We start from the raw sequence: 72,089 nt of genomic DNA, 5'->3' as shown, positions 1-72,089 counted from the left end.
GGTGCTGCCCTGGCAGCTGCAAGTGACAAGCCTGGTGAGGCTTCCTCTAGGAGAGAATCTAGGGGCTGCCTGGCCATGATGAGGGCATCAGCAATATCTCATCTATTTCTAGCTGCCTCTGGAATCTGTTCTACCTAGCCTATCTCATCAACTTTGTTACGACATTTGGGCAGCTCCCAGTTACAATTTGAAGTGCCTACCAACCTAAGTCTGGGAGATATGGAAACAATCATAGCAGACTTTTTACTTCTCTACAGAAAGCTTGGATTTGGCACCACCACTTTATTTCCTTTTTTTTTTTTTGGTTTTTTGGTTTTTTGGTTTTTTGTTTAGGTTTGAGTGTTTTTTTTGAAAAGAAATGCTTAGAAACCCAGAGTTTCTGCTTAAACATTCCAAAATAGGTTGAATTGATTTTTGTGTTTGTGGAGATCTTATCTGAAGAAGACATTCAAAAACCAACAAATTGGTTTTTTGAGATGAAATTATGTATTATACATACAATTTTGGTAGATATATACAGAATTAAGGTTATCCTGAGTAAAGAGGCATTTGAATCAAAGAATAATGATGTACAGCACAAGTCAGCTGAGATGGTGATTGTAACAAACTCCTCCAGTGTGAGGGGATGTTCATACACTCGAGCCCTGAGTTGCCTAAATGCATACCTGAAGTATATTGAAGAAGATGAGATTATTATCTTCCCTCAATGAGCATTTTCAAGAGCCACTGGTAGAGTATTTCATTTCAGAGGAATACATCCAATCTGTACCTTTTTTCTGGTGGCCCACTACTGTTTACCTTATGAAGACAGGTATTTTAGATCACACTTTTGATCTGTTGTTGATGAGCTCTAGCTGGTAGGTTAGATCAATGTATAAAGAGGAGTTTGCTGCACTAGGGCTTAACAAGGTGGTGTAGGACAATCTATTTACTCAATTTATAGTGCTAGAAACACACAGTAGCTACCAGCTTGTTCTAACTATAAATAATATGTAGTTGTCACTTTCAGTACTGAGGGAACCTGAGCGACAGGAACCTCTATTTATTTGCAGTTTTAGCTTCCTTCATGCATCACTGAAAGTGGAAATGAAACACAGGGAAAAAAAAATAGAAAAGATGAAAACTCTCCTATAGGCTTCAGTGGAGCTTTAACATATTGCAAGAAGTTCCTGCAGGGATTTTCCATCTGCCTTTACCTAGTGGGTTACAGGAGCTTATCCACCCACAGCAGCCACAAAGAAATGTTTTCAAGACATGAAAGCTTCCCTGAGCATTAGACCCTGCTAGAGATGACCTTTATCCTAAGATTTTAGAATTTGGGATGTTCTTTCTCCTACCTTGCAATCTTAATAAATTCTTTTGATTTTCTGTGCATTGCTTCCTCTCCTTCCCACCAGTGAAAAGCAAGGAGTGGTTTTCATGACCATTTAAGAATGTACTATAAATTATACACTTCTAAATAGTACATTTTGTGTCAAATAAATTTTTCCTTCTTCTCTTCTGCACGCTTGTAGTGGTTACACTTTGTTGCTGCCTTAGTTTCCTTCACCATGCCTTTTCCATAATGAATTCTGTTTCATCTGGCCTTTGTGCAACACTATTTTATAATGTATGTTTCCTTATGGGCCTCCAAAGAGCTGGTGGTGTCTGAATGAACACTTCTGTTGTATGCCCAGAGGGTGCTTTTATGGTTGGAAAACCGCAGCCTACAGCTCCAAGTCCCAAATGGTGTATTCTCAGAGCATCCTGGTGTTTACAGAATGATGGTGAAAGGACCAGAGATGTTAATAAGATAAAGATGCTTGAGAGTTTGGAGCAAAAATAGTCACTGTGAGGTTGAGGGGCAGAAAAAGGCCTGTGCTATATCTGTGGCTTCTTTTCATGCAAACCTGCTGACATTCTGCAGGGACGTAAATTTCTTCCATGTAGCTCTGCTGGTTGATTTTTAGGATCTATGTTTTTAGGGACTTCTGCAAAACTCATGCAATCATGCAGGAAAGGTTTTTAAATTAGTAATACAAACATTGGCAAATAGTTAGAGATGAAATAACTACTGCTCTCTGTAATAATCTCTTGGGCTCTATCCCCATGGCCTCCACAGCACAATACCCTGCAGAGATGTATATGCCAGCACTGAATATGAGCTTTATCTTACTCGTAAAACCAGGGTGGGAAGTGTGACTAAAATACCCCCATGTTGCTTTACACGCCCATTTATGAGCCTAAAACATATTCACAACGACCACTGTCTGCATTTCATCCCTTCTTGCCCCAGCCAGATGTTTCTGTAGCCTGGTTGGCTGCTGTGAGAGATGGAGGGGCCAAGTGGGAATTCTCAGTGCTGGTGTCAACTGGAGGTTGGTGTCACTCGTTATTGCACAGCCGTGCCCTTCCGTGACAAGTCAGTCGGCTTCGCTGACAGCTGATCTGGAGCCAGGACACCAAAAGGTTAAGTCACAGCTTCTCTGTGCCTGCTGCTGCTCAGTTTCCCATGGCATGGGGAGGGATGATCCTGTGGTCCCAGTTTACCCTCGAGTCCTTGCCGAGCACTCGCTTGGCTGCAGTGCTCTACCATATTAGGAGTGTATGGAGCAAAGCCCAGGAGCCTGGATCAGGAACTCTCCTGTCAATCTGAGGAGCTGCTGCTATATTTAGTAACAGACACATGGGAATAGCAGCTTAAATGTGGGAGGGGGCTGCTGGAATGCCGAGATGTGTTTGAATCCACTTGACTCTTGATGGAAACTCTCAGACTGTGCTATCTTTGGAGGGTCTTGTACAGAAATAAATTACATTTCCCTATTTCTTTTTCAACAAAAAGGAAAGCAATTTAGCTGCCATATACCTCCACCACAATAGTTCTGATGAACACCAATTACAGCAGAGCAAAATAAAACCCTTGTTAAATGTTTATTTACCCTCTTGTTTCAGTTGCATGCAAATTAATCAGCAAAAGTGTATTGCATTTAAATGCAATTATGGCAGCCATTATAATGTAAACAGCTTAGTTGTGGTGGGTATTTTTTCTTTTCCCTTATTTTCATGTAATCATGAAGATGAGCAAAAGATGCACCTTGTGTTTCAAATGCTTAAATAGGAAAGTGAGATAGTACTGTGGGAGCAGGAAGATTTTATTTTGCAATTAGCACACTTTCCTCACTGTAAACAAATGACCCCCTTACATCTAGTGACCACAGAACAAGAGAGACCCTCCTAAATTATTGAATTCATAAAGGATTTAGTGTGGCTGATGCATCTGATGAACCACACTTTAACAGAAACATACTATTCTTATTCTTCACCCAGAAAAGCAGATTTCTGGGTTTTCAGCAAAGAGCAATGTTTTGTGGTTTTCTTTCCATTGTCTAGGCTGAGTCCTAGGCTGAGTGCTGTCTTGTGAAGGTCAAGTGACTCCTCCACAGTCTGACAGTGAGTCAATAGCTAAACATGGAACCAGGATTCCCCTACTTCCCACTCATCTGCAAGTCACTCATCTACATAATCTCTAGGAAAAGCTGGTGGGGGCAAATCACCATCAGGAAGGCTGAGGGAGGAAATTCAGTTAAATCCCCTTGTAGAAATTTATTTCCTCAGTGCATCCAGGGAAATGTGGAAGTTTGGCACTAAATAACCCATGGAGAGGTTGATTTTTTTTAAAATTTTTTTTTTATTTTTAATTTTTTTGAATTAGGAAAAATGAGAGTGTTGGAGCTCTGTGATCCTGCTGTGGGTTTGGAAAGCCTGAACCCATTGCCCTGTCTCTCTGCAGCACTGCAGTGTTACACCCATTCTGCCACAGCTTCACTCTCCAGCCCTGTAGGCAGTGAGCATGGCAGAGCCTGGAAAACCTGATGCAGCTCAAGGCAGGTATTATTCCTTGTTTTACCTCTGGGGCTGGCCAGCTTCTCTCTACACATGAGTATGAGTGGGCACTCCTCAAAAAAACCTATCTGCCTTTTTTTAGCATTTGCCTAGTGCTATCTAGCTGCTTCTTGCAGGTATGCAAGGTCCTTGGTGGATACATAGAGATTTACATTTTTATATTTTGAAGGTATACACACACATCTACATATGTACTTGCTTTATAGCCACTAGTGATCTTTTATAAGATTTGCCTGTTTTTGTGTTTTCTTCATTCTCCATTAAAAAAAAATACCTTCTTAATGAGCATATGATTTGATATCAGTATTGCCTGAGCAGTATTTCCATGATGAAATTGTGACACAAGCCTGTGATACCAAGAAGCACTCCTGCTCAGCCTCCTGCAGGCAGAAATGTGCAGCCCAGGTTAGGGAATGCATGAAAGCCTGCCTCCTCCTCAGGCAGACAGAATTACAGTAATTTGGAAATGACTGGAAGTTATGGTACTTCCCATCCACTCTTGGAAGTACAATGATTAACTCCTGGGTCCAGAACCACCACAGGAGAAGTTCCTACTTTTTTATTGGACTCTCTTTGTCCCTCTACTTATAACAGATGCTCCAGCTTTATGATGGAAAAATGTTTTATTTCTAATGTAAATTCCTTTCTCTGATTTCCTCCACTACTTGACCAATCTTTCATATGCATACTGCTATATCAGCTTGGAGTTTTTCTAAAAACCAGAAGGTAAATACAGCAAAACAATGAGGAAACACCACAGCTTCAAAGGGAGTTACCTCAATTGCTGGCCTTTGACTTGGAGTAAGTCAGTATCTAAGGAGTTTCATTAATGTTTCATCTTCCTCATGAGAAGTCATTCACTTTCTATCTGAGCTACTGCTGAGGAATACAGCAAAGAAAATGATGGGTTTTTTCCATTAATTAGGAGGGTTTTTTTCCAAATCACACAGCACTCTGTGAATAACCGGATGCATATTGTGTGTATAGATAAACAATCAATTAGTACAGTTTGTAAATATGCAATATATACCCAGAGAATGTCCTGAAATTTTTCATACTGTTGCCAAAAGAGTGTGTCTCTGGAATACGAACAGCATCAACTGACACGGGGAATCTGGGGATTCTGGATCTCCCTGCCTCAAAACAGGGGCTGTGATGCCCTAAAGCACTCAGTAAACGCTGCCCTCGCCATCCACAGGTCTCCAACATGTGCGTCATGTAGGCAAGCAGGTGTTTATCTCTGGCTTATGGTAATTTAGCAAGTATCAAGTACAGTTGTTAAGAGGCAGACCTCTAGAATGAATGCAGGCAGGGGCAGGGAGTGGGTGGATGCCGAGGTTAGTCATGCCACGAGCTCACATCCTGGGTCTTTGAGGTCCAGGAATAATTGGTAGCTGTGGCCCATGGATGTGTATCACAGGGATGTGCCCGCACACTCTGTGGCAGGGGTCACTGCTGCTCACCTCCCCACAATGGGGGCTCACCCTTTGGAGTCAACACATCTGGGGAGATGGATGGATCCCGAGTAAGCCATCTCTGGCAGAACACAGTGCCACACAGAGGATTAGTGCAGCTATATTCAGTGCAGTGAAAGGCAGATATATAGGTGCAGTCCCTTCTCTTCCCCTGCTCTGTACAGCAGATGATTTTAAAACAGTGTCTGAATGCAGCTGTTATGCACTATATGAAAAAATTCTTAAAATAACCTAAAAGCAAGGATCAAATCACTTTGTGAAGGAAATCACTAAGCAATAAGCATCCTTCTGTTTCCCTGTGGCTGGGTCATTCTGCTTAGCTCATTGTTGGTGTCCTTTATCTGTTGATTGCCTGTAATTGGAAACACAAATGGATGGAATGATGGACACTTCTAACAGTGTAGAAAGTCTACCCATCATGTTAAACTGACTTTCAAAATAACTGTGTTGATCTACCTGACTGAACATAACAATCTACCTGACATAACATAACAGAGGCATAACAATTTCCTGAGCAGGAAAACTCTTTAAGTGGCACAGGATGACTTGCTAGTTCAGAGGCCTGGATCAGTGGGATATGAAAACTAGGGAGGGATGTTTCAGTGGTGTTAGAAATGTTTCCTTCCTTTGTCACTATTCAGCTGTCCTTTTCCTCAGAGTACTGACTTAAAAGATCAGAAGTTGCACTGTTCAGAGGCATTTGTTTGTGCCAGGTATCCAGCTGTGCCTCTGATCTCCATCTGTATCTGTCTAGGTTCCTGTATCATGTCCATTGATATTATATGTACTGGTAAATGAACAAGTGCAATCACAACTTCCACTTCTCTCCCAAGAAAATAAAATCTAAAATTTCTCCCTTCAGGAGAAAATTTCTTCCACTTCAGGCAGGAATGCTTCTTAGCTCTGAGAATTTTATATCACTGATCATTCTCCTCTATGCCTTTTCTCAACTGATGTTAGTCTTACTTTGCTCAAAATGGCTCAGTCTCCATTTGGTACATTTTATTGTATTTGTGACTGGGAAGATAGATAATGGAAATACTTGCTGAGAAAATATGAGCGTTTGAGATACTATTCTTGGCCATTTATTTTAGAAAAACTGTGAGATCGAGGGAAAGTTATTATTTCCAGTGGGCTTCAGATATAGCTGTAAGTTTCATATTGGAAAACATGAGAGTTTCCCCCTCTGTATCCAGAACTGACCTGAGCTGGAAGACACAATAAACATAGCTTCCATCAGCCACTAAGAAGGCACTCAAGGTTTATCATCCCTAGTTTCGCTGATGGATGATGCCTCTGATAATCAGTCCCAGAGAGCGTGAAGAGTAAAGCAAATAAACCCAGCTGCTCTAGCAGGCACAAGAAGTCCTTAGGTCTAGATAAAACACTAAAAACATTTGGTTCTTTTTTCCTATGTAGGGTTCTCCATTCCTGCACAGCCACCCTTCTCTAGGGTGGCAAGGAGGAATGTCCTCACCTTAGTCCCCCTCTACATCACTCTTCCTCATGCCTTGATTGATATTGCACTTCTGCAGTCATTGCTGCTGGCATTTTACCATGCCTTGGCACCCTGACAGAGTCTTCTTTGCTTGCAGTCCTATTCCAGCTGTTCCAGGGTTTCTAGGCCAGGACTGAAGCCTGCAGTCCACAGACATCTCATTAGGCAGCCTGAGACTCCATTGTTTCCCCTACTGCATTTAAATTAAGCCTGCTCACAAGTTTTGCATGTGAAAGTATGAGAAATACTCAATAGCTCTTCTGTGTTTGTCTTCTGTCAAGTTAAATAACCTCTTTGACAGCCTCCCATGGGCTTTCCTTGAGAGCAATGCTCCCCACTGCCCCCCTTGCTGAACAGGGGTGTGCAGAGCAGCACAGGCACCCGCTCACAAAGGCACCACAGCAAAAGTTTTCTCCAACTGTTAAAAAAAAATGCCTCACCCAGAACTTGGTCTGGCTCCAGGCTGGATTTTCATTTGTTCAGCCATGGGCTGCTTGTCTTGCTTTGGGCAGCAACATGTTGAAAAGTCAAATTGGTGTGGAAAATTCAAACTGGCAAGTATTAAGGTGGGATCTGGACTCCCAACCAAAATTAAGGGCTTTGAGGAACTAGTGATCTGTAAAAAACATGGAGGTTGAGGACAAGGGGGATGGAAGCAGGACTTGCCAGAGAAAAAAGGTGATTTTGTGTCACACATTTGAGTGGATGCAAACTGTTCAGTCTCAGAAATGACAGATGAGGCTAAAAATTTTATAGTTTCCTGTGGAGGTTGCATAAGATTCCACTGGGAGTCTTCAATACCCTGCATGTTGAGATGGGAAATTTTAGGATTGAAAGTATAGAGGAATCAACGAGGGGGAAAGGTCTTCTTTTTGAGAGGCATGTTTGATAGCTGAAATCCTGGGAACCACAGTCATCTGTTTGCAGAAAGCTTCCCCTCAGCACACAGCTAGATTTTTGCCTTCATAAATATTGTCCTTTCAGGACATATTTGCTAAATCATGTCCAGTTCACTATCGTTTGCCAGCTTCATTTAACTTCATTAGTGCTGTGGCCCGTTCATATTGTTTAAAATGCATAGTGTTTCTCGGGAATGGCACGTATGAAATCATGCAAAATGTTTAGAATAGCTCCACCTCAAGCATTCAGCATGGGTAAGTTAAAAGGAATTTGAGAGAACTGCATTGTACTGACATGTTACATTAAGGTCAGTAATTAACTAATGTGTGTGCACTAACACATATAAGACAGTAAGAGAAATGGATGGTAGCAAGCATCCTGGCTCCCAGGGATGTGTGGCCATGTAGGGCCAAATTCCTCACTGCAGTGCTGCCTGCTTTGGTAGAGTTAGAGCAGAGATGTTTCTGAGCCTTTCTTGTTTCCTGTAGTGATGGCAGAAATATATACTGAGCACAGTGCCATACTGCAATGCTGCACAGCTATCTACAGTTTGGGTGCAATCAGCAGTGTCTGTTCATCTGAGATGTGATCTGGCCAGATACTCAATAAATGTTTCAGATTATCACGAGTGTGTATGTATATACTTATTTTTTAATTTTTCCAAGCTGTACCCTGACGTTGCTCTCTCCCTAGCAGCATCAGAATGGTACTGATAAAGTATATCCATTTAACAATGCAAACCAAACAAAATTTATAAAAAACAGTGTATGCAAAAAAGTGTATGCCAGCCAATAATTTTGATGGACTGTGGGCATTGCCCTTTGCTGCACAGAGAAGACTGGCTGTTCCAGGCTGTCCTTGTACACAGTCAGAGCTGGAGCAGAACTCAGGCCATAGGAGTGACATTAACTGGCTCTTATCCCACTTTTGGGTACAGACAATAAGCATTGTGGTGGTCTGTTCCCTTCCTTGCAGTTACAAATACAGCAGGGGATGGTGCTTGGCTTCAAAACCCTGCAAGTGCTTCCTTGTCCCTCCTGATGTGCAGATCACACCATCCCTTCTGTGAGTGAAATGCCTTCTGAGTCAGTGGCTTCTGCTGAACTGCTGATTGTTAACTATCTGTGATTACCTCCTAACCTCTCTCTCCCTCTGTCCCCCCCTTTCCTTTAGTACATTCTTTGGTACTGTCTTTTGCTACTGTCCAGCAAATCCATGGGAATTCCACATGGGAATCACTCAGTGTGCTCCTGGATTGAGCATCTCCCTGTAGCTTGCATTAAGTGGTTAAGATGGGTAAGGCTTACAGTAACAGCCTGTATTCTTCCAGAAAGGGTGTGTTTTAGGTCAAAGGATAAGCATGTTATTGTAAAGTCTGTTGAATAGTGATTATGCCATTGGGAAATTGATTGTTTATTCAATGAAGTGGAAGGCTGTGCTGGATTCCCTGGCAACAGGCTGAGGCACTGTGTTGTGATAGAATTGCTCTTTCCCATAAAGCCTGAGCACCAGCCAAGACCATGGTGTGAGATTGTCCCAGGCTCCCATAGCCAGGGCAGGATGGGTTGTCTTCACTGAGTGGTGGACTGTCACAGAGGAGTGGGAAGTGCCACAGCATCTCCAACCTGCTTTGCTGTTCTGAGAGTTTTTCTCCCCAGGAAACCCCTGGCTGAAACAGCGTGATTCCCACTGCAAAACTGCACAAGCTGGCATTCAGAGTAGGAGACTTCCCTTCCCCAAAATGCAGCTTAGCCTTAAATAATGTCATATTCCATGAACTTTCCATACCTTCCCCCCTTATTATTTAAATAAAATTCTCTGCTTCTGTGAATTTCAGCTAGGGAGGTGCTGGTGACTGGGTTAAATTTTGCAGTTACCACTTTTGCTCATCCCATTGTGTTTAGTAAGATGCTGACTGGTCAAAAGGCCTCACTTAAATTTCAGCCATTTGCCAACACAAGAAGTGTTTTGCATGCCTTCTGTTGGTGATTTACAAAGCAATAAATGAAATAAAACTAAAGAGAGAACCATCACAAATGCCCATTTCACGTCTCCTTCTCTCTGTCTGTCTCTCACGCTTTATTGGTATAATTATAGCTCATCTCCCCATGTTCCCTTAGCAACAGATGAGGAGGAGCAGGAGGAGGAGGAGGAGGAGGAGGAGGAGGAGGATGGCTGCCTGTCTGCACCACTGCCTCTCTCAGAGGACATGGCAAGTGGTGCTGCTCTGCCTTCAGCCCCAAGGTGGGATGCTGCCTGGACAGGAGCTTCTGCACAATGACCCACAGCCATAAGTACTCAGACAGGTTGATTTGAAGTACCAGACAGGATTCTCAGATGATCTCTTGGGGATTTTGAGTTTTATAAGAAACATGCACACAATGTTGCCAGGTCTTGCACATTTTTTTGTATGACTAGGTCCTTGATCAGAATGATTTGTTTTTAAAACTGCCACCCTGGTACAAAGGCCTGGCTTAGGTCAGCTGGAGAAGGGCCAGCAGTTTTCTGCACCTCTTCTCAACAGAAGGCAACAGCTGAACTCAATTCTTAGGCCTCCTAGGCTACCAAAAGAAGGCAATCCCATTTCCAGTGCCTCAGACACCTCCTTCCTGGCAGGTGCTGGTCTGGGGCTGAAGCTTCTTGCCTCTTCTGCATCCTGACCTGGCAGGCCTTCTGACTCCTGTCTTCCTGGGGCCACAAAGATGGAATTGTCTCACAGTCTTTGTAGAATAGTAAGTTTTCTACATCTTGTTATGTAGGAGCGGATTAGAAATCTCAATGGCAACACCCACCTGCATTTTCAGGTGTCCCATTTTCAGATGTGTGCTTCCTCAGAAGTCCTGGCAGAGCGTCACCTGGGTCAGTTCTTTGGTACTGATAGCCAGGAAAACTGGGAAGTAACAAGTAAGTGGTTCAATGCCATCTAAGCTGTCCAAGCAAAAGGGAGGCAGAAAAAGGCTAGCAGGGTAGGCAGACACCAGCCATTTTATCACTGTCCTAAGCCCCTGGCCTGCGTGCCTCTGTGCATCTGTTGTCAGATTTGGGGGGGGAGCTTGGTCACCACAGCAGTGCTGTCATAGCTGCAGCCACTCTTGAGATGTGAGGGTCAGGGAGAAAGCTGCTAGGCTCAGGACCAGAGAGCAGATGGGAACCATATTTTGCCCCGTAGCCTTATGCCCTGTACAATACACAGGTGTCAAGCTATGAACCAAACAGACACAAAATCAGAAGTTCTATGATTTCAGAAGAGCTGTTCTTGCCCTAGGGGAAAAGTTTCCTGCAGGGGACTGCCTTTCTTAAAACACCTCACATGTAATTGATGCCATACCACACGTGGCAGCCCCTGGGGCCAAAGCCCAGTGTTTGCCTGTGGCTGAGTCCTGCTCAGAACAGGAGAGGAGGGCTCACCTGAGAGTCTGTGCCCGCAGTATGGCCGTGGTCTGCATTGCCTCAGGGCCCCATGGAAGGCGAGGGGAGAGGAACAGGACCTGTGTCCTGCAGGTCCCATCATCTCCCACAGCCCCAGGTGCTCCTGGCACGTGGGGTGGCTGGCTAGAGCTGAAATCTGCCTTCTCTGCAGCTCCACAAGGCTGGGCTGAGGTTTGACCACTCCCCACCTGGTATCCCCTTGGCTAGAGCTCCTGTATTTATTTGCAGAACAAAACTTCTTGTTTGGCAAGGAAGCACGATAGAAATAAAGGCCCAGATGTTCTCAGAAAACCCTAGTTCAGGCATTGTCAGTTTCATTCTGTTAAGTTTAGAAAGATAAAGCCACTGGTATTGAAAAGAGCCTTGTCAAATTAAATCAAACCTATTCCTCTCTGAAAATGAATCACCCCAGTTTAGACTGGAACAATTGTGTATGCTGCCTGAGACTAATTTCATGTTCCCGTCTCAGATTTTAAGGCACTCATAGAGCCAAAGCACGCTGCAGCTGTCTGCCCTGTAATTCCATGCAAACTGCAGGCTTGGCCTTCATTCCTGCCGGTACAAGGGCCTGCTAAAGGTGCAAGAGTTCAAAACATGCAGAGCTGAACAGACAAGACCAGACCTCAGATAGACAGATCTCCAACTAAACAAGTTTAAAATTACTCAGAAATGTGCTTTATCTTTTCCAGAGATGTCAGAATAGTTCTTGTTTTTTGCAAGATTGAGCATCAGCCCTGCTTTCCCATTGCATGGCAGCATGTAGCTGCGGGCTGTGGGCTGTGGGCTTGCCTTTTCTGTTTGGTGTGTGTCTCTGGGTGTCCAAAACAGGAAAATCTCTTGTTCTGGAGAAGGTGACACAGTTATTTGGTTGTGTGATGCCAGAGAAAGGTTTTCCAAACTACCTTACTACAAAATCTTAGCATTTTATAATAGGGTATGCTGCAATGCTACTCTATCCACATCTCTTCTCTGAGCCTGTCATTACTGGCAGCTACAGCCAACATAAAATCACAGGGAGGGAGTAACCTGCACCTGCAGACCAGGGTGGAAAGGAAGGGGAAAGTTCAGTCAAGTCTTGTTTCTGTTTGGCCCATTGAGGTGAAATTTGTAACACTTGAATTCTGCTGAGCTTTTCAGACATGAACAAACAAGCTCCAAGCACAGGTCCTGACAACAGGACAGGGCTCAGAGACGACCCTGGGGACCCTCCAGGTGATTGTTTTCAGGGAAGAGCGGTGCACATGGAAGATTATTCTGTTTGACTGTTGCTCCATTTCCTGGTTGCTTTGGAAACGTGTTTCTCCTGGCTTCAAAGACACGTGGGCAGAACTGAATTCCCTGTTTGTGAGTCCACCAGAGTCAGACTAGGGGCAAATGTAGACCTGAAATAGAACAGCTCTGGCAGCCTGACTGTGAACAGTAACCACCAGCTGCTGACAGAACGAAAACTATTCCAAAAATCTCTAGTGCCTGGTGTAAGTTGGTTCCTTCCATCCACCATGAGTGACAGCTGTAGAAAAGTCTTTGGAGAAGCAGAGCATGCCTTTCCCCTTTCCAGAAACAGAACTTGCCTTGGCTGACCCTGCCTGAGGGCTGCATTGGTTTATAAGCCAAATGCTCAGAGAGAAGGCATAAAAAGGTACAGGATTGCTTATGATGTGAGTTGAAGTCTCGTTCTAGTTCAGCTCTTTCAAGAGAAATGTCAAGTGTGTCCATTTATCTTCCTGCCTTCTCCAGCTCTTCTAGACTCAGCACCAAAGTCACTAGTGCTGGGTAACTAGATCCCACAGCCAACACAAGCACCATGGAACTTTCCTCCTTTGGAACAATCTCTCTGTTCCCCAGGCAGTTTCAGAGACCTGATAGCTCTCACTGGCCAGCTTGCTGACTGACAGAGGAGTCAGTTTGCAGTGCTTAGCCTTGGAGATGTGTTGAAATCAAGAGATCTCTTAAAGAGCTGGACCATTTGTCCCCTTGATGCTAAATAGCCTCACACTCAACTTCTCATGCTCCACAGGCACAAAAAGACAGTCCTTATCCCTTTCTAGACTGCATCAGTGTCGATACAAACTGTTTGTCTACATTTTGGGAGATAAAATATCTTCTAAGGTCAGCCACAATTGTTCCCACCTTCAGGTCTTCTGAGAGACTAGGACCACGGAGTCAGGAAGTATTTGAACACATCTTTTAATTGATGTAGGTGGTAACAAAATTTACTTCAGGGGCTTAATTTGGGAGTAGTGCAAAATCCTATGGTAGCCCCTGCCCTGACTTGAGTTAAGTAAGTAAAATGTAGTGAAATGTAGGTATTTCCATGCCTGCAGAATTGTGTCCACCTTCTTAGAAGAACACTGATCTCTTAGACAGTCAAATACAGTGCAGTGTTGCAAACTTTGGTTCTGCAATTTCAAGTCTCATATTGGTTCAAGAAGTGTCTGACTGCTTAGGCTGAAATATATTTTAGGGAAAAGATCACCTTTGGCCAAGCTGGTTTTTAAACTGTTTTCTAAATATCCACAAACAACCAGTCCTGGATATCACCTCTGGGTTTTGATGCACTTTGATCTTTTCTGCTGTTACCTTCCTTATGCATATTTAGCCAAAGAAACTCACCTGTCTCAATAAATAAACTGTCTCAATGGAATTTTATGCAGCATCAGGCAGACCTAATTTGACTAAATAAAGCTCATGCTGCCCCACAGTTATCTCTGTCAACAGTGCCTGAAGCAACTCCTATTTCCACTATGGTAACTAGAAGTACCATGGCTTATCTTATATTATAGGTCCAAACTACAGACCACAGAAGGAGGCAGGAGAAAACCTGTCAGTGTGACATTCTTCAGCATGAGGAAGCCTGAATAAATCTGGAGAGCTTTAACTGAACCTCTTTCTCTAAAATACATCCCATTACAGAGCAAGTGGATCTGTAATAGTCTCCTTTGATCTCTGCCAATACATGTATTTACTTAGGCATTGTGCAGGCAAAAAGAGAAATACGTGTTGTTTTCTAACCCCCATCTGTATGTGTCAATGTCTGTAGACCTTCTAAACCTCACTCTCATTATGTGTGGTGTCCCAGCCTACTCCTGTGTGTGATAATGAGTAAGTGAGCCTTCCAGACTGCCTTCTCCCATTCATTGTTATTTGATCAGGTGAAGAAATACCAGGAAAGAATCATTGGGATGACCTGGGACAATGGTAGACGTGCCTCAAAAGTCTGCTAAAAATGAAAATATGTATTTCATGTATCATAGGCTGTGATTGTGAATAGCTGGCCTTTGGATGAAAAGGCCAGCTCTCTGGGCATCTCAAGTTTCTGAGGTGGCTAAAGAAATAATTGGTTATATTAGTCAGTGCAAAATAAAAACTCTAATTTCTACTTTTGTACATTCCTTATACCAGAGGATCTACATGTTTATACTAAGGGCACTGGATTTGTTGTAGGGTTTGCCTCTTCTCAGCATCTTCTTTGCTTCCCAGTGTACTGGATGCTCCTACCCAGAGGCCACTTGTTTGTTTAGTACATGCTTGGACAAAGGAAAACAAAGGTAGACTCATTTTTCCTTGGCTGACTGTTGTCTAATTTTATTTCAATATTTTCATTTCAATGATAGGCTGGAATCATACTTCTGTCCAAAAAAAAATTGTAGTGGTAACCATACAAAGTCCCTAACTTTTAAAATTATATATGCTTAAATTTGGGGGGAGGGAGAAGTGTCACCTTGCTAAATTTCACAGTCTTCTACAAGGCATGGATCCTCTTTAAAAAAGTCATCCTAATCTTTTTTCTTCCCCTCTGAAATATGCAAAGGACCTTGTTTTAACCCCTCCTCTCAAAAGCAGCCAGACTGTTCTCAATGGATATTATAAAATAGTTATTATAAAATAGATATCTATAAAATATACATTATAAACCCAGAGGCTGTGTGATTTGATACACAAAGCTACATGGAAAACTTCAGCTAAAAACCCAGGTGAGGTTCATAAACTAGTAACAGCACATGGTCAAATGATACAGTAATGAGTTTTCAAGGACAGGATCTGTTGAAATAGTTAAGATTTCAGAAGACATATTGCTGGACACTTGTTGGCATTAGGGAAATTAGTATGGGGAAGATTCTACAGCCAATTCCAATCTTTTGTGAATAAAGAATTCCTCCTTTTTTCTTGAAATGATGGTACAATTAATATTCTACCAATAGACCGAATCTCTCCATAATCAAGCCTAAATAATTTGCAGAGCTGTGCACTGCACATATCTGTTTGTGTTGGTGCATTAACTATACTTCTGTGTATGCTTCTATCTGTTATACCTTCTTACTAGCAATGATGTGCTGTAATTAGCCTCCCTGGAGTCTTAATTTTGGAAGCAAAGTTAGTAATTTCAGCTCATCTCTTTTCCAGTGTATGCACACATGTGCAAACACATACACAAACAAAATGTTCAGCTGTCAGACCTGTGTGTCTGAGCTGACAACTGTTTTAGGAGCAGAACACAATAGCCATTAATCCCAGGAACAAGATCAACAAGTATTTCGGAGATGCTCTTTAACTTCTCACTCTGTAAATTATCTAGTAATTTTTAAAATGACCATAGTGTGTGTCTGTCTCACTAGGTTTATATGGATTTCTCATGCTTACCAGGGTATAAGCAGCTCTTTGTCCCATCAGTGTGAATTTCTTCAGAGCAACTACGGAATCCCCATGTGCTCGGCACGAGCTGATGCACTGTGGATAATTGATTCCTCCCTACCAAATTGGTAGCTTTTAAATTCAGGCTGCCTGTGATGAAAGTCATGCCATGTCCTGTCTTTAAGTTTAATTCCCTCTTCAACCTATTTTCTCAGTCTATACATGTGAGACATCAATTTTCCAACTGTCTTCTGGAAGATTGGAACTCTGTGATTAATATGTAAATTTTTTTTTTGGTTTTTTATTAGCTTTATGTGAATTATGTTTAACCTATTGGTTCTCCATATTTCCAGACATGTCATGCTCATCCATTTCAAGGATATAGGGTATTTGCTGACAGAATAATCAAATCCATACCTAGTGTGATAAGAGTAAGTGAAGGGAAGGGTGTGATTATATGACTGGGCTAAGCGATCATGGCTTCAGTCTCACAGAAGTGTTCTCCTAGATCTGGCAGTGCAGTGCAAGGTTTTCCTTTGCATTTCCCAAGCAGCCCCTGGGAAGTAACCCACCACTGTCATTGCAGCTGTTTCACGGATAGTTCCAGTTGTTTCACTATTTATTTTGTAAGCTCTTCTCCAACAACCAAGGTAGCTTAGGGAATCAAACATGACAAGTCTGAAGTTTTTCTAGGGAAAAACATTAGGTAGACACCACCAGCTTGTTTCTCCTTCACTCACCACCTCCCCTGCCTCTCATTTGAGCTAATCCTCTCTCCACACAAACTGCTTTTCTGGTTAGCAGCAAATGGATCAAGGAACACATGCTGTGACTCTGTCACGAGTCCATGCTTCAGCTCCCTCCCAGGAGTCACCCAAAAGATAGGAATGTCCCTTCTGCCATCAGACCAAAGGGGACCTGACCCAAGACTGGGGATTTTCACAGCAGCAGATGACAATAGAGAGAAATAGCTGCGTCCAGTATAGGCATTTCCATCAGAATTTGTCATTTAGGTTCCCTCTGGAGAAAAACCATGTGAATGTTTGATTCACCTACCCTAAAGCAAATGCTTAAAATAGGGCTAATGAATAGCTCCCTAAAATGTGCCTTTTTCTGTCACTGGAGAATGAAGGAGCCAGGTTGAGAAGGTCAGCTGTTCACATCTTGATCATCAGTATCTGAAAGTCAAACTACCTAACTCCCACTCACACAACATTTTAAGACAAAACCTTAGGTTTTCTCAGCACTCAATCATAAGGGAGAGACTAAATAAAGGAAAACTGGAATATTATGTGAGTAAAAAAGAGTAATTGCATAAAAAATTTTGAAATTAGCATTGTTGCCATTATTGTGCTGGTTATTGTACTTACATTCTCTGAAATCCTGTGTCTGAAATATATAAGGTGTAGCCCTTTGTTATTTTGCTATTTTGGAGGCCTTTGCTGCATACTGCTGTGTCTATGCACTGACAGCCGGCAGAGGTTGATTTTTATTTGTCTTGTTTTAGGGCTTATGGACTGTGTATATTTTATTTCAGAAAGCTATTCAACAGACAGTTACAGTTTATTAAACTCTACAGAGCTTATTGTTATCCAATGCACAAATATAGCCTGAAAGAAATAAGGCTTTCCAATGATGATTCTCTGTTTAAGATATTTTTTGGCATTCTGGTCTATGCATAGAGAATATATAATGGCCCATCTCTGTTTTAGACACTTGTTTTCATGATGAAAGGCAGAAGGGATAATTCAAGCCTGATGTCTGGTTTGTATTAATTGAATTAAAAATAATGAACTAAAATGCTGTTTTCTATCAGCTCTCCCAGAAGGATCAGCCAGCATATGCATAACTGTCTAGGTGCTGAACTTCAACAAATATACACAATAAAAAAAAAGGAAAAACAGAAAAGAAAAAAAAATTTGAAACTTTTTTTTTATCCAATCTGCTCTGGTTTTTTTTTTAGCAAACTTTCATGTGATAATACATAGGATGGGATAATCAGGGATTTTAGTTTTTGGAGGGGGTGGAATTCTGAATTGCCACTTTTATAATACTAGCCTAAGCAGGAGATGATAAGGTGGTTCTGTCACCAGTAAATAGTAGGTGGTGCAGAATTCATGTGGGAAAGCTTCTTCTAATTCTGGTTCTGGCACTGAAGGAAGTCTTCCGTGAAGATGATGGGCAAAAAATTTTGAAGGATAATTCCTGGTTGTTCCTTGTTAATCTCTTTCTTTCATATACAGAAGGACAAGACAAACTGAAAACCATAAAAACTGTGAGAGCCACTGCAACACTTAAACCACCATGTGATTGCAAGTAGTATAAAAAATAGGAATTTAATAAATTAATTTCACTGTACTTTCATATGAGTCTGCAGTGTGCCCTAGCAGCTGGTCAAGGGAGGGGATTGTTGCACTCTGCCCTGAACTGGGGCAGCCTCACCCCAAGTCCAGGGGGCAGTTTTGGGAGCCACGATATCAAAAAGGTATTAAACTATTAGATTGTGTCCAAAGAAGAGCCATGAGGATGGTGAAAGGCTTTGAGGGGAAGTCTTGTGAGGAGTGGCTGATATCACTTGGTCTGTTCAGCCTGGAGAAGAGGAGACTGAGCAGAGACCTCATTGTGACTTCAACATCCTCAGGAGGGGAAGCAGAGGGGCAGGTACTGATCTCTTCACTCTTGTAACCAGGGACAGAATTCAAGGAAACAGTGTGAAACTGTCAGGGAGGTTTAGGGTGGATGTCAGGAAAAGGTTTTTCACCCAGAGTGAGGTTGGGCACTGGAACACACTCCCCAGGGCAGTGGTCACAGCACCAAGCCTGACAGAGGCCAGAAGTGTTTGGACAATGCTCTCAAGCACCTGGTGTGACTCTTGGGGTGCTGTATGCAGGGCCAAGACTTGGACTCAATGGCCCTGATGGGTCTCTTCTAATTCAGCATGTTCTATGATTCTATGATTTTCATTTCCTGTCTTTTTTCTTTTTTCTTAGAGTAATCTTGGATTATGAAAGGTAAGTATGACTTGGAAGACACATCTGGCTTCCCTGCAGAAGTGCTTTGCAGCAGCCATCGCTGAGTTGTGTTTGACATGGCGTGTAAGAAACAGCAGCTCTGTCAAAATTCCACAAAATTAGATACAGGGAAAGCTATTTGTCTACAACAGGCCAACCAATGAAGAAAGAAAGTCAGTCCTTGTAGGACAGTCCTATGGCTGAGGATTTTTATATTAACTTTCTCCAAGACAGCAAAGCCAAGTATTTTCTCTTATGTCTAGTTTCCTAAATTAATGATCACCAGAGGGCTTTTGAAGGAGCATGAGTCAGTGGTTTCACTTGAGGGCACCAGATACACTCAAAGTAGAAATGAGGCAAACTCTTTTAATACGCTTTGGGGATAAATACAAACCAAAAGGAAAAATCATGCTCATCCAGCCATCAGCTTTAAAATGAAGTATAAAGAAGAAATATCAGCCTTTACACTGTTCAACTTTATTCTGAATCTTGAATATTAGCCTGCTCTTTACAGTTGAAAAAGTGCATGCACACATAAATCACAAATACATAAAAATGTACTTCTTCTGTATCTATGTGTACACATGTGAAAATTTGGAGTGGCAAACTGCATTGGGCACTTTTGACATTTGCATTTGACAATTTTGACTAATTTATAAATTATATATATTTTATATAAATATATATAAATTATATAAAATCCTCACTGAGTGTAGCAAGATTCCACCTAAAGCATCCATCATGTTTCTTTTGAATCAGAGTAAGGAGGTCTGGAAATCTAAAAGAGTAAATGACCATTTGTCAGTAAATGACAGCTCTCCTGTGATCTATGACAACTGGATGAAATGAATGTTAGACCAAAGAACCATTGATTCAGATAGAAATTAAGAAAAAAAAAGCTTCATGGAGACTGCAAGCTGCTTAATCAGGGTGTTGCTCCTAAAATCTGTCTCCACTTCTATAAAATAATCCTATTAGCATAGCACATCTGGAATACATCTTCCAGGACTTTAATGCAATCAGAGTTAGATATTTCATGCAGGTCAAATATCTAAATCTGCTTGTTGTCTAGAAAGGCCTGGACACCACATAATATTTATAGTCTATGCCACGCTAGTAACAAGAGTTAGATATTATTATTGCTGAGTGGTGAACCTTTTCATTGTGATAAAACATTGAGCAAGCCATTAAAAAGGAAATAATGGCTTATAGAAATATTATGTACTGTAATGCTTTGCAGTGGCTATAAAGCTATCCACCTCCCATATTTCAGTGAGTCTGGTGATTACTTATCAATAGCAATTGAGCTGCAAAGCTCTTTCTGGGGATGAATAAAAACCTGCAGAGACCCAGTGATGCACACAGCCTATTTATTGTGCTCAGCCAACGAGTTTTCAGACTCAGGGCTCACTATAGCCAACACTGGTTGCAAGAAGGGAAAAGGGAGAAAGAGAGGTGCAGGAATTTGTTCCACATAGACAAGAGTTTTTAAGCTCCAGGCAATAACGAGTTAATGCTATTTAGGCCTTCATTTGGCAAGGACTTTAACATGTGCTTAAGTTCAGGCAATGCCAACACATTGATGCTACTGGAAAGCCCCATAAACATCTGAGTATTAAGAGTCATCTTGGCAGAATTCCTTCACATTTTTTATATTTTCTTAATTTATACTTTCTGTACATAGTCTTTATCTCTTAAATGTAAGCAAAAGTTTTGTGAAACCAAGACCTCTGCACCTGGCTGTCCCCATGCACTAATTATTACTAATTTGTCAGTCTAATGAATTCTTTTGTTGACACTCAACAAACACTTGAATTTATAGTCCCGTTCCAGCTTTTAGGAGAATCTGGGTAGCCTTTTTCTTCCTTTCATTGTAACATATTCTCTCTTTATGCATAAGCATATCTGGTTTCATATGTTCTTCTCTTCAATTATTTAGTAGAAACTTTTATATTTCAGATGGGAAAGCCTGAGGGAAATTGCCCAGTAAAAATGAGTTTCTTTTTGACCCACTTGTTTTTGAAGATGATGGTCTTCTGTTGACAGTAGTTTCTGGGCATCATTATGAGTCACACTTTCAAGTCACTGATGATTTCCTAAATTAATCTGATACAAATAAATTCCCTGTTTTTGTTAGCATATCTCTTTTCCCCATGACTAGGTCTGAAAGGGGAAAAAAGTACCCATTGTGAAGTCATCACCATAAAAAATGTCCATCTATGAGAATTGCCATTTCTCTCTGTTCTTCTTATGATCACTCCTGTGTGATACTACTCCTAGTCATTCCTCATTTTGGAATAGCAAGCCTCTGATGAAGAATGACTGATGCAAATGCTTTTTTTTCCACCCCTTTTATAAATCACAAACAGGTAATAAACTGGTAAGTGTGTCATTATAATCACAGACCCTTCATTTACACAGATTACACCTTTTCAGGGTTTTGGTTGCCATGATGCTCAGAAACTAGATTCATGGAAATTAAATAAAAACTCTAAATGGAAAAGGTAAAATTTTAAAAAATTGTTTTTAAAAAATTTACACTCATATGATTGCATTTGGTAACATTTATTACAAATGACTAAGCAAAGTGAAACTAATCTTTTGTTTGCAAATACCCAACATATTCTCTTGCACATAAAATTTCACTCCATATTTTTTGCAGAAGGACTGGGAAAATCATAGCATTTCTTTTGTTTGTTTCCTACAGCAAAAGAGTTCCTCTTTTCTCTCTCCATCTTTCTGTTGTAGGCAGAATCTCATTCCCCAGAGGAGGTAAAGCAAAGATACCCTACTGAATATGTTATAAATTCCACCTCAGGATATGTTCTACTTCTAGAAAAGGAGTTAAAATTAGAAGTGTTAGTTCAAATAAAAGTGTGTGTCGCTTCATTTTAGAGGTCCTCAGAGTTTTTAACAGCTGTATGAACTGGGGAAGTGCTGAAGCATAAAGCCTCCTAAACACCTTTTCTGTGTGAGCTTGTGTGAAGAGAACCTGTAGGTACCTGTGAACGTGCATGGGGAAACAGTCACCAGAAAACAGCAGGTCTAGGAGAGAAGAAATGTGGGCTCAGGAGTGTGTGAACATCCTGCACACTGGTCCTGGCTTATCTCTAAGGGCTGGGAAACCCAGGACACCCCGAGTTGGCTGACAGTGTCCAAGGCCAGCCCACACTCAGGCCACCACCAAGAATGTGCAAAGACCATGTATACACCTACCTGGTGTGAATGGGCAGCCATGGAGGGGTTGCTCAAACACCCACCCAGAAGCTGTGGCACATCAGGAGGATTGTCCACTCCTGAGTGAAGTGTTGGGCCTCCCTGCTCAGGCTCCAGCCTGGGGGGTGTAAAAATTGAGTGTGCTGCCTGATATAAGTGCCTGCTATTAAAAGTAGTAGCTTGGATTCCATTAATGATAACAGTTTCATTGGTAAAAGTTGTTCTGCAGCTATTAATTGGGATCTGTCTCCCCTGATCTGATTCCTGGAGGGACGATCAAAGTAGAGTGCATATAACACCTATGTGGTCCTTTACTGTGTTCTGATAAACTCCCCCACCACAATCCATGTCCCTCTCTTCACACCAGGAAGGAGCCCTGAAAAGGTCACACACACAATTGGCAGAGATAAGACAAAAAGCAGTTTAGAGGAGCTTTAGTAACATGTCTCTTTTCCCCAGTGAAGATAGAGGGTTGAGATGAGAACTTCACTTTGAAATGAGCAAAAATTATCTTTTAATTTTGGCAGCAAATTTATACCTTAACATGAGGCTTTCACAGGCAGAGATCCAATGCTGAACTCAAGCAAAAGTAAAGGCATTTATTGGTGCTTAAAAATGTCCTGCTGCGTGCAAACAAATGACAAGAGAGAGCCCCAGCTCCAGAGGATGTACAGAATAGACAAGAAGTGTGAGGCTGGCAGGGAAACCATAGCAGGCAGAGAAGGATTTGCTCAACATCACAAACATGGCAGGTCCTCTGCAGAGCAAGTGCTCTGACCCAGTTCTGGGGTCATGCCCAGTAAAAATGTGCTTCCCTGTTTCTCTAGTTTTATGACAAAAAAAGTCAGGTTTACCCACATTTCTTCTTCATTTCTATCTTGCCTTCATCTGACTTCTTTTAAAATAAACTTATAAAAGAAAAGGAGTCTGCATATTTTTTAAAAAATTTCTTTTAAAGTAGTCCTGGACAATGGAGGCTGGAACCATTGCTCGTCATGGAAAGCAGTACAGCATTTCAGGCATCAAAATGGAAAATGGAATTCCTCAAAAGTATCTGAGTAGGAGCAAAAATCTATCCAGTCTTGTCTCCCTACATTGGTGTGGATTATATAAAATATAATTCCTGTTTCTTAAAAAGATAATAATTCTTCACAATTAATAGTTGTGAAAAGAAGCATTCATGCACCAGGCTTCAATTTTTAATGAATGTGTTTTATTGGGAAAGCAGTTTACTGCTTTGGAGTAGATTCACTTGAAAGTACAGTGGGACAGCTTCTGTGATGGCTTTCTCAAAGATTACAGTTGAGAACATGAATCATTCATGATTTATCATCTGCAATTCATGCTTTATTTATTCCCTCCTTTTAATTTAATTTACTTGTATATATGGGAGATTAAATCACACTTCTCCTGCTTAGGCAAAACATAATGTGAATGAAAACCTAATCAGAGAGATGGCAGCAGCCTAAAATTGTTGTGCTGGATAAAACACAAACAGGCAAGGTGTAAAAATGAAGAGGCGTGGTAGAAACCGTAACACCCATAGAAAATGGGTGGTAAGATTATTTTAGGTAACAGTAGTTCACAGCTCAGTTGGGCTGAGTGCTGAGCTGCCTTGAGAAAAAGTTGCTTAAGAAATACTCTGATAAAATCAAAATCTTGATAGCAGTGTCTTTAAGGATATCCAGAACTTAAGAACTTGCTTAATGCTCTGTTTCTTGCTGTCTGGGTTGCCAGAAAACAGAGGTTCAAAATGTTTAGTTTCTCTGTGGTGTCTGCAGCTCTCATTCTGCAGGAGACTCCATGAGGATGGTGGTTCTCAAGAAATACTCCATGGGTTTTGGTACTTTCAGTTTTAGACTTCACTGCCCTTTCATGGGCACTTACGTTCTGCTCCCAGCCCCCCTAAGCTCCTCCAAAGTCCATTCTGCAATTTGGTGACCAATGCCCTTTTTGGCCTTGACAAGCTCAACAATCCTTGACAGCAGAAGAGCTCCTTGCCATTCCTCAGCCAGCTCCAGCTACTCCCACACTACTGTGTTGGTCTCCTTCTCCAACCCATCTTAAAAAACCTTGCACTCAAGCTGTCCCCAGAAGTCTCCCCTTCTTACTCTCACACAAATGCCAGAATGTCTGGGAATTGGGTGCAGGGAGAGAAAGGAAGATGGGGAGGGGACAATCGAAGACCAGCTGTCCGCTAGCTCCCATCTTTCCCCAGGTAGGTGTTACCTGTGTCCAGAAAGAGATTTACTACTAAGGAACCCAGATCCACAAAAAATATGGCTTTTGATATGTAGCTAAAGGACAGACTTGTCTGTTCTTATTTGGAATAGAAGCAATTATTTTCCTGGTATTTATAACTAGGTAGGATATAGCTGCACCTGATTTTTCCTTGTCTAGCCTGTGCTTTCACGTCTGCTTGTCTTATACTAAAAATGCTCCAGACATGTTTTCTGAATGTCAGCCTGTTCATTTGAGTTTTAATTTCCCAACCAAGATAAGAAGCTTGAAAACTGATATCCCAGAGGGAAATTGGCTGAAATGCTGTAAACTACAGACTGTGCTAAAAGAAAGCCACCTACAGAGAAATATATCAGCACCGAACATATGTTTAAAATTGTCTTTTAAAATAGATGTAACTGGGGATTAACTACTATCACTGTACTGGCAACTCAGTGCACGTGTGTGCAAAGAGAGCGTGGGGATTTTAATCAACTCATTTATTCATGTCAAATCTTTGTAGCTTATGTAAAAACCAAACCTCAACACTTCTGTATGTCCCTAAGTGCCCCTGACAGCTGACTACAGTTTGATCAAAACACCTCTTTTTCTGAGTGCCACTTCCTCCTCCTTTAAAAATGAAAAAGCATCAGACCTCTAGCTTATTTCCATTGCCTTTTTAAAAGTTTAACTTAAATATTACTGCTCTAGCTGAAGATGATGTATTTCAGAGCTTTATTACTTATTAGACTCTCCATTGGCAAGGAAATATTATTACAAACAGAATCTACTCAATCAGGTGTTCAGGATTTTTGACACTCAGTGGAAAACACCCACAGAATCACTGATTAGTCCTTTTGCATGAGCACTGGCTATTCAGAGGGAGACAATTGGGTCAGGCTTCCTGGCAGAAGAACATTCATTGTAAGCGGGGCTTGCAAAGGAAGGCAAAGGAGTGTTCTTTGGGAGTCAATAGGTGTCTGGCAAATTCAGCTCACAGAGAGAGAAAAAAAAAAAAAAAAAAAGATATTTGGAGGAAGTGTTGCTTGTGGTTATGTGGATTTAATCCCCAGTCATCAGGATATCTAATGAGCCCAGGGCTTGTACTTGAAGGAGTTTTGCCAGTTCAGATGTTCATGGCTGGAGTCACATAGGACACAAGTGAGTGCTGGCATAAGCCTTATTTATATATCCCTCCAGAGACCACCAATCCAGTTATGTCATAGACCAGAACACTGCTATAGCAAAAGGCTGGTCTTTAGTTGTGCAATACATTTTAGGGAGGTAAGTTCTGTCGTCATGTCAAAAATGGCTTTCTGTCGTAACAAGGAAACCACCACAGTTTGCTCACTGTAGAGGAGAGATATAGGTACCTCTGATCACATGGAATCTTCAAAATATATGTGTATGGCTTTACTATCCTCATCTGGAGGCAAGTGGAAAAATCAGTATGATTCTCTTCCTTGTGATACTAGATATTGCTCCCAAAAATGCCTGACCACGTGAGACATATGAGTTACAGCACTTAGCAGTGAAGTGATCGAATTGCCAGGACACAGTCTGCACAGGCAGCTGTAATACCTCAATCCCACTGATTAGTGTCTTTTACTACAAGTACCATATTTGGTGCCTAATACATTCTTCTGCTTTTGTTATGCTTCCCAACACTGATAATGACTCACAGTAAAACAAAGGTAGCTCTTGACATCCTTTAGGAACTCCCACTAGTCAAATAGAGACCATAAAGCTTCCATGTCTTGATGTGGAAGTCAGTGAGTTTGAATGCTGGCTTGTGTGGCTAATGCTTATCCTTCAGCACATAATCGGCTCAGGGCTAATGAGTTAGAAGAGCTCAGATACGGCCAATCAAGTTCAGGCAGTGGCTTATTCTAGAAACCTTCTATTTTTGGAGCAGCTGAACCATATAAAGACTTAACAGGTTATTCCAGATGAGTCTTGTTGCTGCATTTCCAAAATGCCATGGATGGTGGCCGTGCAGGAGGACAGTAAGAAGAGTGAGCAGCCTGGTTTAGTGGAAGGTGTGTCTGCCCATGGCAGGGGGACTGAAAGTAGCTTATCTTTAGAGTCCTTTCCAACTCAAACCGTTCTGTGATGCTATGAATCTGATGCTACAACTGTGTCAAAGTTGGCCACAATGATTTGGGAAACTTCCCTGTCTTCAACACTCAGCATGGAGGCTGAAGTAGTGGAGCAGCATTGCCATGCTGTGACTCCCTGTGGGCTGAATTGCCTGTATGCTGTCAGGATGGCACAGATGGCCCTCTGAGCGGGGCTGATCGAGGGTAAGCCACACTGAGTGTCCTTCCAAAGGAGACCTGGGCACAGCAAGTCAGGCAGAGAACAGGTGACAAATGTTTTCCTCATGTCCTCTGCAATGTAGGGAGGTGTAAAGAGTGAGAAATATGGGCTCAGGAGGATAAGAAGTACCTTAAACTTGCAAGATATGAGTTAAGAAAGGAAGCAGAGATGAGGGGAACAGGGTGAGAGTACATGTGTTTATTGCCAAATGAAGAGCCTGGTTCTACTGTTGAACGATTGTGGGTTCAGGACAGCACCTGTAAATGAGACAGAGAGCTCCTTTACCTCCAAAAGGAACCCTAATGGTTCCTATGCCTCTGCTGCATAGGTGGCAGTGTGCCAAGACCCCATATCCAGCAAACCTGGATAGCCTGAGACCACGGGCAGTGCAGCTCAGCACCCATCCAGCTGCCTTGGTGGTGACTTCTGGTGTGGACACAGGGCTGACAGAGCTGCCTTGCACTGCCTGCACATACTGGTCCTGTGTGTTCATGGGATGTGTTTGCTCTGCAGCAGCTGGGAGCAGGGCAGTGGGAGGTTTCTACATCTGTGGCACGGATGTAGAGTATGCATGCAAGAACATTTCCAGTGCTTAGCAGTGGCCCAGCAGACACATTGTGCCCATGGTGGCACAAGCCATGCTGGCAGAGGAGCAGGGGCTATAAGTCTGTGTGTGAGGTCTCAAATGAGGAGACACACTTGCCATTGTGCTCTCCTATCTGCTGGCTGCATCTGAGATGAAACACAAATTTATACAGGAAACCATTGCCAAAATTCAGCTGCGTCACTGCCAGGTCTTTGGGGGTTGCTTTTTCCCCGCCAGTAGGACTCTTTGCACAGCCCAGAACTCTGTCTTGCTTATGGCCCCTGATAGTGAGTGCCATCATAAAGCCCTAAAGGATTCTGCATTTCTGTGCCTGTCCTCTGGGAGTTTCTCAGGTCTCCTGCCGTTCCCTGGAGGCAGAGTGGAGGAGGGCCACGGCACAGCACTGCTGGCAGAGAGCGAGCTGGCAGGGCACAGATCTCCTGCAAAATCACACTCCATGTGTGTGCTTGTAGAAAGGAGTGTTGATGCCTCCACTGCATGCAGGACAGAACATGGCTATTTTCCAGGACACCTCCTAAAAGCTAACATCTGGCTAGCAGGGCTGTGGCACAGCACGTGCCACCTGGGCAAATGGAGCTGCTGGCTGGAGCTGGCTCGGAAGGCATGGAAAAGCAGCTGAGAGCTTGGCACAGCCTTCAGGCCTCAGAAGCACATACAGGGTTGTGAAACTGCTGCCTACTCTCACACAAGGGAAATCTCATGGGTTGCCTCCACAGAGAGCACTGCACACAGTGGCACGGCTCCTTTCATATCAGTGTAACCAGGTGGCACCAGTGTAGCTCCCTGTGGGGACTGATTCCTGCCTCCAGGCTCCAGCTCTGCCACTTGGAACGCAGTCTCCACATCAGCATCTTCTCTTCTTGCCCTCTCCTCCCTCATTCCTTGCTGTACAGCAACCTCTCTGCCAGGTGGTTTGAACATGGCACAGCGAGGTGCACAGTCAGCCCAGGAAAATGAGCAGGCACCATAAACCAACCCCTTGCTGCTTTTTGCTGAAAATAATCCTGTTGTGTCTCTGAATAGTACCCCTTGGTGATGTACTGCTGCACAAGATACCCTCCACTGCAGGATCAACAAGTGTTACATGAGCGAGAAGAGAGCCTCCACTACTTTACAATGCCTCTCAGAATGAAGATGCTGTCATCTAAAATGCTTCTGGTTCTATCAGGAGATTTCTCTTTTCATGCTGACCTCCATTTACAGAGTTGTTTCAGTAAAAATTGAGCCACAGAAGGCAGGGTGTAAAGCCTTGAATAACGAAGCCCCTGAGGTTCTTCCGGAAAACATTTAATTTATACTCTTTATCCTGCCGTCTCTTTTCTTTCAACTGAATGAAGGAATCACTGATTTCATTAGAGGTGAGGAAAGAAAGTTTTCCAGCCTGTTTTTTGTGCTAGATGCAGAAGAGTTTTGGCTTTTCTCTGGTCAAAGGCTACTGTGTAGCACCATCCTGTACTTTCATCTTCCCGTGTCTTCTCCTGGTAAAGTCTGGCCCTTCACTCTTAGCCCCGACTTTCATGAATGCTGTTCCCAGCTTTGCAGCTCCTCCCCAGGCAGCTGCCAGCTGCCTCTTTTGCTGTTGTTCTTCCTTATCCTACTTGTCCAAAAATCCATAATGAGTAGCTAAATTTCTAAGAAGATATTTTAAAAGCTAGTCTTAATAGTACACTTTCATTTCACATACTCTTCACTCAGCAGCAGATAAATCCAAAGTATAAAGATGTGCTGTACAGAACAGCTACAAGTAATTGATGCTGTACAGATATTTTTGAATGAACCCATGCAAAAGTTTTCAAGTTGCACAATAAAATGTATTAACTTTGGTTGAAACTCTGTTCAGTCATGAATTAGAAATTTGGGGTATGATCTTTTTGTTTTGTTTTGGGTTTTATTTTGCCTTTTTTTGGTTAGTTGTTTGGTTGATTGGCTAGTTTTTTGGGGTTTTTTTTGTTTGGAGGGACCTGACAAAGTTCGGCACTTTCACATGGTTTTGCCATGACATCAGGTAACCCTTTGAAGCCAATAGGTTCAGAGCAGTTGCAGTTTGATGTTTTGGAGCTGTAAAAGCAGCCTATACCAACTGGCAAGTAGATGTCTGGAGGTGTGAGGTGTGTAAACTGAAACAAGTTTCAGCTGCAGGTGAGTGCTGATGGCAGGCTGCACTGCAGTGCCTTGCTGCCTGCCAGCTGAGAGGGACACAGGGGTGCTGTGCTGCCAGGAGGGCAGGTGACACCAAACTTCACACACCTCTGTGGGCTACACCAGTGATCTGTTGCTCTGACACCTCAAGCGCCATGCTGGGGGTTAAACAATCCGAGTACCACCAGCATCTTGTTCTTGGAGCTCTTTTAGGAGCTGTACAGGAACAGCAAGGGTAGGCAGGCAGGGGTGAAGCCCTAGGACAGGCTGGGTTCTGCAGTCCCCTCCAGTGCTCCCATTGGGCTGCATGTGCCCTGAAGCAAAGTGTGTCTGAGCTAGGATTGTTCCTCTGCATCTCCTTTTCCTCCTGCTGGCACATCCCAGTGTACATGTGGCACTTTGCTCTTGCTGGAGGGCTGGGCATTGGGAACAGTTACAGGGAAAAGACATTCTAGCTCTGAATACCAGTTAAGTGCTTGGTACCTGAACCCTTTGCTCACTGCTACCACCAAGTCTCTGGAAACCAGTATGCTGTGCTGTGAGCAGTTATCTGTGGCTCTACAGTTCCCTCCCCAGGGCATAGGAGAAAGAGGTTTCAATTGTGAGAGTCTGCTCTCCCCTCTTCCTTTGGATTGCTACTGCCCATACTCAGCAAGACCTGGGCAAGGTGGGAAAGTGGCTTTGTGTATGTGGGAAGATCACCTGTGTCTAATTTAGGGACATCATTTTGTCTGGCCCTGTCATTTCATTAGTTTATCAGAATATATTGTAGGCAAAATGAGCAATGAGAATAAATAAAGCTAGATTAATTGAACGTGACAACTAAAAACACCTTGAAGCACATGCCAAAAGTGTTCCCATGTTGGCCCTACTTCAAACATAGCTTCAGCTGTGTGCTGTGACCACAGCAGTACCATCAGCTGCTGCTGGTTCTTCAAGTAGTATCAGGACCAGGAGGAATCCATGGTTACTTGTATTTGTGATTAAAGAATGAAACTTAATCTGAAAACTATCAGAGAGGGACTGCTACCAAAGTGACAAGAAAGAGTGAGGAGAAACACATAGAAAAGGAAAGAAAGGGACTGAAAATGTAAAGCAGGAAATAAGTAGATAAATAAAAAAGCAAGCCAGAACAAAGAATTACTTGCCATACAAGCAAGATTCCTTTCTTTATTTCATCTGCACTCACTTCAGTCCAAGTGTAAGGATTCTCAGAAGGTGATCTCTAACTGGGCAGTAAAATTTTAGCAGTAGGAAAAGAACCCCAGAGTAACATCTCTTGTTTGCAAGGAGGGATGTGAGAGGTCAGTCCTGCAGCTGTGATACCTCTCCATCCCATGGCAGGTCCAAGCTGAGATGTGTTTGTAGGTGGGCAAAAGGGCTGACACTTTCTATGCACAAAATCTGAGTAAATACACTCTCCCTTTTTCAGTGTGAGAGGTTTCAGGGCCCCCCTGATGTAGTTCCTCTGCTATGCAGTATCAGGAAGATGTTTATCTATGATGGTTTTGGGACATGTGCAAATGGTGCATTCAGCTCCAAGTTTCAAGCCTGAGCAGGACTGGAAGCTGTATGTGGTCCTGAACTGCTCACTGTGGGGCAGAGAAGTCTGAGCTCCACTTTTGTTCATCACTAAATAGCAGCTTGAGAGGAAGCTGGGTAGGGCTGGATTCCTCAAAGATGAGTGACTTTCATGTTGTACATAATACACATTTTTCAACAGAAATGCCCTTGGGGTTGGACTGGTGCCACCTTCCATGAAAAGCTCCTGGAAAACTCACTGTGGCTCAGCAGGGAAAGACCAAATCCTCCTGATGCTGAGGCAAAAGGGAGAACACTCTTGGCAGTTGTTGCTTGTTTCAGGTAAGGAACTTGGTAAACAAGGCTCTGCATAATTGCACCTCTGAAGAGGGATTTGAGATGAGAATATGAAGAGCTCCATCAAAAGAAAAACAACATTTATTTGCATGTGAAGGAATGCATCCAACTTTACCAAGACTAAGGTCTGGGCTGCCTGGCACATTGTTTGAAGCTCTGTCAGAAGAGATTACTTGTTTCATATAGTAATCATAACTAGCATCCTAATATCTCTTTCACCTCGCCAATGGAAATTTCTTTTTTGATTAACCTGACTCGCCCTGGAATAACTCAACCCAGGGCCCTTGTGTTGCTCTATCAGACATGCAACACACCCTTCAAGGGGCAAAACCTGCCTCTGCCTCCTACCTCCAAGAATGATTAAACAAAAATAACACTGTTTTTAAGAGGGAGGACTGAATCAAAGCAGCCCTTTGAAATATCTGCCAACCCAGAAGTCAGCTCTCCAAAGAAATTACTCTAAATGAGTGAGTGTGAGTAGGCAGTGTGATAGCTGGGGCAATTTCCAAGAGTGATGCTCATCAGGCATATAATGCTGTTGAAAGTAAAGTTGACAGGGTGCTCACATCCCAGTAGACCAAGGTTAAGGAGATTCAACCTGCCCCTCCCAAAAGTCCTGTCACACTTCCCCTCAGAGTCAGAATTTGTTTTCTAATGGATGTGTCTGATGCCAGATTAATTTTGTAGACTTAGTGAAGTGAAAAATAAATGAAAACTTGAAATGGAAATTGAGCTAGATGTAAGGTAATAATTCAATGTGATGCAGACATTATTATTAGTAGTAATGTATTGCACTTCTTATCATATGACATGGAACAAAATCCTTCCCTTTTTCTTCCCCACTGAGTTTGCTATAAGACCTGCAGAACTGCACTGCTTCTAAAAGGCATTTCTTGTCACCACAAAATAGCTATTGAGACCCTGGGATCACAGCCCTTCCTGGTCATCCGAGAGCACAGGCAGCAGCAGCTGTGCCACAGTCAAAGGGCCTGGGGGTATCTGGGCACTGCTGTAGAGTTACTTGAAACCAGCTGCTTTCCTGTGCAGGAGGGCTCACACTGGGCATCAAGATGAGCTTTGGTGCTGGCACAGCCTGCTCAGGACCCTTGGCTCAGCATCACTGCTGGACAACACATGTGACCCACACATCCAGCATCCCTTTCTCCTGTGCTCCACAGCCACGCTGACCCCTCTAAGGGAGGTAGAAAGGTAATGTCTGCACAAGTAAAATGAATAAACACATATTTCTGAATTCCTTTTTTTTTTTTTTTTTTGCATTAATATTTCTGTATCCATCTCTCCCTCATGTTCTTTGGGTGAGATTTTGGTGAATTTACTGTCCTCCTGATCCAGCTTTCCAAACACATCCAATCATTTTTTTAGCTATTCAGAGGGGTATCTAGTGTATCTGCTTGCCAGGATAGAGCAGCAGCTTATAATCAGTTTATTTTCAGCAAGCTGCATTCTTTGGTGTCTGGCCAGAGGGTTTTTACATCAGCTGCACACAGATTTTTGGAAGGCACCTGGTGTGATTTTCTGCTGGAGAGCACCTGGGAAAGCAGAGTTCAGCTCAGGAGAGAAATCACACTCATCAGGTTCAGTGTCCCCAGGCCAATTGTCTGACTAGGAATCTGCTTCATTTCTCAGCTGCTCACATGTGCAACAATTTTGATTTCAGTCTCTAAAATACCTCTCAGGTTTCTCCCTCTAAAAACAAAATGGCTATATTACAAGTAAGATTTTCAGTGATAACACAAGGAGATTCTTCTGTTGTCACTTCCTTGGTCTTGTTGGGTTTTGTCTCATACTAAACAAGGGTAGAAAAGAAGCCCTGTAGTTCAAAGCCTGATTTCAAGTCAGAGGAGAGACTTTGAGGTGCTCTGGCACAGGTTTCAAATACTAGCTTTGTCCTCTGAATGAATTTATGTTGTGGGTATGCAAAACATTTCATGTCTGTAAGTTTCAAAATGTTTGAGGTGTGCTCCTGTTACAAAAATGCCCTGAGTTTGGAGCTGACAGTCTGCAAATAGAGATGAGCTCCACAGATTAATATTGCTCACTTAATATAATATTGAGGGCATATGAGGAACTGTTTTTCTGGTTATGCACTTGACACGTAGCACTCTTTAGGCCAGAAAATGGGTTTAGAGCTGCACAGTTTAGTTTTGAAATGCAGATTGGGTCATTTGTATGTTTGGCTGTTTGATTCATGTGTACAACTATAGCAGCAATCCAGCATAAGCCTGTTTGAAATGTGTCCCTGGCAGTCAGCTGGGCATTTCTAATCAAGCCTGACTCTGGAACTACTTTCATACTCCAAAGGGATTACACTATCACAAATCACTGGGTACCATTTCCAAATGGTGTGATTGCTGTATGACAGCTAGAGGAAATGCTGCCTGCTTCCTGACTTATAGGAAAAGTCATTTGTTTAAATGAGAATTAGCTCTTTATCATCTGGAAGAACCAAGTATTATATGGCAATGTAAATATGTCAGAGAAGTGGTGTGTCAAGCTGAAGCAAGGCAGAAAATGCTAGAAATATGAGGAGCCTTGTGTGCATTTTCAGCTTTGTGCAGATTGTCCTGTGGGTCCTAGAGCTAAACTGGTCCCTCTAGTTTGCCATCTATAAAATGTCTATGATTTTATAATTATCTCCATCTGAGGTCTGCTGGAAAGATTTATTCTTTAGTGTTTGCAAAATATTTAGAGATTCCCAACAGAATATGTTCCATCAATGTAAAAATATGCATTATTCATCCCCTTTTTAAAACTAAGTTCTGACTTAAGGAGCAAGAGATTATCTTGCAAGCAAAATGCAACTAAAATGAACAAACTAATATTTATGAAAGCATAGCACAAGACCAAGTACCTCAGGGAATTTTTTTCTTTTGCTGGGTTTTTGGCTTTTTTAAGATCTAATTAATTCCTATTTCTTAGAAATCAGATTACAATCTACAATGGATGAGCTAGCTACACTGGATATAGATCCAGCAGTGTGGATATTTGCCTGATCAGTCTGGTATTGGACTTATCTGGAAGCATGTTATCCCAGATTAATACGTTCAGCTGACTTAAAGCAGCTCTTTGCAGAGCCAGTGGACATATCCACACAGTAATTCCACTGTGCTCTGCAAACTGATTTTGCATGGAGTCAGCTGAGGTCTGGAATGAAGGTGAAATTCATTGTCACTCTGCCTTGGCTCTGTGTGTTCCAAGCTGGTTATTGCTGTCTTCTGTACATCAGTCTCGGGCAGAGTGATGGGCCGAGGTGGAGCACAGTGCAGCGGGGGTACTCAGTGTGGTTCCAGGAAAGAAAGCAAAGCTGTCACGTCACAGGCAGCTTTAAAATAATTTATAAATGAGTGGTCAGGAAATTCATCATGCCACAGGTCTCACTTAACTTGGCAGCATTTAAGGTTTATCTTTTCACACACAGATGTTTTTCAATGGCCTCACCCACAGGCTATAGTGGCCCAGTGCTTGTCCTCCCAGCTGCCAACCTTTGCTAGATATTAGGGTGCCCTTCTGGACAGGGGGCCAGGATTGGAGGAAGAGACAGCTCCTTTATCTCCTTGACATGCTTCCCTTCCAGTACCAAATCCTATTTTTTCATCTAATGGGCAGCCCACTTTTCCTACTAAAAATGCTTTTAGCTCTAATGACAGGTAGGGTTGCAAACTTGGAGAGAGTTTCACTGGCAGATTTGGACCCCTTAGCAGTCCTTCAGCAGGTCAGCAGAGGGGTACACCAAGTTCATTTATCCAGGGGAGCCAGGACAACACTCTGACCCTAATCTGTTGAATTATTATGTAGACAATGCTGTCCACTACTTTCCCCGGGTCACCTTCCCTGGGGATATTTGTCAGGGAAGTTGCACAGAAAGGAGAAACTCAGTCAAGTTAAAAAGAATTAAGAGAAGGAACGACAAGAAACATCAAGTCTCAAAATTCAGCTTGCAAGAGAAATAAAAGTTAATAACAAAAGAGTCTGTAAGCTGTTTGGTGGCAAGAGGGCAGCTGGGAGAAAATTGGGTTCATGACCCAACAAGCAGATAATCTGTAGCAGAATGGACCAAGAATCAAGGAAATAATTAAAATATCCAGCAGTCTTCACTAAACATGATTTGAGGACAAATAAAATTATCTGATAAAAGAGGATGCACTTGGATTTATAAAGACTGGTGTAATTAGCTTCTTTGAGATTGTGTTGTCCTAACAATATTCACCTCCAGGCAGTGCTTGGAGGAGGCTGCATTTCCACAGCATCTTAGCACAGCTTTGAAGATGCCCAGTGGCAGAATCTCTTGTATACTCATCCTCACCTCTGCCCCCTGTACAGCTTTCCCTTAGGCATGATCTACAAACTGGACTGGTGATGTACCTTGGGTTGAAATAATCCTTCAAAGATGAAGAGGCAGAGCATTATTTTCTATCTGACAAAATTATAGTACAATTTTTCTTGCACAGATGGAGATCAGGGGCAAGTGGTGGTATCAGGACTAGGAAAAGTGGTGAAGAGAGGATGGAGAGAGATAAGGAAGGCATTGGGTGCAGTGGTGGTAGGAGACAGGAATTTCTCACACCACTTTCTTTCAAACTTGACACGGTAAAGCGCAGGGTGGTTTCAGGGGAATAAATGTTATCATTGAAAAGTTGTGGTGGACAGAATTGCTTGCTGAAACTGGAAAGCAGAAAAATTATTCTATACACTTAAAGAGAAAAGAAAATCTGCACAAATGGTAAATCTACCAGCCTAGATTTACCTTCTAGAGCAAAAGGAGAAACAAACTACCAATAAGCACAAAGAAGGCACAATGAATTTACATTTCTTAAGAATTAAATAACCCAAGTGAGTGTATTTTTTCCCAGACAGTATTAAAGGAAAAGGATAAAAGCAAAAGATGTCTGATAGCATAAGGGGACTTGACCCTGTATTTCCCCTGGTGTGGCTTAAAGCAGACTATAATAACATGTTCTTGGAGAAACTGGAAGATTGCTGCTGGAATTTTTGAAAATCCATTCTCAAGAAATAATTGGCCAAGATTTCATGCCAAGCCAGAAAAGCAGATCACATGAGGGCCCAGAGGTCTGTCCATGGTTCAGGGCACATTAATATTTTCTGCAGTGTTTGAGAGGCTGTAAAAAGGTGAAGGATACAAATAGGTAGCTGGTGCAGGGCCAAGAAGAGCTACAAGCAAATTAAAGGCAAGCCTTGGACTTGAGTATGAGCATGACAAATGGGAGAAATGGTCTGGAAAAGTAGGAAGCAATTCTATAAGAAGTGCAAAGTCAGATGAGCCTGTGTCAGCAATGTTTTATGCAGAGGTGAATTGATTGGGCCATTCAGGGATGGGCAGGTGATGTACCAGTGTCTGGCACTGGACATCCAGGACTGAACAACCAGACTGAAAGGTTCTTCTTTTCAGTAAGAGGATATATTTTGCATGGAAAAAAACAAAGGAAATTGTAAAGCAGTGTTCAGTGCTTGCTTGAGCTGTCTGATCCTAGGAACTACAGTCAATCTCTTTGAGTACCCCCAGTAATATTGCCTAAATTGAGCCGATTGAAAGAGCAACAGTGAAGTGTATCCTGCACCATTTGAAAGTGACTTGTGTTTTGCCATGTAAATCCACACAAAATTTGGCCCAAAGCATTTAGCATGGATTAACTCCAACTGCATTAGCAATAAGGCAATCCAAGTATAGAGAAAGAACAACAGATAAAACAGGTTTGTTCAATATATTCCAGTAAAACATGAAGGAATTAGGAAATGATTAAAGTAAGGTTATGTAAAGGGCAGCTCCCTGTCATGAACTTGACTTTTCTGGAATCAATTCTATACCATAAAAATAGATAGGGCAAGTAAAGTCAGAGATAAAAAATTGACTAAGTTTTCTCCCCTGCTGCCCCTAAAATATATAAAGCACTGCTTTCATTATTCTTGGTGGAAGGACAAACACTTGTACAACATATTGAGGAGAGGAGAGAGTATTCCAGCTGCTGTACAGACCCTTCCTAGGGATAATCCTGCCCCATACCTATTACAATGGATGCAGAAGATAGAGACAAGCTGAAAGTATGAAATGACCCTGCCTGAGGGCAAGGCCTGAAACATCAGCCAGGTCTTCAGACCTTTATGTATTGCTTCTCCCATTGATGGATTGCTTTGGACTAATGGAGGTGTAGGCTGTCACTGAATTCAGTGCACACTTGGTATGTGCGTGTCTGCACCACTCAAATCTCTGTTAACTGGTGCTACAAGTGGCAACAACCACAGAAAGACCCATAAATTTATCATATGGGAGTAAGGCATGTCCCCTCAAAACGAGTTCACACCCTGCTGTCACAGGCTTGCTGGTTCACCCACCCCCTGGTGCTGTGCACAGGGCCAGCACACACCTCACAGGGCTCCAGGGCACCCAGTCCTTCTCGGGCACTGAACTCCCTTGCAAACAGTTTCTGATACCCTGCACTTTCCTAGCTTAATTCTAGCTTGTAGAATTAAATGCCATGTAACAAATTACATTGTCAAAGCAGGCTGAGAAGAAATGAATCTTTCCAGCCTCATTCAGCTGGTACAGAAAAAATAATGTGATATTTCTCAGTCCATTGCACAGGGAACAGACAATGCCAACTGATTCCTTCTCCCTAATTGAGAAGAAATGGACAGTTAATGCAGCTGGGAGGGAAATGGAGAGGTCTGGCATTTCCAGTGCTGCAGATGAAAGTCTCTGAAAACTCTTTTGCTTGGCAAAGTGTCAGAAAGCATCCTTCCTCTTTTGAATGTAGAAAAAAGAGAGAATTTCTAAGCAGACCTTAAAATTTTTACATGTTATGCTGGATGACTGCAGCAAAGAAGAGCAGCCTAGGCATCAAAAAAAACCCAGTTAATCACTGGGGTTAATTAGACCACTGCAGTCATGAATAGGCACAGGCTGAACATTATTCTTCTCATTCCAATGAGAACTGAGCACATCACTTGCAGAGGAATATTTGTGTTTTGTATTTTCCTTCACCACTGACTGCAATAGAAAAGAAAATTACAGCCTGGCTACAAATGTCCATGAGACTGGAAATATTGGCTGCCTTGAGTGGACTGCTAAATATATGTTCTTCTCCTGATCACTATCAGCTATCAGTGCTTTCAAAATGGTCTTATTTCTGAGGGTCCAATTATCGTGGCTCTTTCTGCCGCCCCCTTCTCCCAGTGATGTTGGGAGGTAGGGGCCAGGGCAGGCAGGAGAGCTGCAGATGCTGATGCCCTGCTCCTGGCTGCTGGGTCGGCACCTCTGGGAGAGATGTCTGGGAGGATGTCCAGGAGGAGAGCTGTCCAAACAATGTTCATATAGGCTGAGAACAAGCTTTCCACTTGTCAGGGATAACCATTGCACAGCTCATCGAGGTGAGAACCATATATCACATCTTCTCTTATGCTACTTTTGTACTATGGATGCTGCAGAGTAAATGAGTGGTGACTTTAAGTTAAATGTCTCTCTTGCTGGACATGTACTTTTGGAAGAGACATGATATTGCCAGGATGTTATTTCACAGTTCTTCAGAATTAGAAAAGGTTCTGCAATAGAAATGAGACCTATATTCTTCACTTTCTGTGTCTACCAAGTTAGAAATATAATAAGTCCAGAATATCTCTATGGTTCTGTAATTTCAAGAAATAAGAGATAAGAACAATATACATATTTTTTTTCAGTGAACTGAATTATTAATGAATAATTTTAATTTTAATAATTTTAGAATGGTAGAAGTTAGGAAGAAAATTAGAATTCTAATAATTTTAGAATGGTAGAAGTTAGGAAGAGCTTTTAGCTACTCATAAGCACAAGTGTCAGTGGAAAGGAGTACTAACAATGTACAGTGTGGGTGTATTAGAGACAGAAATGTGAAATAAATCCTGTGCTGATATTGTGCTGCTCAGTAGAGTTCTCTAACCCAGCGCTCTCAGTGCCTGCGTTCTCACAGCTGGCAAAACCACTTTAAAAGCTGTTCATACTGGGAAGGAATGTGCATCTGTAAGTATCAGTCACTGGGGCACCCTGTCAGTCATGTTCCTGGGGTTTGTCTTTGCTGAGCTGCGGTTCACGCAAGGCCAAAGATGGGAGGAGGAGGCTCTCAGTTCACCTCACGTTGCCAGAACTCAGACTGATCTGATCCTTATATTAAAAATAACCTGTGGCTATCTCCAGCTTCTGCCTGCCACCTCTAGGGTCTGTTTTGGAAGGAGGGCTCTGAGTGTGCCAGCAGGGCTGGAGCCAAAGCACACTGTCAGTGTTTGCCATGGGAGCTGTCTAAAGTCTGGCAAATGTTAGGGCTTTCAACAGGGAGGAGCACAAGCACGGCCGTCTCAGCCACACCACTGCAGCCAGGGAGCATGGTCTTACAAACCTGACCTCTTGGGCTCTGGGTACAACACTCCTTGCACCTTTTCTGATGAGTGTTAAGTAGGTCCTCATGTGGTTCACAGGCTCCATGGTGGGCGCCTGCCTGGCCAGTGCAAGCCCACAATGGCTCACTGGGCACCGTGGTGTGTGGTGGTGCAGTGCCAGTAGCAGACACTCTGCACAGGTGGAAACATGCCCATCTGAAATAAATTCCTTGACTTTCATGCACACACTGGGAAATGACTCAGTTTTGCCTGAGATGACTGATCTATGTCAGCTTTTAATACCTCTGTATTACATCTTACTTTTATTGTAGTTGAAACCCACAAACAGCTGTTCACCCTTCCACTTCTCTCCCCAAATGTATGGTATTCTGACAGGTTCTGGACTGTCCACCCATTGCCTGTAACCATCTTTACAAAAGGTCCTGCCTCAGGGGGCATTTCTGTGCACTGTGAGGCACGTTTGGGTTGTAATGGAGTGTGATCAGTAATGGGACTGCTCCTTGGCAGCATCCACTGGCCAGGACCACCACTGAGCCTGGTGGTGCTCCAGCCCCCCATGGCACCTCAGGGGAAACCTGACTGCTTCTGCCAATATTGCTGCTCTCTGGGAAAAAGCCCTTTTGACAAAAACATTGTTTATTGTTTCATTCACAAAATCATACCAATCTTAAAAGATATTCCATGAAAGCATTTGGTTTTTAAATGACAAAATATATTTAACGAAAAAAAAAAAGAAATTTAAGTTCAAGCTATTTGTATGTTGTTCTGGCTTCTCATATTCCAGCCAAATGTAAGACTTTGTATTGCTATTTCTATATTATTTATTGATATCAGAATTATTACTGCATTATTCAATATTCTATTATAATGTAATAACTAAGGCTAAATATCTGAATAATTTACTGCTGACTTCAGTTATTTAAAAATTATTATAATCAGCTGCTGTTTTACATGGAATAAAACAACCTGCTTTACATAGCATAGTGTTTTCCAATATATAGAGACAACATGAAAATTCTATGAAAATTTGACTAACAAAATAAGAATGGCTTATTTGCATTTTTTCTTTAAAATGTTCTTCAGCTATAATATGCATGAAACATTTAATATAGAAAATAAAATAAATTATTCCACTCAGAACTAACCAGGAATTAAACATAATGATTTTTTTTAAGTCTTGCACATTAATAAACCATCTCCAAGTTATTAAACACATAAAAATTTCATTAGAAGGTTAAAAGGCATATATATATATGCGTGTGTGTGTGCTTTTCAGAAGGAGTACTTCAATTTGATATAATTTCAAGTTTTTCTGAGACACTCTTTACATTGAAGAGACAATTTTTAAGACTTTCTGTTCCATTGCAAATTATCCACAGTTACTCCAAGGCAGAGTAAACGCAGAGGTAATGTCCCAGGGCTCCTGTGACACCGAGTTCTGGCTTTCTGAGGTGTGCCCATGCGTGACCCTGGCTGCACAGCTCATCACTAAGGGCTACAAAGGCACTTTTCCCTGGCAGTGGGGATGTCCACAGGGCAGAGGGGAGCCTTGCAGGGAGCATCCTGCTTGTGCCACATGGCTGGGGGCTCTGCACCTCCGCACGCTGTTTATGAGCCCTTGGGCTGAGCAGCAGGAGGCACAAACGGCTCTTGGCACACCCTTGCTGCCATCCTTGCAGCCCATCGGCCACCGGTGCACAGAGGTGGCACTGCCACCAAGGAAGCTGCTGGCCTCTCTTCCCAGGACACCCCCAGCTTGCTGGAGCTGCTCCTGTGCAAAGCCCAGCTTGTGGCAGCTGGGAGGTTTCCAGTGTGTGCTTGCCCTATGGGCCTTTTCCAATGCCAAGTACGAGCAGTGCCCAGAACTTATTTACTTGCATTTCAAGCTGAACACTAATATAAACAGCTAATTTAGAGATTGAGGAGGGCTTGGCAGGTACACCCAAGGGATGGGGCTTTAAAGAAAATTGGGAAGACTCTAAGGAGTATTTTGATAATGAGCACAAAATGCAGATAAAAGCAAAGTAGAAAGTGAATGCTGAACACCTGCACTTGGCAGAAAAAACAGACCAAGCAAAAACAAAAATGCAATTCACACCCATCTTTAGAGTCTGTTCTCTTAAGAAACCTACAGCTTATAAAAATTTTATTGAGTCAGCTTTACAAGGCAAAGTTTGAAATGTGATCCCTCTTCTTCAAAATTAAGCTGTTGATTAGAAAAAAAAAATACAGTGGCCAGCTTTGAGAAGTTTGTTTCACTTAGAGCCATAATTAAGGATGATATTGTTTTGGCCTTGGATATGCATGTGCAAGTGAATGCTTGTTTATACGCCTTCAACAGAGAAGTAGAAGGGAAAAACACAACTTACAGATTTACAATGCGTTCGGGGCGCTATGTTTTGTGCACTAAACCCTGTGAAAATGTAAACATAAACAACATCAGTCAGACCAAAGTAATATAATAAATGGAAAAGAAGAAACAAAGTTGGTCATGAAGTTGAGTTCAGAACACTCCACAGAACAGGTCATTTCAGGAAAGGTTTGAAGTGATGCTGGGTCAAACTTCATGCTCTTCAACCCATCTGGGAAGGAGGCTCTAGGAAACAGGCGTGAAAAGCAAATTATGTAGCAATCCTTTTTATTATATGGAAGAAATGACAAAAATATCAACAAGCTGACATAATTTGCAAGGTATCAAATGCTTTAAGGACAAGTATGAGCGCCAGAAAAATGAAAGATGAAGTCATCTTTTATCAAAACATGTTTTCAGTTTCTGTGAAGCAACTAATAAATTAGTGATTTTGTGTGCCAGTGAAGAAACATTCAAGTATTGATATAAAATTATAAGAAACTCACATTTGATGGTTTGAAACAGGCTGAGTTCTCATGACCAGATAATTTAAAAAAACATATTGAGTAAACCCCAGATTTAATCAAAAGGCCTCTAATTCAGGCATGTTTTCTTCATCTGGTGTAATTTCCTCTGTCATATAATTCTCACTCCTCCTTGGTAGTTATTAGGTGTATTGTAAAAAGCCTCAAAAATCTGCAAGGGAATAAGGGCCATAGGCTCATTTGTATGTGGTCTTGGGATGGCAGCTTGTTTGTCCTGCCTCATGTCTGCAGGTCACAAGCACCAGTTCTGCCTGTGCAGAAACACAGAACTCTTCTTGGGAGCATTTTCTCCTCATCACTCCAGTTTTTCTGCCTACCTCCTTCTTGCTCTGCCTTCACACTGACTAAAACCCATGGGGAAAGCATGTCAGCATAAAACAAAGCTCCCCACAACTGCACCACTGACTCCAGCAGTGACCAGTTGGAGCGACGTAAGGAAGCATGCCAGCAACAGGAGAGGAGTACAGCCTCCCCTGTCATCACCTCTCTGTCACCAGCAGCTTCAGCCAGTCTTGTTGAGTTTATTGTGACCTTGATGAACTTCCTTCTTCGATTTCATCTGAGAACTTTTAACAGTGACATCCTTTTTTGTGCTCAAAATTAAACTCAAGAAGAAGACATGTTACTCATATTTTTTTGGGGGAAAAGGAAGTGCCTGAATACTTTACAGCTTCAAAAGTAAATTAACAAAATCCTAAACTGTAGGATGCTTATCTCTCAAGGAGCTTTTCCAGGTGGAGAGGCAACTTGGAAATAAGGCTTTCATGAAAATTTGTAGGCATCACTGCCGTAACAATACCATTGTGAGTGTACACTCTGCCAAAGTCAGATGGATTTTTCTCAGTTTAAGCTCTCTATTCTACCTTAGATGACACAGGAGATGTTGTGTGTTCTGCATCTTAACAGGAAGTTCTTAATACAGTAGCACAGTAAAGTGAAATGTAGCCTTTAATTAACTTGTTGACCATTGTGAACCCATTTGTATATTCCTCGTGATTATTAATTACACTGAACCTGAAAGCAGAAAAATCAAATGAGTAACATGTGAAAGCTTTGCAGAGATACGAAGGGCAAAAGGGCTGGTGAGGTCTGATATATTTTGAGTAGTCTATGTTGCTTTGAAAACATCCTGAGCAAATGATTCAGCAGAGTTATCTGAGGAAACTGGGCACCAGAAGAAGAGGTGTCTTGTTCAGCATTGACAATTTATCTTCTGCCTGTCTGCTCTTCACTGTGTCCAGTCAAACAAGCATAAAATGGACAGATGAAGACATTAAGTGATTTAGAGACACCATGCAAGAAGACCAGAAGAGGGTTTGCCACAAGAACATGGCCTTGATGTTTTTCCCCAAGTGAGTCACCCAAATTTCTCCTTTTTGCAGGCTTGACATTCAAGCTGGGATGTTTCAGTTTTATCTAGGCTGTAATCCCATTCTTTACACAGTGTCTAATCCAGACAAAAGGTACCATCAGTGTCACATAAAACATACCTTTAGCTAAAGTAACCACAATTTTTGCACTACTGCTTTTACTTTTACCATCCTTTTCTCCCTCTCAGCCACAGATTTTAATCCATTTGGCCTAGGCCATCAATATTTCCTCTGCAGAGAAGCTTGGTGCAGAGTTGAACCTCCTGGTTCATCCATCCTTTCCAGCCATACATGACCTGGGAACTGTACCACCCTTTGCCCAAAGGAGTGAAGAGGTCTGTAACTGCAGGCAGGACCACACAAGTAAAAGGTTTTGGTCAAGCTGCACAAGGGTTTGCAAAGAACTCTTCATAACTGATGCCTGGAACCTGAGGCCAAAGAACTTCTGCTGGATTTCATCTGGAAAATTTGGGATTTAAAGATGCTCTAAGGAAGAGATAGCTCTACCAGATCATAGCAGAGGTTGAAAAGTTCAGCTGAAGCAAAGAGGTCTGCCTCTCTCATATACACTTTGGCCAGATCTTCCTTGGTAACGTATCTTTAGTGGATCACTTTAATTAAATGGGCTGCCACACAGAAGCAGGCATATTTTAATGCAGGCAAGTTCCTAGTGTTAATATAGAGACAAGTATGTCAGAGTGAGCAAGCCACTGGTCTAAATTCAGCTACAAGATTGGGTAAGTTGTCTGTAGGCAAGAGGTTAGTGTCAGCACAGTTCTTAGGAAAGACTGACTCTTAAAATATCATATCTGAATGTATGGTCTTCTCAAGCTACAAAAATCTGTCAGGCCCATTGCCAAGAGGAATTGGGTTGCACATGCTACAGCTTTGGTTCCATGGTGCTCCAGCAGGATGATCTACACACATACACATTTCCAAATCCAGGCCTGCCTTTTTATCTTTAAATGGCAGTGCGTGCCAAGGAATTTTCCCCCAGCAATTGTATACCCTCTGGATGAACATGCTGTATTCCATAGGGGTCAAACATCTAGGAGGAAAATTCCTGATTAATAAAAACCACAGCTAGCTCTTCTGTCTCCACAGCAACCTACAAAGGTGTTCCAGCTAAGTGCTTGTTCTGCAGGAATCCAGATTCACAGCACTCTGTGTGTAAGCTGTTTTTATGCAATTTGAAGACTAAACTCCTGGTATCTTCAGGCAGTTGGCTGAGGTACCTGACACAGCAGCAACACCTGCCTTGGGTCCCTCTGCAGCAAGGAGAGAGATATCTCACTCAATGCTTATTAGGCTCTTATTTGCAAATATCACCCCACTTACACAAGAAAAAAAAAAATTGTGAATGTATATTTCTGTGGCTGTTCAAAGAGGTGGATGTAAGTGTATTCACATCCTTACAGTTTTACAGGATAATTTGATCCTGTCTGAAAATGCAGGCTAAGGTATTTAAAAGCAAAGAGAATAATCTGTGGAGAGGAATACAGTATCCTGCTAAAAATGTTATATGTCTGGTGTGGGAATACTTATGTTCTAAGGAGGCTATAAATGAATACTTAACCACTTTAGTGCTGTGATGACCCTCATGTGGTCCTGGGACATACTGCATGGTATTCTTTAGCTGACACTCCACCAAAAATAATGGGAGTGTGCATAACAGAGCCAGCCTGGAGCAAAGAATTGACTCCAGGAACTACCAGACTGTCCTGCCTGATAAAATGTGCTGATGATTTTAAAACAATGTAATCTTGCTATTCTAGATACTATAAAGGCTATTTATGAATTCCAAATCAAAAGCATGTGTGGGCTGAGTCTCACATTTTAATACCTGGAATAGTACTGCTGTTGCTATACAAACCATAAATCTCTTTTGTAAGAAGGAAGGAAATATATATCACTTAGTACATAAATCATTTCAGGGTAATAATGTTGCATGACATTAAAAATATTACCTAATATAAATTTTAAACCAATAAAAGTGCAAAGTTTAACTATTCCAATTCATTATATTTCTTACTGGAAACTATTTGGACAATCCCTGCACATTTGCTTTGCCCTTGTGAGCATTACTAATTTTGGCATGAATGATCATTCATCTAAGAATTCATGCCTGAAATGAAATGATTCACCATTTGTTATTCTCTTCCAATAAATGTTTGTTACCCAGTCACAGCAGGGAAAGCACAGAGTTACTATGCAGCTCCTCACACAGCACAAATAGTGAGCAGTAGCAAGAAGCATTGAGCCGGTTCTGGAGATAAACTGTATCAGTCCAAGGTAATATCAGACATAAATCCCTCTTCTTTCCTTTCATGCTCCACCAGAGAAACAATCATTCCCAACTAAGAACAATTCAATTCTTACCAAGAGCATCTCAGCTTTACTGCTGAGCTTACTGGAGCTGGTGGCAGGACGAGACATCCTGGTGGCAGGATAATCCTCTCCCTCCCCAGACTGTGAGGAAGCACAGCCTGGGGGAGGCATTTCAGGCTGTCCTGCCTGTGTTTCAGTGGCTCTGTGCTTCTCTTGACTGGTCAGGTGCCATTGGTACTGGCTTGCATCTTACTTCCAGCACCAAAGGAAAAATAGGAATTTCAAATGCAGAAAAATATGAAAACCAAATTAAGGCTTTTAATGAAGGTCCAGGTGGGCATGATCAAGACTGAGTGTGTGCCAGGCTGTACTAAAACAAAGCACCACAGCCAAGTCTTTGTATTCCCCAGCATTGCTCCAGCACTGTTTTCCATCAAAGAGTACCTGGGCTGACACCTGTGTCCCTGTTCCTTATGGTTCAGTAAATCTGACAGTGACAGTGTCTGAGTATGGTGAGAGAATTCAGAAACCTGGATTCATAGCATCCTGTGCAATGTATTGTTTTACCCATTAGCTTCAACACTACAAGAACAAGTGCAAGGCAGAGGTCAGTCTGCAGCCATCAAAGTGGAGCAGTTGGGAAAAGTCTGTTTATAAACTCAAATCAGTTTAGTTCTGATTCCTAGAACATTTGATATGAAGGTAATTTTAGCTACCTGGTATACTGAGCTTTCCCCAGAATAAAATAATCTGTCTGGACCCTGTTGATCAAACTGTGCATGCATATCTTCTACAGACCAGGGCTAGTGCAGCAAAAAAAAAAAAAAACAACAAAAAACAAACTAATATGTAAAACAATTTCACAGGGAAAAAAAGGCTCTGGATTCTAAAGTCTCTAATTTTGGAAGAAAGGAATGTTTGTGTGTTGAATGAGAAATTAAAAAAAGGAGAAGTGAATTTTTCGGGATTGAAGTTCAGTATTGGAGTCAATGTTAATTCTGCTACTGCCTAAAAAAACACCTAAATTAAAAGTCAATGAAGAAAGGCAAGATAAAGCTCACACTGTGGTTGACACTGTGGCAGCCCAGTCCCCTTATCTTGGCTGGAGCCTCTCACATCGTGTAAATAATGATACACTCAAATAAATGGCCTTTGTCACTGTGGCTCACAGTAACTGGGGCTGCTTTCACTGCAGCCAGTGGGGTGGTTACAGATCCTGGAGTTCCTCTGCTGCCACATGAGGCTGCTGTGTAAGTGTTCCCTCGTGGCCTTACTGCTGAGTGGGTGGGGGATGCTCGGATATCACGTTCCTACACTCAGGATCCCTGCCCAGGATCTCCTGGTTACTCTCCCTGTTCCAGTGTTGTGCACCAGGATCGTGCTTTCCCTTTCCTTCTGCTTCAACTCCATGAAGAGAGGGTCTGAAAACCATTTCTCTTTTCTATTAAGGTGAAGTGAATATCTTGTGATTGGTCTTTAAGGCACTTTGCAATTGGCAGAAAGCATCAAAAGACTGTGCTAACCAAATTTCTATAGTGTTGGGCTTTGCTTTGATAGAGGTTTCCTAGGCTTGTAAGCACATCTTACTCCCATGTGCTGATCAGTTCTGCTCAGCCAGTTTCTCTCCTCGGTGCTTTCACTTATCTTTTTGGTTCATGGTTGACTTACACATGCTTTGAATAATTTGTGGGCTAATCATTAGCCTTCCTTTCAAAAAGTGTATTTCTGCTAAGTATCCCCTCTCCTTTTTTTCAATACCATGGACTTCTAATTACATCTCCTGCCAAAGGTGACCTGAGTTTTTGTGTCATGCCTCAGAGAGAGCAGTTCAGAGCACAGTGGATTACACTGCATGGCACACACTGCACAGCATTTTCACCACTGCATTAGTGCTGTTCATTTGCTTTTGTAAATTTGACATCAGGAAGATTTTCTCTCTGTTTCAGTGCCTTACGTAAGTAAGCCTTAGTGGGAACCACCTCAATATAAAATGAAGATGGCAAGTAACAGGCTCAATCATTTGGAAAGCACAACTCATTAAAGAGAGCAGAGCACTCATATTACTTTGGTCCACCTTCACTGCTTCCAGAAGGACAGTTTTCATGGCCAGATGGTCAGCTTTTCCAGCTGTTGAAATATTTTTGGGAGGACCATCATTCAAGATAAATCTGTGTGTCACTGGGGACAGATGCTGACCTCTGCAGGAAGAGGGTGGTTTGGCTCAAGCACTCCCAGCCAGAAGGCTGCTAGGAGGCAAATTCTGTGACATCTCTCATTGAACCTCATTATTCAGTCTAATGACCCCACTCAAGTCCAGGCATTACATTAGTGTGCAGGACAGCAGAATCAGAGCCTAGCAAGGCCTGGTATTTTGAACCCTGAAGAAACAGCAACTAATTTATATGCTGATCATTACCATGTCTTTAACATCCCCATTTCCTAACAAATTGATTGTGATGCCCTGGCTGGCATCAAGAAGCACCTCACACCACAGGAGCATTGCCAGAAGCCCTTGAATTCAAGCTGCAATGCCAAAACCCAGTCTAGCATGAGAGTGATCTCATCACAGCTTGGGAATGGAGTGAAAGCCGGTTCTGGGGGTTGCCTTTACTGCCTCAAAACAGGCATTCAGTGCCATGTGAAATCTCACCTACCCTCACATTGCTACCCCAGGGGTAGAGAGGTTTCCTAGAAGTCCTTTGTCACATCTGCCAGCCTCATGCAGTGCTCTGGGTGCTAGAAAGTGCCTTGAATAGCACTAGGTACTTGTGTACAGACGGCTGAACCTGCTTCTGGTGGGCAGCCAGCTGAACCAGGCTGACTTTGTGCTGGTGGAAGGATTTAGATGTATGAGCAGAGGTTTCTAGTTCTGCTGTATAAACCCCAGTCCCCACATGGCAGAGGGCACAGATCCTGAAAATCCACTGGCCCCACTGGGAGGTCACTGCACCGTGTGTGTTCCAGATGACAGCTCCTTCCTGCAACCTAACCATCCATCTCTGCTAGCTGGGAAGACAGCCTGGACACACAGTGCTCATACATCCACAAGCAGGTTCCTTTATTTGGAGTTGAATTCTAGTCCCAGTTTACCAGAGCTGAGTTCTATTAAGTGTTTCCAAACATCAATGCCTTTGGTCTGCTTCTCAGATTGAGCCAAATTAGCATGGGACACAAGAGGCTCTGCAGGGAGCTGTGCCTTTAGACATCTAGTTAGCCATTTAGTTATCCATTGTTAATTTTATCAGTACATAATTGAAAATTGCAGCCTTATGGGGGCAATGTACAAACTCTCACCTGCCTGATTATGAAATCATTAACTATTTTATTGCTCTTTGTCATCTTTGGTTTTTTTTCTCTGCAAGTAATAGGCATTTATTCCTGTTAGAAGCAATCCTAAACTAGATTTAGGCTGAAATAGCTAAATTACATTGGTAATTGGCAAATTGGTAAATACCAATTACATTGGTAATTGATTAAAATCATAGCTGGTTTTTTTTAACTATTCTTTCATTCCACTGTAATATGAAATTGAAGAAAAGCATTCAGCTCAACTAGATTAAGCTCCCACAATCAGCATAAAATGGCCTTAGTGGATGCTGACACCAAAAAACCTGATTCCAGCCCTTTGTGCCCTTTTGTTCCTGTAGCAGTGTTGCTTTAGCTGTGGGATGAGTTGAGTCAGTAAATCATGATCTGAAAAGGAGTTTTGCTGTGTTTTATACCTGGTTAGTTTTCAACCAGATGTGTCTCAGCCAGGCACTGCACAGAACTTAATGCTGGCACATGAACAACACATAGGAACAAGTGAATAAAAATTAAGTCTATTATGAAACTGCAATCTAGAAAAGTATCTAACAAATTTTGAATTTGTGGTCTGGGGGAATGAAAGCATCTTGCAACACTTGGACTAGGTAAAAACTATTAATAGCTTAAATGCTAAAGCCTTTATTTTCTCTGAAAAGCAGCAGTGGCTGATCAGCAATCACTCTTGCGTGCTGATCTTGCAAGCCTAACAGTCTTTTTCCCACTGCTGAGTGAGTCCCAGATGGTTCATAGAGCTATTTGTCCTACATACTTGTAAGGATCCATTATCTGGATAGCTGACTCGTGCAGCAAAAGATTTTCCAACCCAGAATATTTCCTCTCAGTGCTCTGTGCTATGGTTTTCAGGCATGCACGCAATATTTAAATTTATATATTTATTATTTATTATGGAGTCATTCCTTTGAAAAAGACTTCATTGCATAAAGAAGAAAAAGCACATTTAATGTTGCAATCAGAACATAGTGAGGATTTCAGGACTGAAATCATTCCACTGCCACAGGGCCAAAAATTTTGCAGCTGAGATTGTCATAAACCAAACACCTGCTTAGTTTATTTCTGAAAGTTCATGCCAGTGATGCTGAACTTACGTATCTAAAAAGCAGGCCACAGACCTGATGAAAAAATGCAGGAGTGTCTGATGGTTTGTAGGGCAGGGAGAGGTTGCAGGAAAAGCTTATGCTAGGGCTGAGGAAAAAGCAGAGCTTTATTGTTTTGCAAGTAGTCCAGCAGCTGATATAGCTGATAACCAGTGGAAAGGTAGGATGAGCTTTGCTAAGGCAGGAGCAACTGCCCTCTTTAAGAAATACTCCTGCAAAGCCACGGGTAGCCAGTTTTACCTCCCAACACAGTGGTGGGTAGAACTGTAACTGCACAGCAGGATGGCAGCAAGGCCAGAAATGTCCTCCTACAGCAAGTCAGCTCACCTCAGCCCACATCCCCTCACTTCATTCCCCCTAAACCAGCAGGCAGGCTGAACTTGGCCCCCTAAGCCTGCACTGGGCAGTGTTTCCCTGCAGACCTCTCTGCACTCCACTTGTGCAGAACAAAGGCACTGTCAGCTGCCTACACAGCTCCCCTGCAAGGGCTCCCCACTCTCAAAACACACCTTGGATTTGATTTTCTCGTGCTGGTTCACAGGGAATTCCAGACTGGGAGGGATCTGTAAAGGAGAGATGGCACATGTGACCAGATTCATTTTCACCCAAGGTTATGCATCGTGGCTGGGTATAAGCCCAGCCAGAGCATCTCTGCCTGCCAGCACAGGACTGGATGCCCCCCTTGCCATGACACAGCCCCACAGGGAACAGCCCCAATGTGCACTAACAGCAGCTTTACTTGTCTGCAAGTGGCTCACATATCTGACTTGGCTGGAGAAGGGCACAGATGTGGCTGCAAAAAACAAATCCATGGAATGTGGCAGGATCTGTGGCAAAATCATCATATTTGTGCCCAGCACATGCAGAGCCCCTATAGGAAAGCATGTGTGTTATAGTAGCATAAAATGTTGTAAACAACCTCCACATAGGACAAATAAATAAGGTGGCATTGCTGACGTTAAGCCTGGTTGCTGTGCTGCCCTGCTTCTTGCAGAACTGCTTTCACCTTGGCAAAGGGAGCTCAGACATCTTTTGGAAACATAACATGATCACTTGTCACTGCCTGAATCACAGAAACCTCCATCACCCCATGCAAACATTTAGAAAGAAGCACCATGACCCCCTTCATGTGCATAAATCACGGGTCCAGCCAACGTAAGAGCATTATATGGAAAAGATGTCACTGCAGCAGGTGCAGCAACTGCTTAACAATGGATTTTTCATCTCCTTTGCTGAGCATATTCACTGTTTGCTGAACTTTATGCTGGCTCTCAGAGTCAGTATATAAAACCGGCAAGTTTTCTGGCTTGTCGTGCCTTGGAATTACACAGAAATCCTGAACTCCCTCAAATCCCTTTAAACTCCCTATTAGCACAGTCCTTCTGTTTAGACTGGTTTGGGGATTTTAGAAAAAGATACAAGTACACAAAAGCAACAATAAAATGTGTTTTGCCATGGCTCCAACAGCTTCACAGTCACTTGACACCTGCCTTCATAAATCAGCTTACAGTTCTGCCAAGAAGAGTTTCCTTAAAATACCCTTTAATTACTTCACAGGGCACTAGCTTTTTGCCATTGCAGACTCAAACCAAGCCTATGGTTCCTGGAACAGCTTGTACTCCATCCTCTCTTCTACTTCCAAAATAGAGACTTGTTTTAAAAACACTGTGCTGCTTCAGGCTGCAGCTCCTGGGCAAGCATTAGAGGAGAAAAGATGAAAAGTAGGTGAGAAAAAATGAGGGTAGCAGAAGGATACAATCTAGTTCCTAAGGTGGAAGGAAGTCATCATGTCCAGAAATCCTAGGCTAAGAGGAGGGAGTAGTCCTTCACAAAACACCTTAGTATAGGGTTGGTGTGCACAAACACTTCTGGAGCGAGATGTGCTTCAGCCAACAAGGTATGCATAGGTCCCAGACCATCAGGTGCTTTCTTCAATCAGCACAAGAAGTGGATTAGGAGCAGCACAGAGCCCCTTTGTGACACACTCAGATGGCTCACTGGAACCTGGTCCTGCTGGAGGAGGTCTACAGCCACTCAAAAAGAATCTCTTTTATCAAACTCCTCATGGAGTGCTTGGGGCATACTGAAAAGACTAGTTCAGCACATTCAAGAAGACCAGCCCAAGTCTATTGTTTGCAGAGAGTTAATTTCCCTTGATTAGCCTTTGATTTGACTTTTCAATACACTGGTAACAACCTGCCTGTGAGGCACAAAGGAGTCTACAGCAACCATAGTTAACTTCAGGACATTTTTGGCCTTGCTGCTGTGGACCATAGCTTAAGGTGTGCTTTAGACATGCTCGGGTTTTGTATTTTTTTCTTTTTTTTTCTTGATTGAGGACTGGCAGACTAGAATATTTACATTTAGTCATCTTCATGTGAACTGGGTACTTATGGTCCCTGTAATGGAGATTTATCAGTACAGTCAGCCTGGCCATGACATTAGCAGTCTAGTTCTTGGCAAACGAAATTATTTCCTAGAATCCCTTGACTGTATTGGGGAGTTAAGTAACCTTGGACAGGGCCCTGTTGCTGACAATGCTGGGTGCCAAACTGGATACTTCAGGATGTTATTTCAGGCCTCGATGTGCTGTACTGGGAGGTCCTGTGTTGAGTCTGCCACCTCCTTGTAGGTGTCTCAGATTTCCTGTAGCATCTCAAGCAACATGAGAAGTCTCCGTGGAGGCAACTGAATCGCCCTTTGAGATCAGGTGTTGACATCTCTGTTCAAACACTTCAGTGTAGGTACTCCAGTTCTGAGCTGAACCTTACATAAGGCAGCTGTGTGGCAGGTAACACAGCCAGTCTTTACAAAAAGGCTTTGCTGCACCTCCCCGTAGTGGTGTGTGGTGGGAGAGCCATCCCCACAGCACAACACTCAGCCTGAAGCTCAGCATCTTTGTCCCTGCATCCTTTCTGCTCAGCAGGGAAGTTCTTCCTCTTTTGTTCTATTCAAGAATCTTGCCCACGGATTTCTGGACCTTTCTGCTGGTCCAGGTGAGTGAGGTTTGTTGTAGATCACCCCTGACTAGCCTTGCATACTGGGCTGATTTGGTCTTTAGTGGAGTTCTTATCAATGATGCTATTAAGTGTTGTGACCTTTGGTAGGAAATGGAAATGTTTTTCCAGTAGTTGACAGTCTCACTGCTGATACTGCAACTCTGTGCTTTGACTGTTTTACCAAAAATGCTTGGGCCCCTGCCACACTCCCCCGGTCCCCTCCCTTCCTCCTGCAGGAGTTGTGCTGACAGCATTTTCTGAAAATGTCTACACCCAGCAATCCCCCAAAGGGGAATTTCCCAAGACAAAGAAGAAACCACAGTAGGAGGATCTGCTCAGGGCTGGTCAGAAGAAAGGTATAATTCTTGGGCTCTCCTCTCACTCTACTTAGTTGCACTGTTTAATTCTACGAAATATTAGGAAAAAGGTGTTGAAGTCATAATATTTTAGAAGAAAAATAAAAGGTCAAGAATATAAGGAAATAGCCAACTTGGAGTAAGGAAGCTGCTGGATAATTGCATTCCTGAAAGATCTCAGCTAAATGCTAGGTAAAATTCCAGCACCAGGGAATGTGTAAGCATGAATGGGATTGGTCAGTTTGAGTCAAGCTACCATCTTTTTAATACATTTATGAAAGCGATGGATCAAAGGAGAGCCATCCAATCTCCAGGTTTTTGCCAACCACCATGCAGCCTCACCATGATACCTCTTTTCTTCCTGACAATCTCACTAAAAGCCACATGTAAACATGTTTCCAAGGATGTGCTGCCAGCACCTCCTGTAGTTTCTCAGGCAGTAAGTGGACTGTGGCTCATGAGCCAGCAGAGCCAGCAAGCTCAGTCCCTGCAGATGGCTGAAGTGAGGAAGTCTCAGCACCCACAACCCACACTGGTAGCAGTGGCCCACGGTGCCAGTGCAGGAGGTGAGCACTGGGAAGAGTGAAGCTGTGGGGCAGTGTCACTCCTCCCTCTGCACTGCTGAGCCAGGCAGCGCCTGTGCCACGCCAAAATGTGCAGATGTTGCACCCGTGTCAGCCACGGCACCTGGCACTTGTACCCTCTACATGGAGCAACAGGAATGCCTCCCCCACTGTCTCACACAAACACCCTGCATTAACAGCACCTTCTTCTATTTTATTTCATCACCGTGCTTCTCAGAGTATTTTCTGTTTGGTTTTGTTTTTATTGATTTAAAATGCAGAAAAAAGAAAGCAAAATAGATGTTTTGCTTACTAACAGTCCAGACGAAGCAAGTTTAAAAAAAAACCTGCTGATTTAAATAACCAAGTTATAGCTTGTTGATCAGAATGAGACCAAATATATAAAATACAAAATTACTGTCATATGTAATTGTTTTTTGTAACTTGAATAAAATCAAAGACAAAATAAAATGATTGCTAGCATTGCTTTTATCCAACTGACTGCCCAGAAGCCTGTAGTGCTTGAAGAGGATGTAAACAAAAGAGCTGGATGGGAACTTTTCAATTAAATGTTTTGCATCAAGAAATGCTGTTTCATTGAAACCATTGAAACTATTCAAGGAAATATAACAGTAGTTTTACTAACTTTTGTTAGCAACATCTTGGAGTTCAGAGTTATATTTCTGATTAGATGAAGAAAGAGACTGATAATCAGACTGATAATTTTAATGCACAAGACTGAGCATCACCTGAGTCTGATTGCCTTCACCAGGTGAGTAAATTCAACACTGCCTTAAGAAACACTTTCTCTCTTTTCCCTGATATTTTTTCTGAAAAATTTCAACAGCCTTTTGATCATCAGTGTGATTAAAATAGCTGTTAACATCTCAAAATATTTTGCAAAATAGAATTCATATTTCCAATTAGTTCAACTACCAGCCAAATGTATGAGTCTTCTTAAGGACCCCTGTTGAACTCCCATTCCATAAAGTCTATGAGAGATTAAGATAAAAGCATGCACTGAAGAAATTACCACAGAGAACATCAATATAGGTTCTTGAAACAGAGTGACTCAGAGTGGCAGTGGTAACTTCTTGACAGAGGTCAGCTTTAGACATTTCCAAAAAACTATAGCAAGCAAACTCAAGGGGATCTTCCTGATTCTGGGAAGAAAGTGCCATGGATGGGAGCTGGGTATTGAACTTCCAGTCACCAGAGCCCAGTGCCCTTAGAACTCCAAGTCATCCCATCACCATCCTCATTTTTAAAAGAGTTTGAGGGTACAGATGACTGTACATCTCCCCTCATTAACTTTTTCGGTTGTATTCTCTCTTCCAAAAGAATAAAATGAGAAAGCAAGCAGGAGGTTCAAGATACCAAAAACATATATAATTCTTCATATAATTTGTATAATTCTTAAGCCAGATGTAAATCTTAAACTTAATTCTTAAGTTACTTGTAGTTTCATGATCTGACAAGTCTCTTTTCCCAGAGTGGGAATCCTGACTTAGGAAGTGCTGTGGCCGGGATGATACAGATTTTGAAGACCACTGGAGATCAAATCTGACACTTACAAACACAGTGATATTTTCAGAGAATACAACAGCTTTATCTATTATCAAAAGAGCAGAGCTTTGTTAAGCTTTAGCCAAGTTCTCGGTTTACATTTACAAGGAAGTTGCGTTTTCTGCAACTGAGAAAGTTTGACCCAACACTCCTATATTGTCTTAGGTCAGCTCTTGCCCAAGAAGAGCCAAATGACACATCTCTGCAGAACCCAGGCCATGGAGGATCTGCTGATGGGAAATTAACCATCAGTTTAATGCAAGCTTGTCAGTGCAGGTAGGCAGGTAAGTGGAATGCCGTGACTGATGGTACTGGGGAGAACCAGCACTGACATGTGACAGCAGACCATTATCCATCATAGCTCTGACTGCTGTCTTCTGATTACTTGGGGGCTGAATTATTGAGCAGACCTAATTCATGGCAAGCTGCCACTTGTGTTCCTGGGAAGGGCGAACATAATAAGAAACAAATGCCTCAGCTACAATTTTGTACTAACTCCAAGTCTCTCCCTTGTGCTTCCCTGATGGGTAAGAAAAGGCAGAGGGGAGATTTAACTGCATGGCAAATAGCTTTGCATGGCAGTGGCAGGTATTCAGAGGCAGTAAGACTTCCTGTCATCAAAGAACCAGCACCAAAAAAATGTTAAGCCTGTGGAAAGGCAGCACCTTTGAAAAGGAGAAGGCATACTTAAAAATCTGGCAGGATCAAACTGTCATTATTGTCCTCTCTTTATGTCCCAAAATCCTCAGACAATGAACATGAACTTCTGGGACTATAACTGAACGCAAAATCATCTGCAAAAGCATGCTCCTGTCATATAATTTATTTGCATGTGCGTCAGTGCAGAAACTGGCACATGGCCCATTTATGTTCATAGTCCAACTTCTCTGCCACAGAGAGCCAGCATCTATGATTTTCAGTCCAAAGCTGTTCCTGACATTTAAACATTCATTTTCACTACGAAATCAAGAAGTAAGGTTCAGGCTTTCAAGGTGTCCCCTGCAGAAGATCATGGTTTGACAGCAACACAAGGTGGAGGAGGCAGTGCTGGGAAATGGATCTGCCTCTGGCTTCCATTTGCTTCCAGCTCCAAGCCACACATCTGGCACTGCCATCGTGCCAGGGACCCTGAGGAGGATGGAACTGCAAACTCAGTGCCAGGAAAGGAAGCACAACCATGCTGCACCATCCCACAGCCTGAGTGCTGCCTCTGGGGTCTTTTCCAGTTCAATGAATCAAGCATTATCAGGAGTAAATGTGACCAAATAAGTGATTCATATTCACCTGATCTTTTAAGAGAGGGTGAGGTAAAACTCTATTTATCCAATTTGTGTAAGTTAACTACCAATGGGGTGATACTGTCTCTGAGTCAGAACCGAAAGAAATATTTATCTCTATTATTTCTTGCAAAAAAGTTGATGCCATTGTGGTACCTTTTCATAAAAAGTGCCTATAAATTCACTTTGCATAAGAAAGGAAGCAACAGCAAAACCAGCTACAGATTATGATGTAATACTTTTGTACCAAAAATAGATTCCAGTGAAAAAAACCCTTTCCTTCTATTCAGAGATGCTTGATTGTAATCAGTAATGAGATTATACATGTTTGAATGACAGCAGAATACAGCCCTGCATGGTTATTGCATTTGTCAAACACATTCCAAAGGACAAAAAGTGTATAAATAAATGCAACCTCTGTAAGTATTGGTATTTTTACTGACTGAATGGATGTATATGGTTTTAAATAAGTTCATATAAAAGTGGATTTCTGGCTTTTTCCTTCGAGTGGCCTTTCACACTTCATAAATTTGCCTCTCCAGGTTTTATGTCCCAGGACTCGACCTGTAACTTCAGCAAAATACATGAAGAAAACTCCTGTGAAATTTCAGTGATACAACTGTCGCATTAACTGTGTACACGTTTCTATTTTGGGAAGAAAAGCTTATTGTATTTTGATTAATTGTCTTTGACAGACTAATCTAGGAGCATGAATAGATTCTATTATAGACTATTAACTCTGTAACAGTCCTGGGGTTGGGAGTGTTTCCAGGAGGCAGGTCTCCTTTTGATCCTACCAGACCTTAGTGATACTGTTTGTTATTAACATTAGCAGTGGCATTTTTAAAAATTCAATATTAATTGAATCCTTATTTATTCATTATTTCCTATATACTGTGCTTTTCCATGGGAAACTTGACTCATGCCAACAAATGCCTAGGGAAATACCTTCACCTTGTAAGCTGTAAAATACATTCTATCATCCAGTTAATTTATGGTAGCAATTTGGAAGTCTGCTGAGCTGGACACAGCTAGCTGGCAATGGATGAATTGTTGTTAAATATCAGCAACATATGACAGCAATATCAAATTAATTTTTGAGACAAAAATGCATGCAAATTGCAATAACCTATAATAAAGAAATGAAAGGAAGTGGTGCTCTATATATTTGCAGTTTGTTTATGTGGTTGTTCTATACACAGAATAATTGATTATTCTTAATTTTATTAAGTGATTGAAGCAGAGATGGCACAAGCAGAGATGCCTGATAATTGAAGTCCGAAGTCCTTGGCTTGGAGTTGACCAGAGGGGTAGGATAATTCTGCTGAGAACTCCATTTAGCAGAAACACCTTCAAGGAGCTGAGGCAGATTGTTGAAGTCGCAGGTGTCATTTTGTGAGGCTGCTAACTCACAAGAAAACCACAAACTGTCAGGTCTGTGCCAGGCTTCACCTTGAATAATCCTGTGCAAAGGCTAGTTCTCTGCAAAGTGCTGGCTGGGGTTTTCTAACACACTCTCCCAGCTGGGGAATATAGAGATTGCGACATACAGGAAAGAGAGAGTTTCTGCAGACGGGTCTGACAAAAAATGAACATTTTAATTAGAATTTTCTATAGGAAACATTGCCTTTTGATGAAAAACTCCATTCGAAGTGTTAAAAAGCTATTTGGTTTTTTAGCAGCTGGTAACAACTCTTTCTCACTAAAAACTGCTGAAAATTTGGGGGCTTTCTAGCATCACTCTTTCAAGGAAAAAACAGCAATGTTCAAAGAAAATATGTATTTTTTGGAAGATTTCATTTAAATAAAGTTCCAGTTTATCTTCAAAAAATAATGATTTTGCAGGAAATTTTTTGGTCTGCCCTTTTTAAAGAATAAATCTCACTGGAAGTTGTCTGAATAAATCCCCCCAAATAATTTATAGCAACCCTCTACAAAATATTTTTAAGAACTGGAAACCCCATAAAAATCACTCCAAGTCATTCTCTAAATATGTGTAAGGTTTTCTGTGTGCCATCCTTTTTGAGAGCACTACAAAGTTTGGATAAGGGCTGCACATCCAACAGCCCAAGCCTGAACAGTCCAAAACATAAAAGAGTACCTTAAAACCAGTGTGGGTACCAGAGTGGAGATGGGCTCTGTGGGATGCAGTTTTCTTCAGTGCTGGTTGTAGGAGACTGGGTGGTCTTCAGTTCAGCTGTTGCTTTTTCATTTACAGAAATCCATAGCACATACTCAGAGGAGAGATATGTTTTCTTTTGAGAGCCACTATGTCCAGTTACTATAAATTTTCCAGCTGTTCTTTAGCACATACAATCCCCAAAATTTGCCTGAACACAGTATCCTCTGTGCACACTAAACACAGCCAGCCAGGGGAAGAAATCTCGAATAAAATGCTGCATATTCTGCAAACTCTGACTTCTCAGCCCCCTGCCCTGTGCTACTGCGGCACTGGGATGACCCTGAGAAGAGCAGCCTGAGTGCCTTGGGTGCTCAGACTCATGTCCAGTTCATCCTGTTCATGTGCAAAATGTGGGTTTGTCCCCATAACTTGGGCTGCCTAGCCCACAGGCAATTTGCAGATGTTTGCATTCACTATAGATGTTACCCAAACCTGGGCCAATGTGTGCTTCTTCAGGCTGCCCTGTGTGAGTGATGGCCTCTTGCTTACCCTCAGCAGCTCTGGGCAGATGTGTTTGAGAAAGTGTGAAATGGTTTGGGGTAAAGACAAGGACAAGAAAACCCAGCTCGCTCCCTTTGGCTGCTAGAGGTAAATGCCATGGTTGCCTAAGATGTGCCAGCATGCTGGTCTGCAGACAGAAAAGACATTTTTTATGGAGTTAATAACAAAAAAATTATTCATCATTGCCATTATTTATTGGCTAAACTTAAGTTGACCATCTCTATAGGCTAATCTCCAGCTCCTCAGGTCAGAGATGTGTATAACTTGCATTGCCTAAGGGTCACTTGGGTGCATTTTGCCTAGGATGTCCCTCCCGACTCTTCAGTCCTGATGTCCCCTTTTTTTAAAGGAGCTATTTTCCTCTTAATCTGTGTCCAACAGTCAATTATGATCTCACACAAAACCTGGCTGCATTTGCTGGTAGGCTGAGAAAACAAAATATTCCCATGCTCCCCATTCAGGCAGTGTTCATTGAGCCTGTCCTGGTCCCTATACACATCTTTTATGGAGAAATATGGTTTATTTGCACTGAGCATCAGGTCTGGTGACAATTTCGCACTCAGAGAAGCACAGAGAGGACACAGAGAGCATAAATAACAGCCTGCAATGGGCCCAAGAATGAAGGGTGGAGTTCTTTGCACAAAGTCCCAAGTTGTTCTCTCTTTTGGCTTCTTGCAGCACACAGAACTCACAGCATTCCACCAGGAACAATTCCAGTCATGAGAAAAAAGCTCAGAACAAAATGCTGATGTGGCTTGTTGAAATTTAGGGAAGCCTCAATTACAAAGTGCTGTATTTTTGACATCATTGTAATTTTAAAATTAAATACTGTTTTCCACCATTAAGCATGTCAGGCATAGCTCCTGCTCTATTCCTAAATCCACTTTCCTAGGGAAACAAAGCTTACATCTGTCCCACTGGTCAGTTTCTCATTTTTGGTCCCATAGTAATTTTAGCACTCATGGTCAATTTTATCCAGATTTGAAGGGAGGGCAGGACCTTTTTGAAACACAGGAGCTTGGAAGAGAAGAGAAACACTATTAGGCCCTTCTACAGAGGAGCTGGGCATCAGGGAGAGCCATGCTGGCCACCAGGCTTCACCAATAGTGCTGCTGGTGTGAAATGGCTTGGGGTATTTCTTATCCCACATCCAGCTTGCTTGGTAGGTACCTCACAGCCTGGTAAGCATTTCAGTCTTCTCCCAGTCCAGCTCTGTAATGTGATCAGTCATAAAGGTGGCCTGGTTAGAAGGGGAAAATTACTGAAGAGAAGAAATCATCTGCTGAAAAGTACTGACAGACAAAGTACAGCCAGCCTGGGACTGCTGAAGAATGGGATCCCCTCTGAGGATGGGGCTTGTAAACAAGTTTCTTTGAAAAGTGCAGCCAAGGTGCCTAGAAACTGAAGACATCCTGAAATATTGTAAATAAGCAGAAAATATGAGGAACTGTAAGACTGACTTACCACCTGAGAAAAACAGTCTGGGAAAACACAGTGGAAAACAGCCTGGGAAAATAAAATTGCTCTGAAAGAACAGAAAACATCATAATGTATTGGCTGTTACAGGTGAAACCAGACATTAACAGCATCTATTGACTGCCTGAAGTAGGATGTCCTACGCCCTCTTATGTCTGTATGTTATAAAAAAAATGTGTTTATTTGTTTATCCAAAACTGAGCTCCTGTGTCACTCGGAGCTTTCTGGTTGAATCCCACACAAACTTTCTACAGGATCTTGGACTGTCACCACAGATGTCCTGCTGACCCCTGGCTGACCCCAGGAAGTGAGTATCTCTGTTAACCTTTCAGTTCAGCCTATCATCCCCTCTTTTGGGGGTAGCTGGGTGTGTAGTCCTCATCTCAGATTGGTTTGTCCCTGTCCTTTAGGGATTTCCTTCTGAAATCTAATTTGCTTTGTATTGATGTTATATAGACCCATTGTTTTGCTAGTGACAAGCTGTGGTAATAGGTAAGAGTACAGAACTGCTTGTGCTTGTTATTGACTGTACTACAATACCAATTCATGCTATCATTGCTTGATACCATCCTATTGATTGAGACTGTAACTGATTGATGCTAGTAACACACAATAGCTTGAGACATGCATAAATATACATATCCATTCATATTTTCTTTATCAATCATAGGTAGATTGGTGATTTTTGTGGTATTTGTGGTAATCTGCAACTAAGTAGAAAGATTAAGAGGAAAAGGCCTCCATGTTCTCGAGTAGTGTGAAATCCTATGAACCTGTGGTCACACTCTCTAGACTAACCCTTAGGCTGTGACATCTCATCAGGACCCCATGCTATCTCACTGCAGGGCAAAGCAACTGTCCAGCAGGTGATGTTTTTCTAAAGGCAGAAGCACACTGAAAAGTGAGGCAGAGGGAAATTTCTGTATTTTATTTTTTTAAAGTAGGTTCCTTTTTTAAGCACTAGCAGTGGTGGGTATAGATTAAAGCAAGCTCTGTGATGAGCTGCAGCTGATGGAGCATCCTCTGAAATACACGTGCTTGGGACGAGTGCTGCTGGACACACAATGATTAGATTACCTTTGGGTGTTATAGAAATCAGTCAATTAATAACAACAATTATTTTTGCCCTAGATTTTCATTGCAGCTTCCTGGCATTCTGAGTGTCTGGGGAGCTCTGCCCCTGAAAACCCAAAGCAGAGCCACTGGATTGCTGTTCACATGAGACCAGTGTGCTCTATGCAGAAACACCGGGGTCTGCTCTCAGTGCTTGCTTTTCAGATCACCTCTTGCAGCATGGAAATGCCATAAGCCAGAGCAATCATGTGTGGGTTTCCTTCTCTGTGCTCTGTCCTTTTATGAATCTTGCTATTTGGCAACAGTAGCACGTAAATATTGAAGCCAATGACACGGCAAGAAAGTTGTTTCCCCCCTAGTTTACTCTATTCATATGATTTTCACAGGAAATCAGAAATCTATCTTGTACCATCTCAGGCTCAAAGAGTAAAATAGCTGTGTGTGTAGAAGGGCAAAGCTGCCTGAAAGAAAAAATATTCTTAGTTCTTCTAAGTTGGGAGCTTGATATTAGGAGTGAATTAGTGGCTGGCCAAGTTTGGTTTATTTTAGAAAGCTGCTAACATATAACCTTCCAGAGAAGATAATTCTTGAATGAATTGAGGATAGATGAATCAGGCTTCCAGATGACTACACAGATGGGCAGTGGAGGCCCAGCACTGGCACTGTGGACCAAGGGGATGAAAACCCATCACACTGAAGAAAACTTGATTTCACAGCACCTCCCAAACATGATCCATCTACAGCCTTCAAGGATGCATCAAAGCACTGTGAGTGAGTGAGTGGGACAGAAGAGCAGCTTGGAGAGGCAGTCTGGAGTGACTGCTGCAGCACATGAAGCCTTGGAAACTTCCAACAGGGACCTTGAATCTTATCAGAAAGATCAGATGAACTCATGCTTCAACAGAAAAAGGACTTCAGCAGGGAAGCATAGAGAGGAAAACAGATTTGTGTTATCATTTCCAGAGGCTGAAGAGAAGCTGTAAGGATCTATGCCGGGCTTTCACCTCAACACTCTCTTGCCTCTGCCCACCTTTTCTCCTTTCCTCCACCATCCTTTCTGTTCTTTTCATCCATGTGGTTTGAAATAGTAATGCTGCTTTCTCTTGCATTTTTTGGATAGACTTTTATGTATATTTAAATCAATATACATTAAATCTATCTCTATACATCAATGCATATTGATAATACAATAATGGCAGTATATGTATGTTGTATAAGATATGCATGGTAGATGCTATATGTTAAATATACGTTAAATATATAACATACTGATAAATATTACATATCAGTATATATATTCTAGGTGTATATGTGTGTGTGTCCATATATATATATATATATACTTAAATTTTTTTAAGACTCACAGCTTTACTAGCTTTGCTTGGAAAGCTTAACAAAACAAATAATTCTCTCTTCTTTCTTTGGTTTAACTGGATTTTATTAACAGTGGTTACTACTGGTAAGTTAAATAAGAGGCTGATTTAACTAGGGCAGACCTCCCATTAGATTTTTACTTGCATTTTCTACCCCGTTAAGCACCGCAGCTGCAGTTAAATCAATTGGCACCATCTGTCAGGATGCTTATTTTCAGTTGCCTATCAGTGGAACTTAATCTCAGCTAATGTTTCAGCTCATGCTTTAACTTATCTGCCAGTGGCTGCACATATTATTCTAAATTCCTTTATCAAAATAAAAGTATAAAACAAAAGAGTAAGGGGGTCTCCAGGAACAGGGGTTTTTTTCTCCTAAAGAAAGCATAAGCAGTGTGGCAGACCTGTGCTCTGTGGGATGCTCTCTGCTCCCTGTGTGTGGAGCAAGAGCTGTCCGTGTGCTCTCAGGGGTACACAAGCTCTTCTCTCATGATATGGTGGTCAGGACAAGTCAGTGAGGAAAGATGGAGAGCAGGAGTGAAGTCTTCCAGATGATGAAGTAAAAGCACGTTTTACATCATCTGTAAGACAGCCAAAATATTATGCACGATTTGTTTTTCCAGAGGTACTTGGCCCTGAAGTCAGAGAAGATGAAAACACCTCAGCAAATGAGGCCCAAGGGGCACCGTTACAGAGAAGGCATCTGTGCACACACTTAGCAAGGTGTTGAACTCCAGCAAGCTCAGGAGCTACCACCCAGCACTAACCATATTCCAGCCACATGCAAGAGCACCCTGCTTTATTTCCGAGATGCCATGGCAGGGCTGCTTCCCATCCAGCCCAGACCAAGTGTGTCCACAAAGCTCTCACAGCCTCAAATTGGCAGCACATGCTGTGTCCTCAGCTCCTTGCCTGCGTGGAGACCTTGCAGTCACCTGTGGACCACCAGAAGGATACACCCCACCAGGATGTGCTGTGCTAACAGGGCACTGATTCCACAGCTGGTGTCCTGCACTGGACATGCTGCAGTCCCTGAGGGCAGCTTGGCTTTATGTCACATTTGAAGAACCATTTGAAGATGGAGGCCACTCTTGGAGCTGAATGGGGATCTGCCATTTTGTACTTGTCCCTCTCATGGGTCTCCTCTCCTGCAGACCCCTCAGGGAAAGGGACAGCCCCTTTTGTCTTTGCAAAGCAGCCAGAAGAGGGGAACCCAAGGCAGCCCTAAGGTGTCCTCTGAATGCTGTCACCAGGCAAACAACAGCTTTGTAAAATGTACTCTTACGACTCAGCTGATTACCAAAGCCAGATTGGACATACAGTGCTGGGAAAAGCCTTGAATGGATAGAAGAGGTCTCATCCTCTGGTACCTTGCTGCCTGGTGGTGCTTTAGTGAGCAGTCTGAAGGCACTTCCTGTTTTTTTATACAGTTTTTCCCCATGTTTTGCGAAGAAAGTCTGGTTTTTACAAAATGAAAGGCAAGCAGAAGTGCTACTAACTCAAAATGCAAGTCCTCATTTTTATAGGCATCTTCCTGAGAAACAAACACTGAATCAAACAGGAGAAAATAAAAAAGCCTCCAACTTCTCCACGGCCCTGAGAACAAATGATAGAAATCACCAACGCCTGTTGAAAGGTGAGCAGAATTGATTTTCAACCAGAAGAAACTGCTTAGCTGTGCATGAAAGACTCAAGCCTGCTGTGCTGACTCAGGCAAATCTGCTGCTTAAACAAGCAGCCTGACACTTCAGATAAGGTGTTTTTCCAGTGCTCAAGATCTCTGTATGAAATCAAATCAATGACTCTGTAGCTGCTCGTACCAACACGTGCGCATGTGTGCGCACGTCTCCGTGATGGAGCGCGCGTCAGCTTCCAGCCATGGCAGAGCTGTGCAGCAGGCAGTCTGGCTTTTTAAAGCCATGTGTCTGCAGTCATGTTCACTGTGCTCAATTCAAACAGAACCACGGGGCCTTTTGAGCTGCCTGAAAAGTCAAAGCTAGCTATTTCACCGTGCCTGTGGGAACCTCTATAAGCTGGGTCACTCCGTATGATTAAAGGCAACTCAGACACTGCCCTCAAAACCCATAGCCAGTGCTAGAAAATTGTGCCCCAGAATTTCAGAAGCTGGGGGCAGGATTAGAGTGGTTTATTTTTCCTAATGAAAAGACCATTGGGAAATGGTCCTTCCTATCTGTGGGACCCTGCAGGTATTTACTACATAGTTTCTGAAAGGTGAAGTGATCTGGGCAGAGGGAGTGACTGAGTGAGTGACAAAAATTGCACATGACAATTATTCAGTATACTTAAACCTGAGGCTGACTTTGGAGATCAGCAAACCTACTTCATGGTGTTGAGCGACAGGGCAATAAATGAAAAAGCTGATAAGCAACAAGAAAGACTGATAAGCACTGAACAACATGCTTAGGACAAAAAAAGATGTACAAAATGACAGGCCTTCATTGATACTGCTCAGGAAAGTAGCTTTGTCATCACTGTGGAAAGTTCTTTGAAAATACCTGTCAACACTCAGAAGCTGTTAAAAGGCAAATTGAATGGTAGGACTTGGTAAGAAAGTGTAGAGCACAAAATGAGGTTCACCATTTAACCTGTGAATAAGTCCACGGTGTACATGTACCTCAAAATCTTTGTGCAGCTCTGGTTGTGTCATCTCACACCAAAAGGAAAAATAAAAAGGACGACTGGAAGCATCCTCTATGAAGATAAGCAGTGGCTTCCACTAATGGAGTGCTAAAGCCTCAGAGCTTCCTCAGTCTGGAAAAGCAACAGCCACAAGAGAAGTCTGTGGACATGAGGAGTGCAAAACAAGGCACAGGGGTTTTATACCTGTGACTGGATTCTGCAGGAGCCATGAGTGCAAAGACACCGCTCTGGGGTGGGACAGTTTCACAGAGCTTTGATTCTGTATGTGATTGCCAGGGTGCATCCCTGGCTTGGAGAGATCCCATGTCCCTGACTGCTGGAGGCCAAATGCAATTTTTCTGTCCTTTCCCTATTTTTGTACTCTACTTTGTATTTTTGCTGATGGCCACTTCCACAAGCAAGATGCTCCACAGGTGGACCCTTAAGCTCCCATTACACATTCTTCCATTGAGTGTATCTGGACAGAGGAAGTTGTCAAGATACATAGAGGTAACCTAATAAAGTTTAAGAACACTAAAGACAAATCTTGCTTGTGCTCTCTTAACCTAAATGTAGCCAATGAAGATAATCCTGTTTCCTCAGGGACTCATCACACACCTATCTGATTTACAGGCCATTATTTATTCATGATCTAAGAAGTGGTTGATATATAGTCATTGTTTACAAAACCATTACAGAAGCATCACTTTGATGGTTTCTTTCTGGCCATAATTCAAGTTTAAATAGAATATAAGTTATTATATTGTGCCTCTAAGACTTTCTGTTCTGACTTTTTCCTTTTTACCTCCCACGATCTTGAGGAGCAACAAGCCTGTAGCAGTGTGTGAGTGAAAGTGTAGTGGTACAGTCTTTGATGACTTCCATATGTAGTCTCAAAAGGAAACTGTACTACTTTCCCTAAAATAATTTTTGTTGTTACACTGCTTAATTTGAAAGTTAATGGAAACCCATTTCTATCCTGATTAATGGTTATTGGTGTCTTTTCCAGAAATGAAGAGCCATGAGACACCCTGACACTTACAGAGCATGGAAGTCCTCCACTGCAGCACTGAGGACAGAATCTTCCCTGATGCATAAGGGTGCAAAAGCCAGGTTCATCAGCTCCTGCTGGAACCTGCCAGCTTTTGGCTTAGCAGGTAATCTGTGTGCCTGTGACAGTGCCTTGGGTTAGCCAAATCTGGTCTTGAATACGGTTTTTTATGGAAATTCTTGCTGATTGCACATATGATGGCAACCCTCGGTGGCAACTGAGCTACCTTTGGGTCATCATCACTGCCTGGCAAGAGCACCTGTTGGTGCATGAACTTATCTACTCATTTAACCAGCTTGTTGTTGCTGTTTGGTTTTGTTTGAAAATTTTTTTGCTTATTTCAAATAATAGCATGGGTGCTCATAGATTGTCACTCTTTTGTATTTGAAAGGTATTTATATTTTTTTTTTCTCCTAATGCATTAGGGGAAAATTTTTAATCCTGCAGGTTTCAATAAAATATACAAATAGAGTTGACAATAAAACAGCTCTGCTCATTTCACTTTTTATTAATGGTGCTAGTCTGTCTTTATTGAAGTCCACAGATTTCTAGCAGAACAAGCAGCAAAGAGGTCATCACAGTGGAAACTACGTCTATGTGAAAGTGGGCACTACAAGTTGTACAGCACTAAAAGCTGTTCGGTGTCCTCAGCACATGCTCCTGGATTGACTGTGGGCAGCTATTTTTAAGAAAGGTTGCTCACGGCTTTTTACTGCGTAAAAAACTTGTGACATTTGAAGTGGTTAACAAGTAGAAGATAACAGGTTGTGATTGGGTAAGCTCAGCTCATAATTTGACACAGGGATTTATAGGAATAGAGCATCAATGCAGTACTCTACTGGTAAGACTGAACTGTGGCCAGCAGGGGTATCTCATTTTAATCCTCTTGCTTTGGGCATACACAGCTCACAAGTTGTTCACCACAGCTTTTAGAAACCATCTCTCACACCTTCCTACCGCTGTACCCATGTGCTATGTTTCGCTGCCCCTTTTCCACTCTAGGCACAAGCAGAGAACACGTTGGGTGTGTGTGGTAACAGCTTACTCACAGGAAAATGCCGACAAGCCCAGGAAACACATGCGATGTTAAACAGTGGAACGATGATGGAAGGGGCGTGAGCAGCCCCACATGTCACTCTGCCTCTTCTCGTCATGGGAGAAGAAAAACGCTTCAGAGAAGATTATATGTCTCCAGAGGGCACACTGCAGTGTGCAGAGGAAAGGCTGTCTCCAGAAATGCTTTTCACTCTCCGTGCCCTGGTGGAAAGGCCGATGTAAACGCCATGGTGCCCGTGACGAGGGAGGGCAGAGGGGCCCAGAGAGGAGGGTGTGATGGGAAATGTGTGCATCCCTCTGCCCACAAATCCAGGCAGGGGACTCCATCAGAAAAATCCCTGGGGCTGTGTTAGTCTCATCATACCCCCAACCACAAAAAAGTTTTGCTAGAAACTCCATGCAGTGACTCACCCCATGACACAGACTTTGTCCGTGTGCCAGTGGGTGGCACAGGGAGCTCCTGCGGGTCAAACTGAACATTTTGTGCATCCTGGTGGAAAGTAGTGGGCTGGTGTGGTGTGGGTAGTCACCAGTCACATGAGAGCAAGCAGGGCAGGGGAACCACCACCACCACCCTGTATGGAGACATAAGTCTCCGTGTTACCCTTCATGACACGAGGATGCCAGCTGCCACCCACTCCTCCCTGGCATGGCATAGTAGTCTGGCAGGACACTGGCATTCTCAACAGGCACAACTGACCCCTGGACACACTACTGGCATCTGATCTGCCTGCCCTGAGAAATTCAGGCAAAATCCCAGGGTCAGCCACCGCCTGCACGTTTGGCTGAAGCTGCCAATACCTACCCTGCACTTGGCATCTGCTCAGACATGGACTGCTGCAATGTCACCTACTGCCTCATGGCAATCCCTGCTGGTCTTCAAAGGCACCAGTGCTCCAGGTATCTGCTGTAGAGAAAGCAAGGAGGGAAAACAGAGTTTGTGGAGGAAAAAGAGGGCACTTGAACAGACGTGATGCTCCCATGCGTGGTGGAGGCAAGGGAAAGCACAGACCACAAGAGCAGGAGGTAAAAGTCAAGTGGAAGAGCTGTGTAAAAGCACCCAGCACTGATGGGAGAGCAAGAACCAGCACACTGGGACACAGGTGGGAACAGCCCCTGGAGGCCATCAGTCCACCCCAACATCCTGGCCACCCAGCCCCAGGCTGTCACAGCTCAGTAAAGGTGGGATTCAAGAGAGGACCGAGTAGTTCAGATGTTGGAGTAAATGTGAGCTGCCCTTTCTGAGCGCCTAGGCTGGCACCAGTGCACACAAGCAGGTGCCCAGGGTTGCAGGGTTTGTGCCCTGCCAGCAAAAGGAGCAAAGAGCAGCAAAGAGTCACCAGCTTCCCCAACTTCCAGATGTCTCTCCAAATATGTTAGAGTGTTTCTGGAAACTAGAACCTAAACTTGGATTGAAGCCAGGATGTTCTTTCTGTGCTTTTGGAAGGGAACTTCTCATTATTTTTATTCACTGAGCTGCCAAATATCTGGGTGATTTTGTCATGAGATTCTCATTTACTCAGCCCTGCTGCCCCATTTATTTAACTGTGCTTTGTGAATTTCTAAGTGACCCACAAAAGCACCTGTGCCCTTTGCAGGGCCACAGTCACTGCCCAGCTCCTCTTGTGAGGTGACATCTGCCAGGGTAATTAGGGCAGGTTTGTGCTTGGCACTAGGCAGCCCTGCCTCACTGCAGGTCTGCTGAGGATAATGAACTCAGCTGAGCTCTTTAGAGACATGCTTTCCTACAAAGACATCAAGAATTAATGGGAAAGAAATTACTGTTTCCTAGCTCACTCTAGAGAAGGAAATGGTATTTTCCCGTTTCATCAGTCACAAACTCTTTGCTGATTGTAGGAACACCAAAGCAGTGTTAATATTGGCACTGAAGAGAGCTACCAGGAGTCCTCAGAACAGGTGTGTTAAGGGAAATGCCTGGACCTACTTCTGTGTTTCCAGGCTGCATTTACATCATAAGCAGCCTCTGATGGGGCTAGTTGGGAATTTTCTCTTGAATTTATTTCTGTCCAAATATGCAGCTTTGTTTTATAAGCTGTCAGAGAAATGAAAAAAGAAGTACTGTCTGCTCCACTGCACATGCCAGGGGCTGTTTCTGAGGTGGCAAGGCTGACCTCTCCCAGGCTCCTTTCCCCGTGACAGCGTGTCATCCCCAGGCTTTGGGCACAGGAAACAGCTTGCTGTGTGTGGGCATCAGGTGTGGGCAGGGGAACACGGAACACCCCAAAGCCTGTGGGAAAGGCAGCCCCACTCTTCAGGTCCCCAGCACAGAGGTTTGGCTGCCAGCCAAATCTGCTCCTCTTGCAATGAGTCTGGGAGGCGGCAGGTGAGGCCAGTGGCAGTCTGAAAGCTGAGCAGGCTGGGAGAGGGATGGTTGCTTCTTGTGCTCCTTGCACTGATGTTGTTTCTGGTGGCCAGCTGTGTGTCTTTCTGAATGAGAAATTCTTGTTCACGTTTCATCTTTTTCCCACTTAGAGAACCTCACAGGAATGAAATTTTGAGCTTTCACCAGTTTGAGTGTTTTGTTCTGCAACATGCCTTGAAAACTAGGGAGGAAAACACATATAGCTGTTTTCATCTTGCTTCAGTTTAGTTTTGCTGGGGATTTGGAGCAAAAGCAGGAGTCATTCACTTCACAGTAAGCTGCTGATGTGCCAAAATACCACAGAAAGACTATCTACACTGATGAGAGCAGGAAGTAACAGGAATTTCTGGAGTGAGATTTTTCTCGTGACCATTCTGGGGCAGTTCTACAGATTCAGAAGTACGAAGTTCACACACAGTTCAAGTATTTCTTGAATGTTTTATTGGAGTGAAACTCCACAGCATTTGTCATTTATTCACTGTTAGGTCTTTATAACTCAAGGGGTGTTGGCTGCCTCTTTCTCCTATGTTCTTTAGTTCTTCCCACCTTATGTCATTAACCTAGATCCGTGTTCACATTTACAAGGACACCGAGTCCCAAAATGTCAGAGATTGAAGGGGCCAAGCACATAGCAGATCTCCCAGGCTCATCTTAAGTACATCCCTCAGCACAGTTAGAATGCTCTGGCCCTGAACAAGCCCTAAAGGTAACAGCAGGTAGGAGGGATGGAAATATGCAGACCATGGGGTATGTATGATATGCTCAAGTCCTTGCTGTGTACCTCTCTTCCACATTTTTCTGAGCGCTTGTGATAAGGAGTTTCCAAACTGTGACTCCTGCAAATACCTTGAGAGGATCTTGTCCAAGAAATGCAGAAAAGAAGTGGGAGAAATGCCTCAATGAAAAGAAAACCTGAAAAACAGAATTCTGACTGAGTGTGGCCAGCTAACTCCAGGTGCTCCAGGAGTCAAG

The 72,089-nt window shown here is 42.6% G+C and overlaps 1 long non-coding RNA gene across 1 annotated transcript; it reads left to right on the top strand.

The window, feature by feature from the left end:
* The first annotated feature begins 31,055 nt into the window (after positions 1 to 31,055).
* Positions 31,056 to 59,215, top strand: LOC147653622 (uncharacterized). The gene is made up of 3 exons (XR_015285966.1): positions 31,056 to 31,191; positions 56,273 to 56,391; positions 57,927 to 59,215. It is a non-coding gene; the product is annotated as an uncharacterized LOC147653622 (long non-coding RNA).
* The last annotated feature ends 12,874 nt before the right edge of the window (positions 59,216 to 72,089 follow it).

The sequence above is a fragment of the Cyanistes caeruleus genome, chromosome 4 (genome assembly GCF_971803275.1).
Source record: "Cyanistes caeruleus chromosome 4, bCyaCae1.hap1.1, whole genome shotgun sequence".
NCBI classification, from domain to species: domain Eukaryota; kingdom Metazoa; phylum Chordata; class Aves; order Passeriformes; family Paridae; genus Cyanistes; species Cyanistes caeruleus.
This window is presented reverse-complemented; position numbering and strand designations above follow the sequence as displayed.